This window comes from Excalfactoria chinensis, chromosome 2, assembly GCF_039878825.1.
Source record: "Excalfactoria chinensis isolate bCotChi1 chromosome 2, bCotChi1.hap2, whole genome shotgun sequence".
Taxonomy (NCBI): Eukaryota; Metazoa; Chordata; class Aves; order Galliformes; family Phasianidae; genus Excalfactoria; species Excalfactoria chinensis.
In genome coordinates this window covers 98,047,505-98,119,559 of record NC_092826.1, presented here as the reverse complement: position 1 = coordinate 98,119,559, position 72,055 = coordinate 98,047,505, and the positions used below count along the sequence as shown (strand labels likewise).

Sequence of the window (72,055 nt, the reverse complement as noted above, 5' to 3'; positions counted from 1 at the left end):
CACTCTGGTCTCCCAGGGTTTCACAGCCATAGGGACTATCAGGGAGTCTGATAAGCTCTTTGGTGATTCACTCACAGTTCCATCTTCCCCCAGCACACTGTCAGTCTTAATTTTTGGAAATTCTTAATGCCTTTGTTCACAAACTGAAGTTACAGGAGGCTAATGGCCCCATTCTCAGAAAGCTGTCAAATACATGTCTCTGTATGTTCCAGACCCAGGTAATACAGAGCGCCTATACATGGCTATGACTGACAGCACAAGATGTAGAATAGAATAAAATAAATAGGACATAACAGCAGAAAAATATGGTCAAGCTCTTTCTGTAAGAAAACCTGCTTTGTTTTGGCCTTGTCCCAAATTCAATGACTTCTTTCTGTCTTAGAAATCACCTGCTCTTTCCCTGTCCTCTTCCCGTCCCTTGAGACCCAGGCTGTTGCTGCCACCTGTTCTGTTTCAAGGGTTGGATTTAAATTAAAGGAGATTTGTAAAATATAAGGTCCTGCTGTTCCTGTGGAGGAATTACTCTCTCCAAATGTTCATGCTCTGGTATCGCATTTGCGTGTTCCTCATCATGGTCTTAGGAAAATTTAATTAAATTAAACCCACTTCTTTTTTTTTTCCTCTTAATGGATCTATGGAGTTGTACCCTAGATATGACAATTCTTTCTGGTGTCACAACATACTAATTTGAGAATGCTAATTCATCCCTACAAATATCAAGTCTGGAAAAAAATAGCAAGAGCTGAGGGAGAAATCAACTATGCTTATTTATTTGCCTCTGTTTTCTATGTAAATTAAAAGACAATTGCCATGGACAAAAAAAAAAGCACCATACATCCACACACAACAACTTTAAGCTTAATTTCTTCATTTTCAGTGTCTGATGAGAACTGTTTTCCTAATGTCCAGACATCTGATCCAGAATATTGAACACGTCAGCATAAAAGTAGCAGTTTCATCATACATTTTCAGTAATAAAAACGTTAGCTTGTCATTTCTGTGAGAAAGTCATTTGTACACAATGGCTTTCCAGCTTGCTAACAGTCCGTGATGAGGCAAATTATGCTTAACACCCTGAGACCCTGCGCTATAACATAAACTGCCCTTGGTCTATAAAGTAAAGTTTGTGTATCCTTTTCAGATGAATCTCAGCACCGTAGCACAGGGGTATTCTAAACACTCAAGAGCCAGTGGCTGCATTGGGCATTTTAAGCTTTGTCCCATCATGTGGCTCCAGCCAACACAGAACTTGAAATGCAAGCATCTGCAACAGGCATCCTGACACAGCTGCTATTGGCAGAACTACAGAGATGATTTCATATTTGCAAAATGTCTGTATTTTAAATAAGACAACAGTTAATATGTCTGTCTTTAAATAAAGAACCCAATGCATTTGATATAAAAATAAAGACAAAAAACTTGACCTTTGAAGAGGGCTAAAAATAAGACTCAAATATATCTTAACTGAGATCCCACTGAGCCGCGTGTTTCTATCTCCTGTTTTATGGCTCTAATACATGAAATACAAGGGGCAAAAGATGAAGGAATTAACATGGATAAAGGTGAGAGTGGCCAATGAAAGTCATGAAATGAAAGTCAGATGCTGTTAGAACTCTAGAGGCAAATTTTTGACATTCCTGAGAAGAAGTAATAAAACATCAGTAAAAAAGTGAAACTGGAAGGCATTATCTAAAGCGCTATAAACTCGTGCCTAACTGTATGGAACGAGATGGTTTTTACCCTCCATCCTCAAAAATTAGTTTAAAAAAATCAGAGTTTACATCCATGCTATGCCTTAGATGTGTGCCAAATGTTATGAAGGAAATAGCTCCCAACAGAAACCGATTCCTAATACCTGAATGGAATCAAGGAAATTTATTGTTTTGCTAAAACAGTGGCATTGCAGTCCTTTACACAGGAGCACTGAAAAGAAAATGGCAAAATCAAGAAATCCAAAACTTCTTGACCCACAGACAGTAGACCAGACTCAAAGCAAAACCCCACCTTTAGCAGCTTACTACTGTGTAACCAGGAATAACTACCAATTGCAGGCTACTAGAAGTTGCAGTGGAAGAAGTATTGATAATAGGTGCCATTTAGGCAACAGTTTCATGAGGTGGGATAATTCCCAATAGATTGATCACAAAAATTGTTAATATGTTTTTGGAAGGCAGACTCAGTGGTATCAAATCAGTAGAAGCTGTGACTGACTGATGTTCCCTGGCACTCTGAATTTGTGTAATTCCTGTGCTAAATGAAGAAATGCTGGATTATGGCTCTTGCCCTCTAGAAAGACTTGCAGGGTAGCATGATCCTCATTAAGGCACTTAGAGGAGACATTTTGTATACTAACAATGTCCTTCACTTAAAGATCTCAAAGCTTATCAACTTGGTCTGAAATCTCATACAATGATGTAATGCATATAAGGTCTTAATTAGCGGGTGAGCTGATCATAATTTGGAGCTAGAGAAAAACAGTTAAGATTCATGAACTTTATTTAGGTTAATCTTGAATGAATATTAAAAGAGAGGAGACTGAAGCATGGAGAGACCTGATGGGGGCCACATAGCAAGCCACAAGCAGACAGAGAACTCAGACTGCCTGACTGTTCGTGCCTCATTATTTATCACTATTGTTACAGATATTTGATACTGGATGCCTTTTTTGAAAGTACCCTGGATTCTCAAAGGTACTTAGACACCTACAAACACATGTATCTCTCCTTTGAATTCTTAAGAAGCCAAATTCCCTGGTTGACAACATAGCTTTAAAAATATTCTCCCTTCCTTCCTCAGAAGTTGTGAACATTCTTCCTGCTATGAATATCCCTACTTGCTACATATCTGTTTATCTCATGCCCTCGTGTTAATTGAGGAGGAACCTTAGCTTATAGGAGACATTGATTCTTGTTGCCACTAATGGTTCAGGCAACAGAGAATTTAGCTACAAACTGCATGAGATAATGTTTGCACCCATATATTTGTAAACGCCACAATTTATAGCATTTGGAAGCAGCTAGTATGTAGTTTTTAATCATGTCTATGTTCTTACTGTAGAAATTGGATACTGTGAAGAAAATAGGAGATGGGAAAAACAGATCAGTAAACTCTAAGCACTGGAATGACACAGTGTTTCACCTCAAGGTCGTTTAATCTAGCGTGGATCAGTACTGATGAAGACGTCTGACTTCTGAGCACTGCCAGAGCTAAACAGCTGCTACTTACAGAGCAAGAGAGTCATCGCTGATTTTCTGGGCACTTCTTCAGGATCCTTGATGGGCAGTATATTGTTTTTCTTGATGGGGAATTCAACTCCTCACTTCCTTATCATATGAAAAGGCTGAAATATAAAATATTTTTGTTTCCAGTAGCAGGTAGATTGGACTCAAACCACCTCATCTCTGTTGCATCAAGGGATGTACCTACATGCTACAGTTTGTCTTCTGTGTAACACAGCTGTAGGCTTTTCCTGAAGTAATTCTTGCTCAGGTCAACACTTCTCTTTTAAAACAAGGACTTGTCTTGACTCATGTTTGGTGGGAAAAGCACATCTTTGAAAAGTGGAGATTTGATTTGAATAATTTCCCAAATAATATGAAATAAGGGATGCATTATGAGCTTTTGCATCATCATAAGGAATATCTTATTTCCGGTGCCTTCGTAAAGAACATTTGAAAAGTATCTTTTGAGAAAGGTCCAGCCTAATTAAGGAATCTTAGGAAAGATGGGTGAGCAATCCGTATTTTCCTCCTCACTCTTGAATAAAGTCATGGCACTTAAAATTCAGGCAGCAAGCAAGGCACCATCACTACTGCTTTCTGCTTGTTTGCAACGTGCCTTTTGTATTTCTTCTCCAGGATAGAACTTGTTGCTTCCTTGTGTTTTTGAAGTGCTGACCATGGAGAAGTTCTTGGTGGCCTTCTCAGCCTCTCCAAAGGAAGCACAAGTGACACAGAGAGATCTTAGGCAAACAAACTGATTCAGCACTTTGCCTCTCCTTCCCAAGCAGAATTCATGGGGTAAGCCTATACAGGTGGTGCTCTCCCAGACACATACCTTAGGGAGATTCCTCAGCAAGCACTTCAGGCTTGGGTAGACCAGCCTGTCCTTACCATATACTCATGAGAGCTGAAAATGGTCATATGGAACTACAAAGAACCTGCAGCAAGTAGCAGTCTGTTCTTTGGTAACCAGAAGGGAGGAGAGTTCAGAGCATGAAACATCCCTTTACTTGTAGTATCCTAATGTCCCCAAAAGATTGCCGTGCAATCCTAATTATTCCATTCTTTATCATCACAGTGCAACCGAGAGGTGGTGATGTAAACTGGAGTATCTCTGTACATCAGATTATTATGAATGCATGGAGACCCACAGGTCTGAGCTGGGATCAAAATTAAACTTCAGTTAATTATAGTTTGTCAGTTTTGATAGGAAAGGAGTACAATGTTAAACTACATAGAGTAAGAATGTTTTTAATGGATCACAACCTACACAAGGAGAAGTTAAGATATTTGTTTTTATGACTCATAACCTCTTTCATATCCATAGGAACTTACATTTAGCTATTTAGTTCAGAAGAATAGAGAAATAAAGATCATTTGCAATCCAAATCAATAACAAAGAAAGAAAAGCTCTACAAGAAAGGAAAGCTTATTAAGAAAATAATGTGATGGGAAAGCAATTGTATCCCTTTGACAAGGCCAGGAGTCAAGACAAGCCTGTGCATGGTGAATGCGTGGAGTGTACATGCATTTATGCTAATGTATGAACTTAACAGGACTATTATTCTCAGGAGATGTCACAGCAGCATGACATGCTTGAAAAGCACGAGAGGTAGCTGAACCCTTCAAATTAACTTACATCTTTTTTCTTTGTCCTTTTTTTTCCCTCTTCCCTCAACAAAATCCTTAACAACACTGCACAAAAGGTGGTGAGTGCTGCAGAGCCATATTCTAAGCCGCAGTGTATTTCAACCATTTCACACAGCTTTCTACCTTTTAAGTATTTGCTTAGAAGTTTCCTAATCTTCTGAGTTTTGTAAAGCCATGTTCAAAATGCAATATTATCTGGGGTCCTTGAAGGGTGGCAGAGGACTCCACGGAAGAGGTTGTGATGGAGAGGCAGGAGACTGAGCTGTATTCTCAGCTCAGACACTGATTTGCTTTGGAGTCTGGCACAAGTCACTTTGCGGCGCCTGTCTTTCCTCATCCACTCTTTGCCTAATTAGCAATTATGATATTTCAGGGTAAAGGGACAGAGGGGAACTGGGAAAAGGATTATCTCTCCCTGCACATAGATAGAAAAAAAATAGTATCTTCAGGCTCCACTTTCAGCTAGGACTTCTTGGCATTACTCAATTATAGATCAAAATATTACATTACAAAGCACCCTTCAATATTTAGGGGAAGATGTCTAAAATCAGTCACCAGCTGCTGCTTTTCTACATGCTTGGGATGACTGGTGTATCCAGACACTCTGTATCTCTTGGAAGCTCTGGTTAGAAACAGCTATTTATTCTAGACTCTTAATGGAAAGACACCAATTCACCAAGAGTTTTTCAAATCAGGAGAACCTCTTCTAGCAGCACTTTAAAAAAAAAAACACCAAATCACAGAATACAGCAATGATTTTTTGAAGCCTCAGCTATGGTTATATGAATAAGAGTACCTTGAAAATAAGAACCCTAGAGATGGAAGAATGAGCAGACAAATACACAATACGGGCATTAACTGTCTCAAGCCTGACTTCCCAAGGAATTAAGACATCTCTGGCTGTCTTAGTCACCTGTCTTAGTCTGAATCTTCCTTCTTCTCACCCCAAACTAACAAGAGGGCAGACATTTAGAAAGTAATTGTCTTTTGTGTATTTTGTTGAAACATGAAGCTAGATAGAACACAATAAGCCAAATTACTTTCTCTCATGAGGGAAAAGTAGCCCAGGTGTAGCTTCTCCTCACTTATGGCTGCCAAATGATTGCTGGATGAGCACGTATAGTCACCCCTGGGTAGCTTTGCACAAGCACTGTCCATTTTTTTAGTGCTGGCACCAATGGCTGCTGCATTAACAGCCTACAGTAGCAACTCAAATTGAAGCAAAGCTTAACTGGAGGCAAAGGACGGTTCATAGGGAAACCATGACTGATCTCTGCTCAAAGAGAAACTTGCTCATTGGTTCTAATGTAGGGGCCACCCACAGCCCAGACTCTCTTCCAATGTTAGACCAAACACAGTATAATGCACATGGCATTGACTTTGACGCCACAAAGAAGCACTTTAAAAGCCATGCTACCTTTTTGGATAGCGCTTTCCTTTCCTTCCTGTATCAATATTCAGTGTTGCATTATTTACAAGTTTTTGAGCCCTTTATGAAGTCATTTCATTTTCCCTCATGACTTAGGCTTGGAAAACAAAAGTGCAAGAAATGCATATGGTTGAGGTGAAATATCATGAGAAAGTATGTGCTTTTCCACTGCCCTTACTGAACTTGGCTCAACCCCAGAGGACAGAGCTGAAGTACTGAAAGTGCTTCTCTACAGCTGACAAGTTATCCAGAGCCAAGCAAAGGGAAAAGACTTGAGAGGCCAGAGCAGGCTGTTAAATGCTTTACTGGAATCTTGATGGAGGTGGTGTTTCAGTGCACAGCCCCATGGCAGCATGCCATTTTGCCTGTTTTTTTGCCCTTCTCCTTGTAGTGCAGTGAAAGAAAGTGGGGAAAAAAGGTTGAGGGGTCTTCTAAACCAAGGCCATTCAGACAAGAAGATTGTGCATAGTACAGATTTTCCTGTGCTGTGCATCCTTCTGATACAGTAATAGACCCATGAGGGGAAAGGGAAATGATGTCCTTCCCCTGCTTCTACCCACGTATGTTTTACATGCACGATCCTCTGTTCCCTTTCCCAGCTTAGTTCAGACCAGAGATAACCCTATTTTACAGACGTTGCCTTATTCCAACTCAGAATAAGATACTACAGTTCAGAAGTTTCCTGTCACTCACTCCTGGGCAAAGATTTGTCCTCACAGCCTCTTTTTGAGTTTTCGATCCAATGCTAATTTTAAGGTCCTGCTTTCACCTGAGACTATAACTCAAACGGTTACCATAGGAGCATTATTGCATAGATGATCTGTTGTAGGGATAAATATGCATAAACTGCATTTCTAATCGCCTAGTAAAAGCTCTTACACTACTTTGAATGAAGAGATCTAAGATCAAACTAAGTTTACTCCTGCAGAAAGGGCTGAAATTTTTCTTTATATGCTGAATAATGAGGAACAGTGCACTGATGTGAATGCTTTTTCGGTCTCCTCAGACAGAAGACATGAAGGAAGTACTAAGTCTACAGACCACGCTATTTATTGTTACAGCTACAGATGGCTACAACCTTTTATTTATACTTTTCTCATTTGACAGCATTCCTCACAGTCTTCATCTATGCCACGGAAAACCTGACTTGACATTTCAATGGCGAAAAGGTGACAAAGGAAAAACAGGTGGCAATTTTCTTCCCTCTGAGAAAAACGTCTGTCTTCAAAGCCGGTGTAAATCCATTGCAAACCGCTTCAGAGACCACATACAGCACCTCATTTCACACACCACCACCACAAAGCAGTGGAGCCTGTCCCCCTTTATCTTGTCAAGTTGTAGTTCGCCTGGAAAACATACTAAATCGCTCAAAAACTTGAGTTCACTTCAAAATTTTCCCCTGCAACAAACAACATTTTTTCCTACCCTTAAACAACCAGCAAGTCTCACTCAAATAAGGAAGCAGAAGAGAAACAGATCAAAGTAAGCATCTGGTTTCTAATCCCTCTACACTTGTTAAGAACGGGCCCACAGTGGAGTATTTGCTCATACCCTGGGAGCCTGGGGACTGTATTCTGCTACCCAGGCAACTTATTCACATCATCAGTAAAGCCCAATGGACAGTATCTGCAAACTGATTTGAATGAAAAATCCTGCATCTCGCCAGCTGTCTGTCTTTTGTTTACTTAACAAAGTGTGAACGCAGTGACTGTTTGAAGGCTTCTATACAGAAAGTAGTGAAGTTTAGAATGAAAACGTGAGCAGAGTGGTTAGACATTGCTTTATCCTCGAGTGTCTGTGCTGAAGGTCACCATAAGACTATGAAAGGATGCAGTTCCCTTACCTGAAGCCTGTGTTGAAATGTGGCATAACTTACACCTTTGAGTGAAATGGAAGATTGAATTCAAAACACCATCTTTGTATAAGGGTGTAATTGTAATGATCTGTTTGAGTTCTACCATTAGAGACGAACAAAAGAGCAAGCAAAGATGTCCTAGTTTGACTGTTGAAACTGAATGAGGTGTCTTTGTAGACACCTTTGCTCTTTTTAGGGACAAACCTAAAGATGCTGCTCTCCAAAGAGAAAACCAGCGTTCTCTGTACATATTCTTCCCACTTCATGTACTTGATAAAGGCTACCTGGAGTTTCAGATACTGTCTGGATTAAGTGCATAGGCCATGCATGTGAGAACGCACACCTTGGCCATATGCCAATGCCATACAGTGTGTGACAAGTTCCCAAGTATCAGTGCTAAGGAAAGGAATGCAGTCTATGCAGAACTGCCTTCAACATTATGTTCTGAATACAGCCTAGGCAAGCTGTCCTTTTTGCCCTCTAATGGGAAGATTTAAGGAGGCTACAGCCATTAGTTCACCTTGCTTGGTGTTTCATGTACCATGATGAGTATGAACTGCACTTGAAAGTCAAGCCTTTGAGGCAAAGAACATCACCATGTGAACAAATCCTCGCTTTACATTTTCAGCGTTGTTTCAAAGGCAGGAATAGGTATTCATTTAGTTTAGATATTTAAAAAATAATCAATGTTTCATTGGAATTTCAACATTACACTATTAAATACACCTACATTATGAGACATAGGAGCATCTGGAGACAACATTACCGCCTAAGCAGTTTGGAATATACAGTGAGTGCTCCAATGGAGGTTCATTTAGAGAGAATCACACTGCAGTCAATGCTGAAGGTTTTCAGTCAGAATTCTGTCAGAATAAAGTCAGTCTGAGGCTGGGTTTTCCTGCAGCCATTTGATGGGATGAGAGTTTAAGGGAAAGCTGAACCTCTCCGTTATAAAATCAATGGGTGGGTGCTGTTAATAACTCCCGTAGGATAGGGATGTTTGCACATGACTTAACGCTGTGTTTATTTATTGAGTACTTTTTCAAATAACATGGCCTAACTCCGAAGGGAAACAATTAGTAGCCATCTCCTGAGAAACAAAGCTGTGCTGGTTCTTTTACCCCCAGGCTGTCAGAGGAGTGACCAAGAGGAAGCATATAAGCAGGAACTGAAAGGTGCAGAGGTAAGGTTTAAATTCACCAAACCTAAACTATGTTCTTGAGCGTCAACTCTTCCCGTTAGCCACCTCTAAATACTCTCAGCACCTGCATTCTGTCCAGTGGCCACTTAGCGTAAGATGCAGAGACATCAAGAAGTGTGTGCAGGCTTTGTCATGAAGTGACCTCAACAATGCAGCTATCAGCAAATCCACACAAAGCCTACAGGAGCTCAAATAGAAAGGTACCATATGGGTAAGACTGCAGAAGCTAATTTTAACATTATTTAGTTCAGCAAAGAACGCATCCTGATTCAAAACGCGGCTTTATTCTTAGCTTGTATTTGTTATGCTTACTTTTTTTCTGGAGATCGATTCTCACTTCTGGTAATTATTAAGACATGCTTTTTTGAAAGCAAGTGAGGTGTTTTTACTAAATCTGGTACTTTTTCTTTGATAACTAGAAAAAAGTATAATTAGGTATCTTGAGTTTTAGACCGCATTCTATTAGGAAAAAAAATGCTTCTCATTTCTAAGGGGATTGCTTTTTATCCATTATTTAAGGCAATTTGGGTGGAAATTCCAATTACATAAAAGGCAAAAGCTCAATATGCTTTAATCAGCTACAGATAACTACATGTAATATTACAAATACAACATATTTATCGAATGATATTTGGCAGTTAGAACCATTTGAATTAGGAATTCTTTCTGACCGCGTGCCCTTCAAGATGCCCAGAAGCAGAGGAGGTTAACTGCTTCTTTTCTAGGCTTTGTTATATGTCATAAACTGTGAACACATCCTAGTAGAAAATATTCACAGCACGTCTTTTTGGAGCCATCATGTTCTCTGTCTAACTTTTCTCACTGAGGCAGAAAAATAAACCATCGGGCTTCAATTTTAGTTCCTTTGTTACTCTGCTCCTATGTCAGTCTGGACATGAGTCAGTTCATGCTTTCCCATTTTGCTGAAGATTCTTCTTTTCTTTATAAATGAAGAAAAAAAATACATAAATCTATATTTGTTTGTAAAAGTGTTTTGGCTCAAGGCTCTGCATCTCTTCATATCAATCAGCCAACCCTAATATGCGTGACAGAAAGTAGGACAGAGATCCCCAAAGAGGGATGAAAAAATGAAATGACAAACAAGTTGGAAAAGATGCAGGGTCGTTTCCCTTTCAGCTTCACTGAAATACCTTGCTTTATGAGTCAGCACTTGAGACGCAAATAGTTTGCTGTTATAAAAATAGGAAGAGGATGAATGCCAGATATTTGCAGAATGCATTTTGGTAGCCCAGTTGAGCGAAGCTGGAACAAACAGGACTTGGAGATAAGCATTAGAAAGAACCAACCCAGGAGTAGCTTACACTTTGGATATCTGATCAAGCAATCAGAACACCAAGCCCTTGTGAGACAGAAGTAAACACCTCCCAGAGAAAAAACAGTCAAGTCTCCCATGTGGGGAACTCAGCTTAAGAAATCATTGTATATAGAGAGACCCATTCTCCTAAGCCACAGTGATCAATACCTTCTAGAAGCTCGCTGAGGAAGTCAGAGGGTCCTTGACCCCAAGGCTTTTAACAACAGTTCTGTACTATCAACGTCAGTCAAAATGCCAAGAGAACATCTCTATTTCATTCCTGACTGAATGCGTGGATCAGATCAGTTCAGAAAGCCCATCTCAGTTTGAACATGGAGACCTGAATGCCCTGCATTAACGTTTGGAGGATCTGACCAGATTTTTGCTTGTTTTCCTTTTGTCATGGTGAAATCCATCTGATTTCTACCAGATTTACTCCACTTTCCCACAAGCACAAATGAACAGCAGAACCTGCAGATCCTTCTGAGCCCATGTTTAAACATTTTACCCAAATATGTGTCCATAGAGTCATGGTATTGACCTTTCGTCCTTGCAACAGCAGCCCAAGTTGGCAGGGACCCACGAGGATCGCCAAGTCCAACTCCTGGCTCCACATGAGAGCATCCAAAATTCAAACCCTGTATCTGAGAGCACTGTCCAGATGCTTCTTGAACTCTGGCACTTGGGGCCATGATCACTGCCCTGGGCAGCCTGTTCCATGCCCACCACCCTTTGGTGAGGAGCCTTTTCCTAATGCTCTATCTGGGGAAAGCTAATGGATTTATATCATGACAAGTTATCAGAGATACTTCCTTCCTCCACCCTTTCCCCCATCCTCCTGTTTAAACTAATTCTGAGAAGGAAAGACGAGGTTTTGCATGGATACCCTCACAAAGTGATTTTTTCCTCCGCCATTCTCAAAGAAGAAACTCTTTTTCTAGGAAAGCTTTAAAGTCATCAGCTCTAATGAAAGTGACAGATAAATTAAGCTTGACTGGGGAAAATAAGTGATGGTGTATTCCATGGGAAGGCCGGGTCAGGCATATGTGGAATTGCTTGTGTTAATGGCAGGCAGTGCGCCTGAGTCTGAACAATGTGTATCAAGAGCGAGGTCCTGTACCAAGAGCAGAGAGCAGAAGGAGCCAATCAGATGAGCTCCAGCCCTACAATCAATATCCTTGTGCACCTAAGGCTCATCACATACTCACTGTTCCCAAATTTCTCCATTTCTACATAGGAATGATCGATACATGCCCACTGGGATACCATTAAGCTCAGCTGCCTAATGTTCGCAAAGCGTTTTGACAGCCCCAGGTGAAACCTGCCCCATAATTACAAGAGCTGCACACATCTCCTTGATGCCGTTGCACTTTTTAATCCACCCTTTTATCACCCAGTATTTCCTGCCCCCTCCCCTGCAGCCGAAGTGATGAGTGAACAGAAATGACAAAAGCGCGCTTCCAAACTTCCCTCCCACTCACCTCTCCTCCATCTGTCGGAGGGAGAGATTTTATTTGCTGCAGGAGTACCGTCTGGCTAAAAATGTGAGCGCTTTTTTACAGCATGATCTCACTCTCTCCTCCACGCACACCCACTGCTCAAGTGCTTCGTTTTGAAGTATGACATTGCTTCCTAGCTAACACCCAGTGGAAGAAGAGGCTTCTAGAGACGTTCTATTAGGTGCTGACTAAAAAGTCGCTTTAACATCCCACATGCTGCTCACCGCTGATCATCTCCACCCCGCCTCTTGGGAACAGGAAGTAGCAGAGGATATCCGACAATTAAGATTATTTTGCTTTCTCTTTTCCCTCTCACAAGCAGCCCGTTTCAGTCAGACACCTCGCTATTTCCAGATTTCGAGCTTTAACCCCCCAGCCTCATGACAAATTGGTACTCCTCTTTAATAACCGTCTCCTGAGGTTAAATGCTTCCTCTTTCTTGGAAGGAAAGCAGTGCTCAAGTACAGTTTGAGACTGTTTCGAGGGTGGTTGGCCAAATGAGTGATCCTTCTTAAGCATGTTTAATGGTCTGTTAATCTAGATAGATTTTATCCCATACTTTTCTTCCTTGTTTCATAGTAGCCTTAGCAGAGTACAAAACGGGGACTGCTGGAAGATAAATGTAGACAAGAAGTGACCTTTTTTTCCTTTATTTCACCCCAGTTTTGTTAGCTGAAATACGGACATAGAAGTCTATAGCTCTGATCAGAGAAAGACTGTGTCCTTTCCTTCCTAAGGACACAATTTCTTCAGATTGTTTAAGCAATCTCTATAAAAAGGATTCATCCAAGGAAGCAGATGTATTACTGATGCCAAGTTAAAGGCGCAGGCTGTACTACCAGATGATTACAGCTCTTAGTTAAAGCTTGTTACACCTGGGAGGAAATGGTTTCCAGTTGGGGAATGGTGGCTCGGCAACTGGTGACGCCAGCTTTGGACAAGCGCGAGTCAAATCTGACCTCTGTTCAAGTCACAGCTCCTCCAGGCCAAAGGGGTTCACCCAAAGCACTGCTTACTGAACTTTCAGCTTCACTGGCATCTTGGCAACTCAGAAGCCACAAAAGTTTCAAGAAGGTGCCCCAGCAAAAATGGGCAGAGAGAACAATTTATGAACTATCAAACACAAAATGGGCAAGGTGAAAGGGAGAGGAAGGACTTACAGCCTTAAAGCTGTAAGTGGAAAGAGGCAGTATTCTCCTTTCTCTTCACCCACATCCACAGCTCTGTGAAACAGACAAGTTTGAGTTGCCATCACAAAACTACTCCATACAATAAAGCCTTTTCCCCACTGCAACAAGACTGCTGCAGTGCTATGAATAATATACCCTGGCTCACAGGTACAACGCATCGTACTACAAGTTTATTCATTTGTTAAGCATCAGTGACTCCTCCAGCCAAAACAGAGCGGCGAGAAACCGTGAATGTTAACATATTGGGAAAGTCCTTCCTATTAGATGGTGTTTAATCTTGTTTTAACAGCATCAGACTGAATAGCAAACACATTCAAAGTGACAGGGTCAAAAAGCAGTGAGAGCTGCCCAGGCACTTTATTTACCATGACAAGCTGTGTAACTGGAAGCTTATAGCTTTTTCATTACTTCCTTATTCACTTCAGCTTGATTCCTCTGCTCTCTATGCAGGTCTCCAGCCAAGAGTTCCTTGTTAACTGCTCAAAATACGTCTTTAAGGAAACTTGTCCATGATTATCTCTATGAACTGTGGGAAACAGTTACACATAATTTGTTCAAAGATTTAAATGCTTTATCACAGAATCACAGAATCACAGAATCACAGAATTATAGGGGTTGGAAGGGACCTCTAGAGATCATCGAGTCCAACCCCCCTGCCAAAGCAGGCTCCCTACACCACGTCGCACAGGTAGGCGTCCAGGCGAGTCTTGAATATCTCCAGAGAAGGAGACTCCACCACCTCCCTGGGCAGCCTGTTCCAGTGCTCCGTCACCCTCACTGTAAAGAAGTTCTTGCGCACATTCGTGCGGAACTTCCTATGCTGGAGTTTCAGCCCATTGCCCCTAGTCCTGTCCCCACGCACTACTGAAAAGAGACCAGCCTCGCCACTATGGCTCCCACACTTCAGGTATTTATAAACCTGGATCAAGTCCCCTCTCAGCCTTCTTTTCTCAAGGCTAAACAGACCCAGTTCCCTAAGTCTCTCCTCGTAGGGGAGATGGTCCAGGCCCTTCACCATCTTTGTGGCCCTCCGCTGGACTCTTTCCAAGAGATCCCTGTCTTTTTTGTACTGGGGAGCCCAGAACTGGACACAGTATTCCAGATGAGGCCTCACCAGGGCAGAGTAGAGGGGGAGGATCACCTCCCTTGACCTGCTGGCTACGCTCTTTTTAATGCACCCCAGAATGCCATTGGCCTTTTTGGCTACAAGGGCACACTGCTGGCTCATGGCCAACCTGTCGTCCACCAGGACGCCCAGGTCCCTCTCAGCAGAGCTCCTCTCCAGCAGGTCTTCCCCCAACCTGTACTGGTGTATGCAATTATTTCTACCGAGATGCAAGACTCTACACTTGCTTATGTTAAACCTCATCCGGTTTCTTACTGCCCAGCTCTCCAGTCTGTCCAGGTCTCTCTGAATGGCTGCACAGCCTTCAGGCGTGTCAGCCAATCCTCCCAGCTTCGTGTCATCAGCAAACTTGCTGAGGGTGGCCACTATCCCCTCATCAAGGTCGTTGATGAAGATGTTGAACAAGACTGGACCCAGCACAGACCCCTGGGGGACACCACTAGTCACAGGCCTCCAGCCAGACACCGCACCGCCAACGACAACCCTCTGCACTCTGCCAGTCAGCCAATTCTCGATCCACTTCACCGTCCACTCATCTATCCCATACTTCCTCAGCTTTGTTATAAGGATGTCATGGGGGACCGTATCAAAAGCCTTACTGAAATCAAGGTAGACTACATCTACCGCTCTCCCCCCGTCCACCCAGCTAGTGACATCTTCATAAAAGGCCACCAGGTTGGTCGAGCACGACCTCCCCTTGGTGAACCCATGCTGAGTACTCCTGATAACCTCCTTTTCTCCCAGTTGTCTGGAGATGGCATCCAGCACAAGCTGTTCCATCACCTTCCCTGGGACAGAGGTGAGGCTGACTGGCCTATAATTACCCGGGTCATCCTTCTTGCCCTTTTTGAAGACTGGGGTGACATTGGCCATCCTCCAGTCTTCAGGCACCTCCCCAGTTCTCCAAGACCTTTGAAAAATTACAGAGAGCGGCTTAGCAATAACCTCCGCCAGCTCTCTCAGCACCCGCGGGTGCACCCCATCAGGTCCCATGGATTTATGGACATTAATGTTTCCTAAGCACTCACGGACCACCTCTTCCCTGACTAAAGGGAAATCTCCCATTCCCCAGATTCTCTCATCAACCACCGGGGACTGGGATTCCTGGGGGAGAGCCCTTTCACTAAAGACAGAGGCAAAGAAGGCGTTCAGTATTTCCGCCTTCTCAGCATCCCCCGTTACCAGAACACCCCCCTCACTTAGTATGGGGCCCACATTCTCCCTAGCCTTCCTTTTGCTGTTAATGTACTTAAAAAACCCTTTTTTATTATCCTTTATCTCCTTAGCAAGATTCAGCTCCAGGTGGGCTTTAGCCTTCCTGGTCGCATCTCGGCAGTCCCTGACTACATTCTTATATTGTTCCCAAGGAACAATATATATATATATGTATATATATATATATATATAATATATAATATTATATTATTATATTATTATTATATTATATATATTATTATATATAATATAATAATATAATGTATATATATATACCTGCCTGACAGTCACGGTTCAAATGAATGCAACAGCACTGATAAGGTACTGCATCACTTTTAAAGGAAAACAAAAAGGATTGCAAAGGATTAGTCGTCCCAAAACTTCATAGACCCAGGAACTGGTGGAGCTGTGTAAGCAACATTAATACCCACATCTCCTGGGCCCCAGGGCAGGAGTTCCTATGCTTGAATGTAATGTCGCTTCATACTTGGTCCTGTCAAGGAGCAGATTGACTGAGGGAGTGGAGAGAGCTTTTGAAGGAAATGGATCAGATCAGCCATTGTCCAACGCTAAAACCAAGATACTGGGCTGCATCAACGTTGGTATGACCCGGTTCTTCTCTTTCTAAACATGCAAAAGTGTCATATTATGACAAGGCTGAGCAGCTCAACACATTACCTACCTGTACGTCCAGCCAGATCCATAAGGCAGAAAACTCATTCTCAGCTTCCTCTTCTGTCCTGTGAAGATTTGTGCATGGCAGTTGAACCAGGGCCTCCCCACAAAGCATGGCAGGGGTCACTACTGAATAGCCCCTGAATCAGTGTTCTCTCAGGGAACAGGGGATCCATGCTTAGCAGAGGATGAGCCTGGCTTCCAGGCTGCTGGTATCTCCAGCTCTCTTGCTGAAGCTGCATCACTGCACAGCAAGAAGTTCTGCAGTCTCTTTACCAAAGAACAGGGGTTCAACTTTACCCTCGCAGACACGAGCCACTGACACAGGAGCTGCAGATCTCCTTTCAAGGTCCAATTTGCTGGTTTTAAATGCAGGACTACTGGTGTTAACACCCGCAACTAGAATGTACATCCTCCTCTCCTGAATGTGGCCCTCCTCACTCTCCCTTTGGCTCCAAACCTCCCTCATTAACTCACCTTCAGCAGTAGCTGCAGTGTGAGCTCCTGTAGCCACATCGTCACACAACTCAACATCCTCCTGGGAGAGGACAGTTTAAAACCCGACTTCTCAGAAAATGGAAGCACTCATCATCATTTCTTCCCCTAAGTCTCATTTGGCTGCCACCAAATGATAAGAAGTAACTGATCTGTCCTTTTGATGGAGAGACTAATGCAAGCCTCCAGGCTGCTCACTACAGACACCCCAACTCTCTGACTCCTCCATCCTAAGATCCAAAGACAGGGAGAGGGTCTAAAATTCACCTTTACTCAGTATCTTCCTTCCTACATGTCCTTTGCAGATACGCAACATTTCAGACAGACAGCAGCTCTCAGAGCCTTTTTGTTCTGTATCTTGTCCTGAGCTACTCAGCTTTCTCAAAGGGAAAAAGGGACCTCATCCAATTCTGCTTCAGTGTCATTTTAGGCAACTCCATGTTCAAGGGCTCCTCTCTTTTTAGGGACCCTGCCTAAGACTACTAGAAATGTAAACTTCCTGAGAAAACGGCTATATAGTGCATGCAAAGTGTCCCAAACCATATAGGTAGTGACTTTGACTGGGATATCATTCATTATATTGGAGTATCTCAGAGCTCAGCACTATTTAAAGTGACTATTTGGTAGCAGATCTCCTTAAAATGTTTTGCTCCAACCTATTTCTATGGAAACTGCCAACTTTTAAACTGCTCTATCACTCTACCCCAGTTTGAAGGCAGAATCAAAACAAAACCTTCATCCCAAAGTTTTTCAATGCATTTCTAGCACAGGACAAGCAAATGTTGCAATTAATAACCTGCAGAGAGATTGATCCCTACCTCACTGTAACTTCCTTTCAGGGAGCTGTAGAAGACAATAAGGCTTACCCTGAGTTTCCTCCGCTGCTCCTCATGTCTCGTGCTCCAGATCTCTCAACAGTTTCATCAATAAGGATATTATACAGGATGGACCCCAATACAGACTCCTTAATGGGAAGACACGCAGAACTGACCATATTAACTACACCAAGATAAAAAAGTGAAGAGAATGAGTGTTGCCTTCTGTTTTGCTAGCACATTTCTGCATTATGTGTTAAAGCCTGAGTGACAGGGTTGCCATAAATCTAATACACAGCAAGACCTGGAGACACTTTAGTAATTGCGGGTGTGAAGGTTTCCATGAAAACTGGGTGCTCCCTGGAGCAAGGCAGAAGCCCAGAAGCAATGTCTGTTGTCCCCATTCGTGTAAGGAAGGGGGATTCACAATCGGTTTGGAGCAAATAACTTCATAGGGTTTGCTGGCAGGGAAACCTTTTATTTTATTTACACACAGACGATTTCCTTCCTCCTCCATTTTCCGTGAGCATAAAGGCAATAGGTTTCCCTTTGAGAATGAAAGCAAATACTGAAAACACAGCAAGTGTTTAAATGCCTTGTTGAGTTGGAGTTTCTAACAGATGATTATTATGTGCACTGTTATACAACAGTGCTTTTAAGAGGTGTACAGGACAAAGGTGGAAAGTGCCCATCATTTGCAACACGTCCCCCAGCACTAATGAGGTTCAGGTAAATCAGAGATCTTCCTCTTCTTGAGGAATTTTAGACCCAAAGCTACCTTCCAAGTACTGTAAGTGGTCCTTCCTTCTTTTTCATTTAGATGTCATTTTTGTATCACCAGGGAGAGAGATTTTAAGCCATCATTTTCTCTACTTTTGAAGCCTTCTCTAAATTCTTTTCAGCTCAGTAAGGTTTAGACAGGCAGAAGTGGGTGGATCAGCTTCACAGCCTGCATCCACTACTCAACTCCAAGGGTTGCAGTGCAACATTCATCTTGCACGTACCAAGGCATCTGTCACATCTCTTAAGCCTCTCTGAGTCAAAGCTGTTAGCTGGTGGTAGAACACTGTGGCTTCCACTAGGGGCAAGAAGGATCTTTAAATAAGTGAAAAGCCAAGAGTGTATCCCTTTTTTACTAATTAAACACTCAAAATAGGATTAATGCGCACAGATAAATTATTATCTAAATAGACTGGCGTGGAAAAGAGAGGTTTGTGTTTATTCAAGCACAATGTCACTGGAGGAAAAAAGAACTGTAAGCACTGTCACTAGACTGGAAATCCAACCAGATTTCCCTTTTCAGCTTGAATATTGCTCAAATCTTGGTCTGATATGTCTCTAAATCTGAGAGTCTGAAGTTTAAATTGCCTGTGATTTTGGCTATCAGTGACCCAGTGACTGAGGATCATGGCTCCCTGCACTACAGAAATGCACTCCAAATGAAGTTACCTGCACAGTCTAATTTCTGCTCCTTCTTCTCTTTGTTTTCTTTTTGCTCGGTGTTTCACGGTGACACCTGTAAAGCTTTGCTCTTCCCATAAAGGGCAAGAAAAAATACGATCCCTGGATCACCCTGAAGAGTGAGGGGTTTTAAAGTGTAATTACCTTAGAAAGTTTAGGTAATGTTTACTGCCACAAACGAGTAAATACTGGAGTAAACACTCAAGTCAATAAACTAATCATCAAAATTTCTAAGAGTAATTTCAATTGCAAAATAGAAAATATAGAAAATATATAGAAATTAGTTATAGACTAGTTATAGAAAATAGAGCCGATGTTACATTAATGCTCTATCTTAATGCTCTAGCTTGCCCAATCCTTGATATCTTTAGTGCAGGTGGCTAGCACTACTTTTCATTCATGAGTATTTTTAAACTGCTTTCTAGACACTCAAGCAACCAGGCTTCTTTAATAAGCAGCACTTAGTAAAGAGTCTTCTGGCAGACAGCAGCAATCACAATGCAAAAGGAACTCACCACTGCTGCTCACGCTACTTCATTCTACAGCAGCACTTCATTTCTATCCATGGAAATCGTCCTGCTTTGAATACATTGGGCATAAGGGCAAGTTTCTCAGCTTTTGGCAAAAGGCAATTATTAAAACAATTTGCTATGTGTACAAGCAGCTCACTTTTCAATATAGATTCTAAAATGAGGAGATCAGAGCACATTGGAGATGCTGAAGTCTCAGAAGCCAAACAGTGTCATCATGAACTGATACTCCGGCCCAAGTTGTGCCCTGCTGATATAGTTGGTCAGTCGGCTGTGGCTTTCCCAAAGCATTCCAAAATAAGACAAAATCACACGTTTTTAACCATCTTACAAATTTTATAAAATGTCATTGAACAATACAAAAGGCTTCCTTTGACTGGAATGTATAAAACACCGCGTAATACTCTTTAAAGAGAGACGGCCTATATTTCAAAACGTACAGGTAACGGTTTATATCAAAACCTCATGAAAGAGAAGAAACTTCACGATTTTCTTACACATCCAATTGGAAGTATGCACGTTGTCACACAAAACATGAACAAGCTCAGGAATGATCGTTCTTGTCTATAAAAATATAAAGGAGGGGTACCCCAAGTACCTCACCCGACGACTTAAAAGATTTCCAAACGCAAGACTTGAGAGAGACGGTAAGTTTACAACGGTAATCTAAAAACAGAAATTAAAACCTCTTAAAATCAGAGAAGGTATCTTTTTTTTTTTTTCTGAGTACTCCAGCTCAGAAGAACGATTATGTCAGTTTACAGAGAAGAATAAAAAAAAATGAAGACTTGGAAGAAAAATACCCCTGAGATAAGGCCAAAACACAACTGCTTCTTCCTACTTGCTGGTTTCTTTGGCTTTTGGTTACTTTCAAGAAGCAATACAGGTCTGAAAGGAAATCTGTCCTGTCATAGGTTTTTATCAGTTACATCATCAGCGCAAAGCATTATTCAGACAGGAGTGTTAAAAACAGCGTCTCTTTTTCTTCACATTCTTCCAGTTTCTGACCCCAACACTCTATTCTTCCTTTGAACAAGCTCAATGTTTTATTCTAAAATCAGATTACCAGAGGACAGAATAGCAGCTGCATATTTTTTCCAATTACCATTTACCACATCTTCCTTTTTTTCTCGACGGTTTTTTATAGGCGAGTTCTTCAAAAGCCATGCTTTCATCTTCCACTTCATTTTCCAAGTCGTCATGCACAAAGTCTGCATTAAAAAGAAAACCCAAAGAAATGAGTGCAAAATGGAAAGACGCGACAACTTGTATCTCTTAATACCATGACAAGATCTACCACTAGGATTTTATACGTCAGCAAAATATCTCCATACGCACGCTGTCATGCTTAAGAGTACCGCGTTTTACATGACAAAGTGCCTTGCAGCACTAGTCATCATTTTCACACTCAACATCTGTTCTGACTGCTGCAGCTTATGGCTTTTTTAAGAAGAGAGTCTTTCCCCTCTCAAGGTTCAGTTTCAGCTGTCAATACATTCGCTTACTGAGTTCTAAAGAGGGAGTGACAGAGTATAATGTTGCTTGTAAGACCGTGAGAGCATCCTCATGCAGACTTACCATTCTGTCTTTATTGGAATTGAAAATTGTAACACAAAGCTTTAGCACTATAAAATTCTCTAAAATAGAGCCACTTTGGTACCCTACAGATAGTGCCATTTGTAAGCCTGATCACTGTATTTCCAGTATTTCCACCTTTTTTTTTTTTTTTTTACTGTTTTTGCAATTCTACCACTAGAATATGTGCTTATCCTTAAAAATATGGGTAGGTACAATGAAGTCTTAAACCACCCTACAAAGTCTCTGATGCAATTGACAGCATCCAAGTACATTAATTTTGATCTAATATAAAGTAAAATAACCGAAAACAAAATCAATCTGACTGCGTATATTTTCTTCTCACAGAAGTCTTAAAAACAAGTTGAAGATCAGTTTTGTTAGGACACGGGTCTTCAAGAACTCGGGGACCACTTCACTGCCAATAAACACAGTGCTGAAGCACAGTTAAAAAACAGCAGTAATGGGTGAAAATGAAGACAGCTGCTCTTCTGTTCCCTCACTCAAGTTTCTATCTCGAGGACTGCCCCTGAGCCATAGCTACATGTACAGCTGTGTGTGCTTATATGCACACACATGTGCTCCATGCAGGCCGGATCTCACTGAGTGCCAGGAGAGGGACCTTGATCCATCCGAGTCTCCCTGCTGTCAGACGTGAGGGAAGACCAAACACCTCACGCTCTCCCTAGCCCTCTATGGAGGTGCCTGTTTTTCGTTGCCTACAGTTCTGTGTTGCTGTGTGAATATCCACAGTATTGCTGACCTGGAGAGTGAAGCAACAACTAAGAGACCATTACCAAACAGTGACCACTAGAGGGCAGAGAAATCTGTGTAATTTCAAAACATACCTTCTTCCTTCATTCTCTGTAAATCCATTTTCTTCAGCCACTTACAAGCCTCATCGGTGACAGCAAACAATTTGTTGGCATGCTCAGTTATTATTTCTTCAGCTGAAATGAAGCACAATTAGCATTCTGTAAGAACACCGGCTGAGTGACAGTAGCTAAGAGCCAAGCATGGTGACACAGATACGTGTACGATAATGATGCAAAGCAACAGGTCTTTGTCTCCACTGATTTCATGTACAGACCACAGTCACTACTGGGGATGAAGAAGCTGCATGTATTACTCCCCAAGCCAGCCAACACCGCTAACACAGAGAGGAGAAGCTCACCTCTCCATCCTTGCGCAGCCCTATGAAGATGTACCTGAAACTCTGGGACATATTCTGGTTTATCTACTTTGGGCAATTAAAACTTCCAGCTTTCATTATCCCTGTGAAATTCTACATGCCAAACAACAGGGACAACTGTCCTGGTTCACTGAGGAGAAACCTAACTAACAAGCAAAACTTGCACGATTTATCCATAGCGAAAAGGTTTCAGTCAGGTGTGAAGATAAAAGCTTCCACAGTAAAGTGAAGACCACAACCTAGCGTTTAGTTAGAAATTAACGTATTGTATTGTTAAGAGCTGAAGAACACACAGAACACTACAGCTTCTCATTACTGTCAGCCATCACAGTGACAACTTGACAGGGTTGCTGGATTTCTACGCTAAAGCCAGAAACAATATTTTGATGTAAGATGTCACTTTCCCACAGCAAGCACCCCAAACAATTTTGCTTCTAGGCTACTCATTCAGTGACTCAGTTTTGCTTGTAAAACTCATCACAGAATAATGCTTTAAGCAATGAGAAAGAAATCCTATATCAAAATATGCATCTCCTAAGTACCATAACTTATTGTTCTTTGAAATACATACATTTTTTTATTTCTTTCGACCACATTAAGATTTTTGAATGGAGCTTTGTCATGTCTAGAAGGCTGGACACAAACAACATATTAATGTTGTTTGAAAGAAAAATGAAAAGTCTTACCTTCAGCCCAGGCTTTTCTCTCATAGATCTCCTCTACCGCATCTGAAATCTTCTTAATATTCTCTTTTATTTTCCTCTGGCGTAAGTTGGAATCTTCTTTATAGGCTAAATAGTCTTGAGTGTAAGTCTTTTCTGTAATGGCCTCCACTACGGCCAGTCCATCGCATATTTTTGGATCTATCTTTCTTCTGAAAAAGTCAGCGTAGTTTTTGTAGGCAGCAGTATTATTTCTGTGTTTATCTGTGTTTCTGTGCTCCATATAAGCCTCACTGGCTGCAATAATCGCATTTCCTTCCGCCTGCATCTTTTCTTCTGTTGGTGTCACGGCTTCGGAAGTGTCTGCCTCCATGCCTTCAGGTTGGCTGAAATAGTTCTCAGAGCTCTGGATAAATCTGACTCCACAGAGGTCACACTGGGTTTGGTCAATATCTGCTTTTTTGAAGATACCTGATAAAAATTCCTCTCCTTTCACTGCTACAGGCTCTGCTTTGCAGCAGGCCTTCCTTTTCCACCTCATGCACACAGAAACAAAATGGAAGACGCGATACAGCTGGCGTAGAGCCGATGCTTTCTGCTCTTGCTTCTGTTGCTTGTTGAGTGCAATCACTTCCAGGGGATCTTTCTGGTCCTCTAAGCACTGATCGCTTTCGAGTTCCTTCTCTATCTCATCAGCATATTCTGTCTTATCCAAAGAGGTTACAAACCTGTCAAAATTTACATTTTCATACAGGATACCCCGTATGGGTGCGTACCCCTGAGTATACACAGAGTCCCACCTCCACCGGCAGTCAAATAAGTACTCCTCATCTCGCGCTATCAGAAGCTCTTGCAGGCTTGCAGCGACTTCTCTTACACTTGAAGCATCAGCCACTTGTTCCACGACCTTTAGTAATCTCACAGGCACTTTTGAGGGAGAGTCTTTTCTCATTGCTTTCAGCATCGCCTTTATTTCAGGAAAGAGTTGGCTTAGGAGATATTTACACATCGAATTCTGCACCTGGTCAGCATTCAGTATCATCACTAAGCTCAGCACTACAGTTCGCTCAGCCTCTCCTGAAGTTACACAATCAGGATCCTCAAAAGCATCCAGAAGGACGCTGAAATTCTCATGAACTCCACACAAAATTTTTGCTAGGTAACAGAGATGAAATCTGAAATTCTGTTCAGCCACGTAAATGTCTTTTGGTCTATACTCCTGTATAACAGAAAACGTCTCTGTAAATTCTTTGCTACGGCCTTTGTTTCTGAACAAAAAATCCCAGTAATGAACAAGAGCAATGTAACTCTTCGGAAGGCACAGAGTCACATTCTTGTTGAGGCGCATCAGGACAGCACAACAGATGATATACTGGAATTCCAACAACATCACTGTATTTCCTATGCTTGGAATCAGGTACCTCGTGCACTTCTTGACCAGGACATTCATAAAACGGAAGAACAGCCTTTTACAGCTTTCGGGGTTCTTATAAACATAGAATTGCTCAAATGAACTTTGCAGGAGTCGAATGAAGCACAAGTGCGTTCTTCCTGCATTTCCAGTTTTCTTGTCAGGTTGCAACATGCCATGCCTGCCATCTATTCCTTTGATCTTTCCTCCTTGGGTTTTACTCTTTGGGGAGTTTTTTGCCTTTGACAAAGAAAGGTTTAGCTCTCTGTTATAATCGTCCTCTTCCTTAAAAAGAAGCTTCTCAAATTCTTCAGGATATCCGGAAGATAAAAGAAAAACTTTCATGGCGCTTAGCCACAAGTCACTTGATTCTCTTCTGGCTCTAGCATCTTCATTTTTAAACTTAAATGAGATGTACTCATTCAACACTGCTCGACAGGGTTTGGAAGTAATGTTACTAAATCCCAGTATTTCTTTGCATGCCTTTGGGTTCTCTGACAGTATTCTCAAATGGAAATGATTAGGAAAAAATGTTTCTAGAAGGGCTTTACATGACACATACTTGTCAGAAGTCAAAAGACCATCAAAGCTTTTGCAGTGACTCAGTAGCTCTTTAGGGAAAATGCGTGTAGCTTCCAAGAGCAGTCCATTTATTGCTGCTAGATTCATTTTACACTGAAATACCATCCTTGCTTCGTGGCGCATCAAGGGCCTATGGAAATCCTCACATGTTGTATCCTCACAGTTCAAGCCAACAATGAACTTCATACAAATATCGGGGTAATGCTTGTTCAGTAACTCATGGGTGATAGAGCACAACCTGCTCAGCAAGTGCTGCTTCAAAGCTGATTTTACTGCCTCTGTGCTCACCGAGAAACTAACTTTTGTTTTCCTCTCTTTTAGACTTGCCTTGTCTAACAAAAACCTGAGGATAGGTTCAGCTTCGTTCTGAAATACCTGGCAACAACTGTCACCTGTTGGGACGATACCAAAATAGGCAAAGCATGACTTTACCATATCTTTCTCTACATTGGTGGTTGCTTTCTTCAAACTTTTAACCAGATCCAGGAGAGCCATTAAGCCATGTGTTGCCTTACAGAGGATGTCCTGGCTTGGTGTGCTGCAGCGAGATAGCTCAAAGAGAACTTCAACTGCACCAGCAGAATGATTCACAGATAGAAACTGATAGAATGCATTGCTCAGCTTTGCAAAGTCTCCCTTCAGAGCTCCCTGCAAAAGCAAAGCCTCAGCAATGCCTGACTTCTGATTAGTTTGTTCACAAAGCTCAAGGGCTTCTCTTAGCATGTCCTCTCTGTCCACCAGGTTCGACCCCGAACAATGAGTTGTACCAGACCGAACTGCAGCAAGCAAACAAGATGCACGAAACTCCTTTACTGCTGTAAGGTTGGCTGCTTCAAGAGCAAACCCATGTTGTTTCATTAGTTTTGCAGCTTCTTCTTGTCGACCTTCTCTTTTCAGTAAGTCTGCAGTTTGGTGCAAGCATCCACGAGACTTCAGAAACTCAAGCTGATCCTCTATGTCAAGTTTTGAGAGGACCTGCATCATTTCCTCAATTCTGTTCACACTTAGGTACTTTGCAGCTGCTTCCAAGTACAGCTGGTTTGCTGTACATGAGAGTTTGGATACCATTTGCCCTCTTGCATTTAATATCTCTTCATATCTGAAATAATAAAACATATGTTGATTTGCTACTATGGATGATCATCCTAGACTCAAAATCACTGCACTTCTAAAAACTACCCCAACAAGAAACAAACAGCTACCCCAAAACGCTCTTCCATGAAAAAGAACAACCAGTTCAACTATGACCATTGTTTAACAAGCAAAAAATAATCATGTAATCCCAAAAGATTTAAAAAAGGAATTTAGTTAAAATAACAGAACATTGCCTGAAACAAAAACATTAAAGCTTCTGGTAAGAACAAGATTGCGAGGTTGACAACGTTAATTAATCTTTTTCCACCCTGACAAATTACTTCAGTCACATTTTACCAGTGATAATCTTGTTTGTTAAAGTAAGCCTCGATGTAGAGTGGTTATTTACATGAACAGGGACCAGAATGGAAATGGTCTTATGAGGAGCAGCTGACAGAATTGGGATTGTTTATTCTGGAGAAGAGGAGGCTCACAGGAGACCTTATTGCTCTCTACAACTACCCGAAGGGAGGTTGTGGTGAGGTGGAGGCTAGCCTCTTCTCTGAGGTGACTAGTAGGATGAGAGGGAATGGCCTTAAGTTGCCCTGGGGGAGGTTCAGGTTGAAAATTAGGAAAAGATTGTTCTCAGAGTGGTAAGACCCTGGCACAGGCTGCCCAGGATAGTGGCAGTCACTGTCCTGGGAAGTATTCAAGAAATGTGTACACACGGCACTGAGGGATATGGTTTAGTGGGCATGGCGGGGATGGGTTGACAGTTGGACTAGATGGTCTTAGAGGTCTTTTCCAACCTTAATGATTGTACAAAATTAGAAATTAAATCAGTTCTCTATGAGGCCAACATAGATAGCATTCTGCAAAATGAACACAAACTAGACAGTGTACAGAACTGTTTCAGTTCTGTCATACATAACCTTTGCTGCTTACTGAGCGCCTGAGCAAAGTACCTGGCTGCATCTTTCAAAACATATGCTTCAAAGCATTCAGTTATTAATTACTTGTGGCTAATATCAGTTTATTAAGATACTCAATAAGAAGTCAGTCTTGCAAAAGGATTCCCTCTCGCATGCTGAGAATAAGTAATGTGGTGAAGGGCGAATGTCTCGCTCCAGTTGCGCTGCCTGACTTCTTGTTGCACCATGTGGCAATCAAGTGCCTGCCACCCAGGAGGCTGTTGGGTATGCATACTGACTGCATGGTGGCTATCCACAATGACCCCTGTAAGCCAGCCTGACATGCCCTGAGAACTCAGCAGACAACAGCCAAAAACTGGTTCTTTCCAGTTGCTCAACTCTATGAGTTGAACACAAAGGCTTGCCAAGAAGGACACGTCTCAGATAGGTGACACTGAACAAACTTTGAGACAGGAATGTTCAATACAAATCTCTCACAGTGAGTAAATTGTCATTAGCTTTCCATTGCTATAATTTTTTGTGATAAATGTGGGAGGGCAGATTTTTGTACTTTTGCTGATGAATTTATAAAGGACTTGGGGAGGCTGGTTCAAAACAAATCATTAGTTGGTAAGGTGACTTTATTGCTTGAAGTTTTGGACCAAACTATCTCTACATATTGAACCGGCTTTAGTCCTTTTAAAAAACAGCCATCATGGCACAGGAATTATCAAAGGTGCATCAGAATTTCAGAGGTGGTGTGTATTGTAGGCCTTGCTGGAAATCAAACTGATGTGTATATTCTTAAAAAGTCACCAAGTTAGGTATAATGAATGGTGTGGTCAATAAACGAGCTCTTTTCACAAGAGTGATCTAAGGAAGTCACAAGGATGGTGTAAGATGCAAAGTTCTGTCAGAAAGATACTTATAAAATCAGTTTCTCAAGAACACTGCAAGATGGTTCTTAGTTGCCCTGAGACACCATGGAGGAGATGGTATGTTACAGCTCATCCCAGAGACTGGAGCCAAGACTCTCTCTGAGAGGCACTGCAAGTTGGTCATTTACTGTTCTCCACTCCAAGTTAAATGATTTTGAAAGAAAAATAGTTCAATTGCCACAATGACTTCCGTAGTATATACCATACATCTGATGGCTACTCTCCTACAGAAGTCAGTGTCAAAGTGGCTAAATGTATGACTGTTCATCTTTAAAAGGGAAGTACTTATCACTATTATTAGATGTTTTTGTTATATTTACCATAGAAACCTAGTTCAGAGGACTGGCCAAAGAAGAATTTACATGACTAGTAATACAAGACTGGAAAAGAATCCTAGGAAACTTAAACAAGTTTCTGGACAAACAGTGAATGCAGTACAATGCTTTGCATATGTTATCGAGACCCCAGTGAGAATTCTGAAGAAGTTAATGAATTTAACTTTATATAAAACAAAATCACCAGCCAAAATTCTCATTACAACTTCATGGAGAGCCAGCTGTATTACGCTGAGGTTGGAGATGGAAAGAAGAATTATTTTCCAACACAGTATTGAAAGATACCTTTCAACTGCCTTCGCTGCTTCTTCGTAGAGCTCCTCTTGACAATACATCTTAATTGCCAGATCAAACTCCTCAATTTGTTCATAACATTCAGACGCTTCTTTGTAGCACTGGTTTTTCTGATAGTACACTGCAGCATCTTTCATCTGCAATGCAGAAGTCAATAACGAAATCAAAGTGCTCTGAACAGCCAAAACTGCATGAATAGAATAAAATTAGTAGTTCTATCACGTAGGTGTCTCATACACAAGCACACTCTAATAAAATGTAATCAAAGCCTTTTAATGTAATCAAGTACTTACTAAGTAGCCATCAATAAAACTGAAGAGATTTTTTTTTTTTTTTTAAATTAATATTTTAAAAGGCTTCAAAATACTTGCATTGGAAGAAACAACTTAAAATTAAGGATTTACAAAGTATTTGCCATTCTCTGCCTGTTATTAAAAAATATCACACATGACTTTCACACTTCTCAAAATCAACAGGAGTAAATTAAATTAGAACAGTTGTAGCTGCGGAATGAGAACCTTAATCCTGCATCCTAAACTTGAAATATTTGGGAATGATCACTTTAAGATATTCTGGGGGAAACAGACTGCAGAGGAAAAAAAAATACCCTCACAAGCCTAGAAAATTGTCCTTGGTACATTTCTTAACCTATGCAAATTTCAGGGTTCCATTCAGATGTCTGTAATCAGTGAAGCTGCAATATCATCACAGGAACATATGAGAGAAATAACAGCTTATATTTCATGAGATCAGTCAATAATTAACTTCCAACTGCAAAGCAGAAATGACTGATGCTGACATTTGAGGAAAGCCAAAGAAATCAATCTAGGCTATATAACTGCTTTGTCCTCTTCATTTCTCTTAAAGCTATTCTGTGACAAATGCTTCCTTGAGAATGCCCTCATCTTGAATGGCTCAGCATATGGAGCTGTTTTAGTTCAGCAACTACCACGTCACAGAAAGATACTATCACCCTATGAGCTCTGAAAGAGATCACCTTTAAAAATTCTATAAAGATGTACAGGCACCAAATCAGAGGGGAAGAAAAGCTGTAGGAAGATGAAAGAGGTAAGGAGAGTACAGGGTAAGGATGTAATACCTTTCCTAACTTTTTACACAGTTCTGCACAAAGCTGGAACTCCTTTGACTGAAACAGACATTTTAGTGATAGTTTTGGTTCTCCGCATTCCAAGTAAGTTTTAGCCAATGTCATGTATTCCATCTGCTTTTCTCTGTAGAAAGCAAGTAAGAGAAAATCATTCAAATGAAATGAAGTTTAAGATCACAAGACCTGTAACTTGAACCAACCAACATTGATGTAATGCATTCCTCCTCATATTTAAACTGATGAGCCATTACTTTAGCTGGATTAACCAGATGAGCTGGATTTTGGACCAACACTGCTCTGACCAGGAGACGGTTCCAGAATTTCATAAGCAGTATTTAATTTCTCAAACCAAGTGTACTAAAGGCCAATATGGTTTTGATTTCTCATCTTGAGCTTAGCTTGCTCCTTCTTCCTTCCTGCTGTTTAGCCCCCACGTCATTAAAAAACAATAACCAAATTTGTTCTCGGTCTTTGTTTTATAGTTTTACATGACAGCCTTCTTTGTGTCCATGCAGCCTATCTATCTTCTTCCCAAAACTTGTTTGAATTCACCATTTTTGAGTCGAGAGAATCAGAACTGTACAGAGTATTTCATGCCATAGAGCACACAGGAATTTTATTTACGCTTTAATTTTAGAAAGCCACATTTACAGCTTCATTACTATGTTCTGTCAATGTATCTTGTTCTACATCAACTTTGTATCACTTTGTATGTCATCCTATCCTATGTCAATATGTCAATTTATTTTACAAATTATCTGAACAAACCTAACTTCTCAAATTCTACCCATACGACAAGCACTGCAGCTTACAGCCAACTAACAATTTCAGTCCCCTCAACAAATTTTGATCACAGAATTTTATGCCTATGCTTATACTTCCAGCCAGTGCTATTAATATAAAATGAGCCTTTTAAAGAAGGTAATCCTTAATAAATTCCAGTTGTAAGAGTTTTCAAGACATTTCTTCTTCTTCCCTCAATGCTGTCTTCCTCTGCTCCGGTCACATCCTGTATCACTGTAAGTTTTTTACCCCTGTCTTATACATGTCAAATCTTGAACAGTTTTTCAGCCTTTGACTTTAGAGAACTGCAGACTTTCTCCCCAGTCCAGCCCTGGAGCAATTTTGCACAGCTGTCAGAATAAATAAATGATTCATCTCAAAATCTGTCCCCTTTTGAAAACTGCCCTTTGGTTCAGATCTAGTTCAGGTTGTTTAATTTAGACTGACTCAAATGCCAATTTTACTTCAAAGCTCACTCTTCGTTACCAGCTTTACTTCCCAAATGTAAAACACCGTCCCTTCTTCTTGGTTAAGTAGTGGGATTAACTGAAATTGAGATGTGCTGATGGTGTGTGCTTTCATATCTTTCATATATTGTTTGGATGTGTTTAAGAGCCGTTTGGATGTGGTGCTCAGACATATGATTTAGCAGAGGGTTATTAGAGTTAGGACACTATGGTTAGCCTGTGGTTGGACTCAGTGATCTTTGAGGTCTTTCCCAACTTGGGTAATTCTACGATTCTATGATCTACATCTGAGAAAAAAAGCTTCTTCAAGTAATACAAATTCTGTTGCTTCTTCTCATGGAATGGTCACATTTGGTTTGGACAGCCTACAGCTAACAACTGCCTTCACTGCTTCCCAAAGGAGGCAGCAACTCAGATCCTGAGGCAGCTGTGCTGAACTTTCCAATTTCTTCAGTTTCCTTCACCCCCCGAAAAGCTGTAACAGACACGGTGGAAGAACTGCCGCTTGCAACACTGGAGGCCCGGCTTCGAATCCCCCCTGTGGCGCAAGTGGTAGAAGTGCTGCACTGCTACACAGAGGGCTCGAATCCCTGAGGTTGGACTCGATGATCTCTAAGGTCCCTTCCAACTCGCACAATACTATGATACTATGATAGCTACTCCAGGTCTCCAGTTTGGTCTCACAGTTGTGGTAGGCATCCTCCCCAGTACATGCCCACAAGGTCTGACACCCTAGAATGATGCCCACTTGTGTTATGCTTACCTGGGGCTGCTTTTCTTCGAGTGCACTTTGAGAACAGCATCGTGTGCCAGGGCCAGCTTTGACTTCTCAGCTGCTCCTCCCTTCTGGTAACATTTGGCTGCAACCTAGAGTGAGATCACACACAGAATTTACCCATGTGCATCCAAACTGAGGCTTATCTCAAAAACAAAACAATTTTACAGTCACTGTAATGGAAAACAGAAAGACCCCAGGGTGCACAAAAGAAGGGAAAGGTGAAAGACAGCAGTATATACACAGGACAAAAAGAACAGCTTTAAAGCTAGACCACACAAGACTGTATCGCAACCAGAACTTTAATTAAAGCATTTTACAAAAATTACATGTAAGTGATAAAAGCAAAATTCCTGAGAGGCTGATGGCACAAATAGCACACATGACTTTGAATGATGATCCAAACCATTAATTGGTAAGTCACCAGGCATCTGCCACATTCTATTAATAAATCTATTAATAAAAACAAGGAAAAGCAACTCGCACAAACTTAAATCAGAGAACGTGGAAAGTTTTTTCATGGTTTTACCATCCAAATGCCCTTGTGTGATAAATTAAAGGGAATCATTGAGAGTTAACTACGCACTTAACAAGGCTGGCTCATTTATCCCCTTCCTCATTTTCCCACATGGCATTTCTTTATTCAAACCATTAATTTTGTGTTTAATTCTGTTTGGAAATTCCAAATTGCGAGCCACTCTTACAGACACTGTATTTTCCAGATATCTTCCTTTTGCGTAGCAGAGATAGTCAAAAGGATGGGTTATGATAAAAAGAGAACAGCAGGTAATATGAGAATTCCATTTCAGATTTCAAAATCAATTTTTTTTTCAACATTTTTTTTTTTTTTTATAATTTCTTTTTTAATTGAACAATTTAAAGCCCATTTAGAAAACTGCCTTTTTTTCCTCTCAGGGGAAAGAAATACCGTCTGTACAGAGGCAGTTTATTATTTTAATTTTTGCCTTCTTACAAGTATCTATTTTCTACTGAAGAAAACTAGACTGCTATGATCAAAAAGTGGAAGCTTTCCTTCAGCTGTCACCAAAATAAGTATTCAAAACTGCATTTGCTTCCACTCTGTTAGCTGTCACACTAAACCTGAATTGCATAAACTAACAATTTAGCAAAGAAAAAGTGTAAAATCTCTGATAATTTTGCTGCACTTTTTCCGGATTTCTTGGTGTAGCAAATTCCCTTAGTTCTTACATGCTGTTCCTTAATATGCATTTTGTATCCATCCCTGATTACTACTAAAACAAACCATACAAGAGCACTGAGATCATTCCCAAATCAATGTACTTACAGCCTTATTACTTATATACTTATTTGATATAATATATATTGATATAATATATATAATATATATATAATATATATATAATATATATAATATATATATTATATATATATTATTATATATTATTATATTATATTATTATTATATTATATTATATATATAGAGAGAGATATATAGATATAGATATATTGATATATTATATTGATATATCAAATAAATGCCTACAGGAATTAATGTGTAACGACAGTGCCATGCATGTGATTTAGATTCACAAGTTCCAGTACTTTGTATTATTGCTAACAACTGCTGTTTCCAATCATTGTCAATTTGTGCATATTAGAAAGCTTCCCCCTCCATGACCTGCACATTTCTGTCTGTAATTTACAGACAGAATAGGCTGCTCTCTCCTTATTTCTTGCCAGTTGTTTATAGGTTGTCCGTAGACATCTACAGAATTATAAACCAACAGATAAGAAGAACACTGCTATTGAGCCACTAAAGGTTAACAGCTAATTTTATAGATGTAAAGAAAATAAGATTTCAGAATAGGGAAGAATCCTTATTTCAGCACATGCCACCACATGCTCCTACCTCCCAGAACTGATGTTTAGCATAGTAGTCTCCCTGTGCAATCCATTCTTCTGGAGATGAAGTTTTAGCAAACATGCTATCATCCAAGTCTAGAACATTATGGGGAAAAAATGTGATGTTAGAAGAGATAAATAGCAGAAATGGCTTGTTATATACAGAAGCTAAGCATGAACACCTCATAATGATCCAAATTCCGTGTTTTGTGCTCTCATCAGTGATGGTAATTGTGAGTTAAATAAATTTTACCTCCTCCAGTCAGTCATGGACATAAACAAGCAGTTCTGAAAAGCCTACAAAAAACCCTGCTTTTTATGGATAAAACTAAGTAAATCCACTGTCTTTATAGAAACCCAAATTCTCTGATTCCGTGAATCTCTTTCAGCCAGCATGGTAATCCACGAACCACCTTTACTACTGTGCAGGAAAAAATTACACCTACAAATTAGCAGCTGTATTATTAATTAACACATACAAATGATCTTTAGAGCCCAAACAATTAAGATGTACTGAAATCAGTGAACATTCACAAGGGCAATATCAGTGCAGACTCTTAAAGGGACCAAAAAATAACATTCTTCATTGAGCAGCTTGAAAGCAAGAAAGTATTCAGTAGGTTGTCTTGCCTCAGACTCCTTTATGGAAGCTTTAATTTAACTTTACCTTTATTTTCATCTGTTTTGACAACTTTAACAAATCCTCTTTTGATGAAATACTTAAAAGCTGGTGCTCGTTTATCACTGTTTTCATCAAAGATCCAAAGGTTGACCCTGGCTCTCGTAATGGCAGTATACAACTGCTTCAGCTCTCCATTCAGCATCTGAAGCAGAACAACAACACACACGCAATAAAATCAAATATATAAAATCAGTACAATTCTGAAAATATCTGACTGAGCCTAAGTAAAACGTTCTTAATTTTGAAGTAATGACAATGATCTGGAACCAGATTACAATAATAACAGACACTGACAGGATGTTTTGCTATTGTTTTAACCACTGTATATATACCTAAAGTCTACTTCTTGTTTCTTGCTACACTGCATTCACACACACAAAAAAATCTTTCAAAATCAAGTTTAGGTTATACAAGTAGGAACTACCAAAAAGATAAAACAACCTCAATAAACATGCAACTAAAATTAATGTAATTCTTGAAGAAATCTCCCTACTTTGAGGATTTAAGAGTTTAGTGTAACCTTTCTATTCCCAATGTTATAAAAAAACTCACCTTGTACATTTCTACATTAAAAGAAGTAGGTCTCTTTTGCATAGCGGTAGCATCCTCTAAAGGCATTTCAATTAGCAATTTGCTTCCTACTTGCACATCCGAATCAGGAGTGTAAGAAGAAATGATTTTCCATTCTTTGCTAGCCTAAAATGTCAAAAAAAAATGAGGTTCAGTGTAAACAGCAATTACTACTGCCTGACAATGCAAAGGATAAGGTCATATTCTGTGATTAATCAGCACACCCCCACAGCTGAAAATGACTTAAGGAACATTAGACCAAAAATCTCAAGGAAGAACCTAAAGACAGTCAAGAAAGTGGAACTTCAACTCAGCACATGGGAGGTGTCTGTATCAGGTCATCATCAGGTTGAACATACAGCTCTTCCTGAAATAGCTATTATAAAGTGATGTCTCCCTCAGCTTGTCATCCCAACATAGGGGAGGTAAGAGACTCAGCTGAACACAGAATAAAGAAACAGAGCAACAAATAAAGCAAACCTGGAAGAGAGTAATTGGCTTGAGTTGGCTTCAAGGTACATTCTCCTTTCTAGCAACTGAGGATGTCCAAAGCTGTTTGGGAACACACAGAAGTCATGCATGTATTGTGACTCCTCTGTGTATTGCCACTATTGTATTATGCTTCTCCTGTGATTACAGCAAACTGCTGAATTAGTCTTCTAAATCCAAATCACATATAGCACCACATACATCAGTCATCATCTGATATGAAGTCCTCCTTGGACAGGTTATAAATTTGCAGCTAAAAGCAAACCCTACAATGGATGATGGCTCATTAAGGAGTATATAGCTTACCCTCGCCATGGACAATGCTCAAGCTGTGGTCCTATGGACAAAGATTCTTCTACAAACCCCAACACTGCAGTGGGCAGACTGTGGTGCCTGCTCCCTGCTGGCCTGGGATAAGGTTCAAAGACAGTAGAAGAATGCTGATGAGTTGCAAACTGCTGTGCTAAAATGTGCCATGTAAGAAATGTTGAATGAATCCAAACCTGAAGATTAGGATGAGCAGCTGCCAAGTTTCCATAGTACTACAGGGCAGACAAGCTCAGTGAGTTGCAGGCCTACAACTCACTGACCTCATCCCAGAAGCACCAAGGAGACCTGCATCAAGCAGTATCAAGGCGAGCAAAGGCAAGCAGCTTCTGTCTTTTGGATGGTGCACTTAAGAGGCATTTCACTGAACCACCGATTGGGTGGGAAAAGTCTGTGGATTACAAAAAGGGACAACTGGGACATTACCTTTCAGAAACAAATCCTCACTGGTAATGTAAATCGTGACGAGCTGGAGCCCATGGACAAAACAAGGGGGCTGAAGCCATGAAGGCAGATCCACCAGTAACCTGTATAGGTTTATGTTCTCACCATCACTGAGAACATTCATGAAATCTGGTCAGTCTTGCAGTGAATTTATTTAGGCTCAGTGTGCAGCACCAGCGATTGCTAGTGCTGGTCCGAGCCACAGGGTAGACCCTAAGTCACCAACATCCCCCTCCTTGGAAGAAGGGTTAAAGATATTCATGTGAAATATCTAAAAGAGCCTGGTTGGATTGGACTGAATACAGGTACATGTGAGTAAATATGAGCCTGTAAATATGCACAAACTTGCTTAAATGTACATTCAGCATGGCAGCAGATTTCTGTTGTGCCCTCTCATGCCACGCAACAAATGCCAGATCCCAATAACACCTCTTTGTAGGTTCCTGATCCCCCCAAAAAACTAGTAAAATAAAAAAACATATTCTAAAACATTGTGTTAATTTTATTCCCTTTTTAGTGTTTAAAGAAAAACTGACTACAAAGTGCTGTTTGTACCACAAACTTAGAAATACTCTTATATGGCTAAAACAGCTTTGTTTTCAGCAGCCTGGAGCCCTAAGCAACCTAGCAAAAATGCAGGACATTTGCAAAACCCATTCTGAAATTCTGGTCACAATAAATCATCAGTCAAACCATTCCTAAGCCTGTTACAGATTATAAAATGCCAGCCAGATAATGGTATAAGTTTGGGTTTTAGAGGTTTGGTAATTTTTTACTTTTAATTTCTTCATTTAAATTTGCATGTCGAAATAGGACTCATTCCAAATCTCATTTTCAAGCCCCACAAAAACAAATAAAGCAAATGATAAACAGCACACAGCAACATTTGCTGTCTTCACAGCACTTCAGATTCACCTTTTCAAATCAGAAAACCTCAGTGTGAACTTTTCTTCCCTGCTTATTTAACTACTCAGATCAACTCAAATTCTCATGACTTGCCGGAAAACTGAATATTTATATGAAAGCAGTTCTCCTGGTCTGACATAGATCAGTCTAAGTAAATTAAAATGCCCAACACATTAAACTCTGGATTCTATTAGTTCCTGTTTTTCTAAGCTCAGCTCACATCATTCAAAACATATCAACTTTGAGAAATCTGTCATGACAGCTAGTATTGCAATGTCCCTGAATCTCAGTAAGCCACATTCAAGTCATTTACCTCAAGCTCCCTCTTTTCACCCTCACCACATAGTGCTTACTTGATGAAAAACCACCAGCAAGCTGCCCTCAGTTTTATTTTATGTATCTGTGGTTTTCAGTTGCTGCAAGACATGTCTGAAACACTATTTTGAGGGCTGTAGCCCAGACGGCATCTGCAAGAGAGATTTGCACACAGAACATTTAATTGCATGGTAACTCAGTCATGGGTGTTTATAAGTCTGCAGGCACCTTCAGTAAGGATATTGGCTACTGCCTCGCCATGGAGGATCAGTGATCTTCAGTAACAACTGAGACTGCCATGGTCAATAGCTCTTTGTGGGGAACCCTGAAATTGTGTCCCTCTGAATGACAACTCTCTCAGACATATGGATTGATTTTTTGTAGCCCTGTGTGAAACCAGGAGCTGGACTTGATGATCCTTGTGGGTCTGTTCCAAAATAGGATATTCTATGATTTTATGACCTCCACTAGGCTCGGCGCTACTGGAAAACCTGGGCAAGGTTTGAGCTTGCTGGAGAACCACAAAGGGGTTAAAAGAGAGTAGACAAAAACCTCAGCACCTCCAGGAAGGAAAGCCTTCTTCATCCAAGGCCATCCTAGGGAAGATGGTCTTTGCTATAGACTGCTAAACCTTCCAAAGTTTTCAGAGTTAAGCCACAGACTGCTATAGAGCATGCTTCCCTGATAACACACACCCTACTCGCTTCTGAACATAGCTGTTTTACTAAACTTTCAATTAAAACAAAACAAAACTGCAGTCAATTTATTTCAATTTGTCTCCAGCTGACAAACGATTTCAAGCCTGTAAGCTATCACACCAAAAAAAAAATCACTCTTTGAAAACAGTAGTGATGCAAAGCAGGGGATCTAATGTGCTTTTTCAGGACCAAGCAGCCTGTAAGGTAAAAGGTACACAAGGATAGTAGGATGTCATTCCAACTGCTCTGACCTGAACAGGTCACAGGCAAGGAGGAACATGCAGTAAGCTAACAGTACTTGGTGCGTGGCAGAAGTTTGATCCCTAAGGCTCTCCCTGGAATTGCAACAGCCAGTCCAAAGAAAAACACAGAACTAAGGGAAGTCAGGCTCACTTCCTAAAACTCTGAGTCTGTTTTCTACTGTGATGAAACCACCTGTCTCCAGAGGAAACTGTGAATCCTTGCCCAGCTGGAAAGCCAAGTAGATCACACATAAAATCAATACATTAAGAATCAAGGCAGAAAAGGGATAAGAATTAAGTACCTCAGAGTCTGTGAAGAAGTTGTAAAGGAGTACATCATCAAATTCCAAGCCCTTTGCTTCATAAACTGTCAGTACAAGTGCCAAACTGAGTTCCTCGGGTATCTTCTCCTTTGCTGTTTCATTTGCAACTAATACTACCTATAGGAAAATATTTTAATAACAGTAAGTTGTTAGAAAGCCACAGGCAGAAGGCATACAAACATGTCAAGATAATGCAAGACACTTCCCCAAACCAGGCAGAGTTTAACAGAGTCATTCCAGCACGCTACACAAAGCTGCCCCTAGAGGACTATCAGATGTGTGGTATGAGGGGACAGTTGCAGATCTGGTGTCAGATAATTTGGAGTTAGAAAAAAATGGGACAAGAATCACCTGATGCAATGAATAGAGCCAGAAATGCATTAAGAAGAAAGAAAGAGAACGCAATACAACTGTCTCAGAGTCTTAAAGGCATAATTTATCAGGAAAACAGAAGGGATTAAAAAAAGCAGTGGGCAGCCCGTATAAAGCGGTTATCTATTTAGCAGCACAGCTGGAACAATCTGCAAAAAGCTGTATACCTAAGAAAAGCAAACCTGATGTGCTCCAAATTCAATAGGCTGTGTTTTCCTTTTGTTGCCCCTCAGCAGAATTGCCAGGTCACTGAAACTGCAGGACTCCAAGACTGTAGGCTTCGGTCCATCAAAGAGACCACAGTCCTTCGGGAGCCGATCAAAGGATTCTGGGAAATAGTACTGAAGCAAATCAACCACTCCAGACGCAAGGCTGAGAATACCTACGATAAGCAGAATTTGGACTTTCAAGTTCAATCAGACCGTCTCATACTCTCTCGCAAAGACACCTTTAAAAGATTTTGTTAAAATTTTGACCTTAAGAAGTATAATTACAGAAACAAACATGAGTGAGAGAAGAAAGAAGCTGCAAGGCCCACTTCATGGTTCTAATATTTTAAGTAGACCTCATTCTTGGGCCTGTAAAGATCAGAAAGTGTGCTACAAAGACTTAGCAGTGTCCTCCTCACAAAATGAAAGTCAAACACAAAACTAATAGGAAAAGTAGAAGTAGCTTATCAATTATGCAAAATCTAGCAATTTCAGGAAGGAAAGGAAGTGCATACAAGTGCATACGATTATTTTTTGAGAAATTACCTTTAAGTCAAACAGACAAAGCATGCATTTAGCATGACTGTTCAAAAAATTACAATTTTAATAACATTTCTTCACGTTTTTCCAGTTGTCATATAAAAAAAAAAAAAAAAAAAAAAAAAGCCGATCATCTGATCTCTTAATAAAAAAATGAAAAATAAAAAAAAAAAAAAAAAACACAAAAAAAAGCCCAGCTGATTGAAGATGCCTTGAAATGGCCAATAGCAAACCTCAAACGTTAGTGACATCTGGAAAGCAGAAACTCAGATAAGTTTCATACTCTACCTGAATGAGACCTGTAGTTTTGGTACAATTGATATATCCTTTTCGGTTTTCTAACACGCTGCTTCTTGTCCACGGTGTTTTTGCTTGCATAATGAAACAGCGACCTCAGATCACTAAACCGGAAAGCAACTCCTTTCATTATGCTCTGGGCAGTGTCACCAGTTAGAAACATGGAATTAGGGTCATTGATGCATTTCATTAACAGTGCCAGCTCAGCCTGTGTGAAATCCTGAATCTCGTCACCATAAAACTCATGGATGGACCATGGCAGCTCCCCGAGTTTTGAGAGCCTTTGAGATAAGTTATACAGCAAGTCTTCTTCATCAAAGTATCCTCTCTGAGACCTTATCTGTTGATAAAGACAAAAGAGGTGATAGATTTCACTTCTGTCTTCTGTGAAGTTTGGTGATCTCTTCCGGCCTAGTTTTTTGTACTGCTCCTCAGTAAGTTTACCCCCAAAGCAACTCAGTGCCTCAAAAGAGCCCTTCAGAAAGGACTTTATTTCTTTCCAAACAAGCGCAGGATTGTACAAGCTTTTGCCTTTTATCATTTTTGGCCAAATTTCATTTGCAAATAAATCGTAAGTCACAAAAGTCCGAGGGTCACTCTCCCTGGAGTATCCATCAGCAGTTCTTTCCTCATGACCATCTTCGGCTTCAGCATTACCCTCTTCATCTTCATCTTGCCAATTTGGTATCACCAACTCTTCCTGGGGACTCCAACCAACAATGGTTCTCTTAAGGCTCCCATCTTCATTCCTCGGAAAAAAAGGGTCAGGCATAGATGCATCCAGTAACAGCAACAACTGCTTGGAGGTGATGAACAGTGGGAAATTTTCATCTTTAATGTCTTGTAGCCTGTGAATATTTGGCTCCAGAGGCTTGAAATGACTGGTTACCTTAGAAGACTTGCTAAGTTCAATGAAATTCTTCTGAACTTCTTGGCACAAGACGGGATTTTTTGTTACAAAGATCTGATGCAGATGCTCCAGTCTGTTTGGTTCTTCTGAATTACACATTTGGTCTTCTTCAAGGTCATCACATGGATTTGTTTCTGTATCAGTTGTGCCCGTAGCAACTTCTTCATCCTCACTGTCCTGGTCTTGCTCCTCACTCACCTGCTCCTCACTTGAATCATCACTGTCCTGTTTTTCTTCACACTCTTCGTTTTCTAACCTAGCTTTTTCAACCTCATTACACTGCCTCTGTCGCCAAGTCTGCCTCTCCAGCAGAGGACTATTTGCCATGGTGGATTTTTCCCAGTATGAATAAAATTTCTTCCAAAGCCTATACAAGCAGCAAGTTGTCTTCCCTGTCCCACTTCGCCCAATTAAAATGATTGGTTCCATGGGCTTTGGATTGAGGTCAATTACCGCGTACTCTAATTCTCCAACTCGGAAAGGGTACTCAACAGCAGAATGTACATCATTTATAATGTTAAGTGCCATGTTAGTACTGAAGCTGTGAAATTTCATTATATTGTATTCCATTTCTGCTGCACTGGCTGGAGGGAAATACTCAGGGATAGTATGTTCTTTTGATTTTTCCTTCTCCAAGTCTTCAACATAACAACGTGGAACACGCTTATGTGTTGTCACGCTGTAGTTCTGGTGTCCTTCATTTATGCCTTTGAGCTTTTTCCTTAAGATGCAAGATAAGCCACGATTGTAGGACAAGCATATATTGTCTAAAACACGGTTCAGCTTGCAGTGATCAAGAACAATGGCCCAAATTCTGATAATTTCTGTGTAAACTCTTCCCGACTTTTCTGGAAGACTTTTTGTCTGTTCTGTCTCCATAATCTTTTCTGCACTCTCACTGCAACGAGGAGAAAAGTCAATCGCAAGTTCCCATAGCATTCTTGCACCTTTGCCCAGTTTGGCTTCATAAAGCTGGATATCGGCTTTTAAATGTTTCAGTGGCTTCTGAAGACCCCTAGTCCATTCCCCGTTGCCAAGTCTCTTAATTGTCATTATAGTTTTAGTTTTCAGATAATGAGGTACATCTTTGCTGCCCAAGGTCTTCAGTGCTTCCGGAGTACACTCTATTTCCCAAGTCATGTTATCAAACTCCTGCACATATGCCTCAACATCCAGAATCTTCTCTTCCTCTGGTTCTTCCTTCTCTCCGTTAGACAAGCCCACACTAAATTCCTGCACTCCCTTCTTTTTCTCCCTGCCATCTTCTCTACCTTCAGAATAAACTATACTTCCACAAAGCTGTAAAGATGCACTTTTTCCCTCTTCCAAATTGGTCTGGCCTGAAGACTGTTTTTGTACCACAGAATTATCCTTCCTTGGGGCATCACCCCATTTCAATTGCTGAATTAGAGTTGCAATTTCCCGCACCAGACTTTCCTGCATAGTTAAGGGGTTGTTTATCTTTTCCATTTCCTGCTTTGATAACTGATCATTTTTTGTCTTTACAGAAGACAGAGTTTTTACATCATTATGTGCTGTGTTGCCAGGTGGTACTTTTAATAAGGACCCAGAAGATGAACGCCCTGCATTCTTTGGCTGTGACACATCAGAAGCTGGAGTAGGCTTAGGTGTTTTAACCAGCTGCCCTGCCATATCCTGCCGGTACTTCTTCTTCTCTGATACAGCAGTATTCCAGGCAAGTAGCAGTGGGTCATTTTTCTTAATTCTGTGCCTCACGTCTCTTCCTAATTTGTTCTTTATATTAAAGTTAACATCAAATTTTGCCAATGAATCCATTATTCTCTTTGCCTGCTTTGAAAATCCTCTCTGAAAAATAACATGCATCACTGTATTTCCGTTATCATCTTGTGTGTTTGGATTAAGATACGGAAAGTCAGAAGGTCTTGAAGCAAAGAGATCAAGCAGATAGTTCAGGATGTTTATGCCAGTGACATCTGAAAGCAAGAAAAAAAAATAAAAATCAGCTCCTTACAACGATGCATCGTAGGCCAAAAAATGTTAATGCTTTTTTTTCTGCTAAATCAATTTGCTTTCAAAAGACAAATTTTCCATCTCATGTTTTTAAAACAAGCTTGTTTGAAATAGCTCAAAACAGCTTTTCTAATACTCAGAAGAAATCATACAGTGGCAGCAAAGCTTTAAAATTCTCTAGTTTTGCAGCTGCTTATGGAGCATCGGTCAATTTCATTCCTTTTTTAACCTCCAAGTCATCTTTGAACATCAGCCCTGACAGCTACCTGGTCATCCAGAAAACAAACAGCTCTGATACTACCCTAGAGTCATTCGGTTCATTTTATTACACCACCCAGAAGGAATGTACAGTAGATAGTTTTAAGACATGTAACAAACCTGTGGCAAATCCCAACTACTTCCTGATACCTGAGGTTCCTAGTGCAATTTCTTATTGAATAAGATTAGCTTGATACTTCTTTAGGAAAATAAGAGAGAGAGAAAAAGAGAGAGAGAAGGAGAGAACAAGAGAGTGCTAATGCTACAGTGTTCCCAAGTTTTAATCCAAGTAAAGTATATGACTTAAACCAGATAGTATACGTGAAACATTTGCTTCCTAATGAAAATAGTGATTCTTTAAAATCATTATAGAGGAATTTCACCTCCAAAAATCTGCACAGTGAGAGATACTTAGAGAAGATATCAAGTTTAGGCTGCTTATAAATAAAGTCTACAACTGGCCTATGTTTTTAATCTCTCTAAGGCTATTAATGAAATGTGTGTTATAAATGAATAAATACAGTGCTTTACATTATTTTAACCCTTCAAGTCAGCAATGCATTTTTTTTACTAATTTAAAATTTAACCTAAATTTGGGGCTTAATTTGACAGACTTTCTTACATGTTTATGTAAGCCCTACAGTCCTTTCACTCACTCCTCTGAACAAAACTCTGCTTGAATTACAACTGAACAAAAACAGTCAAATGGATTTCAGATGTCACTGTCAGATTTCTTTCAAAGTCTGTTGCTATCACCCTGCCTTTTTCTTTGTTTCTTCCTAGACACTTCATATTTAAACCATTCCCATCCAGTACCAATTTTATAGGTTTTCAGAGAGGAGCTTTGCTCTCTATATCAGCTTAATAAATAATAATAGTCAGAAAAAAAAACAAAACAAAACAAAAAAAAAAAAAAAACAGAAAGTGATGGAAATGTTACAGCTGCCTCAATCCCATCAATCAATTGACCAGCCATTAACTCTCCTCACAGCTCCAGGCACTGCAAATTAAAAGCAGAACATATTAGCTTAATAAAGGTTTGTCCATATCCTTTGGCCTACAAACTCTAGGGACTGAGATACAGCCAAACATCCTGGTCTGCTGCCTCTGCTATCACATGAAAAAAAAACAGCAGAGAAAGTGGTAGTGAGCAGGACAGGTAAGAAATGAGATAATGAATCATCGTATCACACAATATCTCAAGTTTGAAGGGACCCATAAGGATTATTGAGTCCAACTCTAGGGTCCACACAGGACCCTAAAATCAAACTGCATGTCTGAGAGTGCTGTCCGGACACTTGAACTCTGGCAAGCTCGGTGTCATGACCACTGTTTTGGGAAGCCTGTTCCAGGGCCTGTCCACCTTCTGGAGAAGAACCTTTTCCAATACTTTCCCTGATGCAGCTTCATATCATTCCCTTGAGTCCTGTCACAGACACTTGCCCCTCCACTCCCAACTGTGAGGAAGTTGTAGGCCACCACGAGGCCTCCACTCAGTCTCTTCTTCTCTGGGCTGAAGAAACCAAGAGACTCCAGACACTACTCATGCATCTTCCCCTCTAGATCCTTCACCATCTTTGTAGTCCTTCTTTGGACACTTTCAAGGAGTTTTATGTTCTTTAGGTATTTTCAACATTTGCTGAGTTCCTGCTAGAGATGTTTGTGTCCCCTAGACTTCAGCACACAAAAAACTTTACCTCTTTTATCTAAACAGATGTGGACTGCAGCATGCAAAGGAGTATCTCCTTTTGCAAAGGAGATATTTCGGGGATCTGCACCCTTGGTCAGCAGCAAATACACCAGTTCAAAGTAGTTCTTTTTCAGGCAGATCTGCAGCGGTATTTCAGATTTGGCTCCAGTCCCACCTGGCAGAGCTAGTGTGAAGGACATGAAAATAACAGGGGTTAAATACAACAAACCAGATCTGCAAACTACAGAAAGTGCTTGTCAGAGAAACGTACAAATTGATTGCTGAGCAGGCAGAAAGAGTGAGAATGAAAATCTTCAGAATCTCCTCTGATCTCCCAGTAATCTAAGCAGCCAGCCTTCCTGTCTAGCAGGAAGACGTACAGGCCAGAACATATCTTCTTCAAGTACGTCAGTTACTGAATGAAACAAGAAATCTCCTTGCATCCCCAGACAGTCACAAAGTCTGCATCAGGACCACATGCCCCTAATTTATGGCTAGTATCAAATTATAACATTAAGTGGAAAATGGCAGAGTAATTCTAGGAATAAACATTATGGAAAACAAGAAAAATGATCATGTTCACAACGACTGAAAAAGAAGATACTTGGTCATGCCCTTGAATTCACTGAAGTAGCCAACTACTTGTGACATGACAACAGACTTAACCCCAAGACTGTGAATCACATTTTCTGTCAGGCTCAGGACAGGGGAATTAAAGCACAAGAAAACTATAAGCAAAAGAATGACAATAAGTTTTGGCCTTTTACCTCCTAATCTAACTCTGACAGCCAAAGTTCATTTGAAAAACATCTTCCATCCTACACAGCCCTACTAGATTTTCAGTGTAGCAGGTGCAGAAAATGTACTGCACCTCAACAAGCTTTAGCACTTATACAGAGCCACTAAGACTATGCTTTTACATTTTTGAAACCATGCTGCTCCAAACATGCAAAAGAAGACATCCTATCTTTAAAAAAAAAAAAGTAATATTGTTTTTTCACCTCCTCTTTCTACCAAACATCTTATGAGGTGGACTCGCTCATCCAGTCTGTCACACTGCTGGATAATGCTGCCAATGTCAACATCTGAAAGACTGCAGGTTTTTAGGAGTCCTCTATCTGATGTGTTTTCCCCATTGGCTTTCCCTGTTAGCAACAGCAAAACTTCATGCCACATTTGCTTCTTCAACAACAGTTTTACGATGCTGTTAGCACAGGCTTGGGAGACGTTGCAAACCACCCCTTCAGGAATTTCTGCAAGACAAGCAGTACAGAATAACTCACTCAAAAACAAACAATAAAATCCATCACAATGTAAACAAATTTCAGAATAACGAGCTCATTAAATTCAAAGCACAGAACAGCAAAATTCTACATTTGCATCCTTTTGTCTTTACGCTGACAGACAAATCAGTTTGAACACTTTTATTCATCATACTGAATTTCTGTGCGTATAATGATGGGTTTTCACTGCAAAATACAGCAGTAAAAAAAAGTAAAAGTACTCTATTCCAATCATTTCTATTGAAGAAACACGGACATGAAGGAAGGCTAAGAGAGCAGAAAATGTATACTAGCATCAAGACATTTAAGAAGAGAAATGGGAACTCACTGTACCTTTCACAGAAGAAAGCAGCTTCAGAAATCTCTGAAACACATCTTCTTTCAATACATTTTTATGCTGTAACCCATTCTCAAAACTGCAGAACTTGACCAACTGTTTGAGAGCATCCAGGAAAGAATCAACTACAGCTCTTCTATCTTCTTCTGCAAAACATTACACAAATTGAAAATCAAGTTCTTCATCGTCATGTTTTCAGGGCAGGGCTGTAATACGCTGTATTCTTATATTTTGTATCCCAAAACACATTTGATACACCCATTAAATACTCTTTAATACATCAGGCTGAAAATTGCAATAGTAGACAAGCTGCAGTACATGCAGGCAGGACACTGCTGCCTTGCACTGACAAGAATTTTCAGAGTAAATGACTAAGAACAGTAACACATTTTTAATCAGATTCCCCGAGCTTGTCTGAATCTTCAGTGGCATTTAACAAATACAGCCAAAGAGTAATAGGCCCTTTTAAAACTAAACAAACAGAACAACAAACAAACCCATTACAGCAAAATGACACCTACAGGTTTAAGATACTTGGCTAATGGACAATTGCTGATTTTAAATCACGTCTTAATAACAGTTTTTAAATGAAAACTGAAAGACTTGTCGTGAATTTCCTGTGATTTTCAGAGAATTTAAGTACATCAGAGATCAGACAAAACAGCAGCTTTCCCCCCTAGGACAAAGCAACTGATAAATCACCTTTTTAGCAACCAGGATTAACCCCAGGGGTAAAGCAGTGTCTTGCCCTCCAGCCTCTTGCTTTACATTAAGCCTAGGAAACTCCTGGGGGCTGCACATTGTAGGAAATAAACTAACCCCCCAAAACATGCTGAGATACATGGAATATCAACCAAAACAGTTACCTCTATAAGGGCAGTGCTGTAAATCTGAGAACCACTGAGCTAAGACCTTCTCCAGGAGAAGGGCAAAAGATCTCTACAGTAAAGAGAGAAGAACTATGGGAATCTGCTTGCCAGGAGCCAGAAAATGCAACTGCAATGAAATACAAAGACTTCCAGTAAACTTATATGTAATATACACATGAAACCAGAGATATAGACTATAAGCTTCACTTCTTTCTGAGTTTCATCTGCCTGTCTACATCTTTTCCTCCATGTATGTCCTAAGCATAACATATATAAGCACTGGTGTGAAAAGGGTATGCTTTGAGCTAATATGGTAATACCACTAATACCTACTAACACCACTAATACCTACTACCTACTAATACTAATACATGTTACCTTGGCTAGTTAGTGCCAAGGAAAACATGAATAGGCACCAAACCATCTCAGAAAGGTTGTACTGAAGAAATGACTTTAAAGAAGAGCATAATCCATATTTGGGGCTTAATAACCTTCTTTTAAACCTTTCAATCACTTGGAAAGGTAAGCTGCAGAACTTGCAGCTTTCTGAACCTCTAAGTCCTGCAGGAATATCGCACCTAGCCAGCAAGTCAGCTCTCATGTGGATGTACATGAAAGCTTCTCCAAACAGCCTCCTACAACTGGATCCTCTGCTGGAAGTTTCTGTGTCCCTTCCCCCCGATCTCCTTCAGAGCTGGAATGTAAGTAGCAACCAAGCTGCCATGTTGCTAAGACAGTACTTTCTGCAATGACCCTTCAGTCCTGTGGGGAGACAGTTCCCGGTTTCCTGCATCTAACCAGCATCTCTCTGACTACACTGCAGTACAGGCAGCTCAGGCTTATTCCATTTGTTAAGGAAGACAGGAAATTATCTAAGGGTTAGTCAGTATTGATAGTTTGACACAGGGGTCTTATTGTACAAATTCTATGCTTTCTCATTCTGATTTATTGATGTCAAAGTAGAATTCCCTGTTATTTGAGCAATTATGCTTCACACATCAGTTTCCAGCACAGAAAGTTACAAAGAACAGAGTACTCAAGAGTCCTTTTCAGAATCGGTGGGCATTTGTAAGAGTAAACTGAAAACCAGCTTAGTGTGTCAACTTGTGAAATGCCATGTTAGCACTGGGAAAATTAAGATCAGCACCTTTCCATAAGATAATCGGTCTTCCACAAACTGCCCAGAAATAACAGTAATAATTTTTAAGATAATTTGCAGTTTGCCCTTACTTCAAGAGTGTAACTAAATTTCATGTCCTCTGCCATGGTGATGAGAGGCCTTCCAGTAGCCTGCTCTGCTGCTCTTGTCCTTTATCATGTGAAGAGATTTTAAGTTCCCATGTAACACGGGAGGCTCAGCTGCATATCACCCATGTATATCAATGATGACTAAAACTTTCTGAAGAAGGAGGATCTCTCACTGAAACATTGTTTTGTTTTCAAAATAGGTCACTGTCTTTTCACATGTATGTTCATCACTTCAGGGCTTCACTTTTTGGTCAACATTAAATATGTCATGGATGTTTTTATCAAATATTTCATTTGCCAAACACTAAGGTGAAGGCAAATGGTCAAGACTGACAAAAGCATCAAAAAGATGCGGTTTCTATGGCAGGAGAGGAGCCTTCTGCTAAGGAAAAAAAAATATACAGCAGTGGCTTATAGTAACTTCCAGCAATCTGTAATTATTTATTGCGTGATACATTAAGGCTGTTAGCTGGACAGCAGACACCTTCAGGCAAGGACAAAATGTTCAACGTTGACTCACCGGGGTGATAACACATACAGAAAGTTACATAAATTCCACCTATTATTGCCAATTACAAACAAAGCAATTTTGCATCCAAAGGATACGATTTTAAAACAGAAAAAGCACAGAATCTGTACAGTACCTTCCAGCTTCACAGAGGAGGAAGCGTGTTTCTCAATGTGACTGCTGACTGCTTTGACAGCATCAAAGTTTTTATTCTTTTTCAAAATATCTATGACGTTTCTTGACCGTGCATCTGGAATGGTGGGATCAGCCCCCAAATTCAGAAGCATGAGCACATCTTCTGTTTGACCTAAAGTATTACAAGAAGAAGCGTTAGAGGGGGAATAATTCTTATTCTTCAGGGGTTGTTCTGTTCTGTTTTCTTGTTTTCAAATGTGGCACAATTTCTAGCACAATTTTAGTTTACAGGCATATATATATATTCATATATACACTCTATATATTCATATATAAACTCTATCTTTGTTATTGCAAGTTGGGAAACGGGAGCACTGAAACACAAAGTGGCGGGGCGCCTCAAGAGCATCCTATTGGTCAGAGACAGTATACCAAAAGCCCCTCCTTCATTATGCCCCAATCCTGTCATCCAGTTCTTAGGCAAACTGCTCTGTACATCAAGAGAAAGCGAAACAGGAGACTTTTCTATTGTTTATAAGGTAACTTAACAGAATGGTCTATTTAACATATTCAAGCGTGAATACGTACAGCTGTCAATGGATTTTCTTTCCTGTGCAACAGAAAACACATTACTTTTGTGGTAATAAGCCCTGTAGCAAAGATTTCTAGTTTAACTAATGGTAACTGTCAGTGCTTTCAACAGAAGTCACTTTGTTTTGAACTGCTATACAGAATTACAGAACAAAGACAATAAATATAACAATGACTTAGAGCTTTGACACAGTGTTTAGTAAGATGAGAAGCTCTCTTCTTGCATTGTCCCACTGCACTCCCAGGAAGCACTTTACAGCCCTGCAAGCAGCAGTAATGATCTGTTCTGTTGAACAGCTGGAACAGCACAGGAACACCAAATCATGTAATGCAAGGGATGACAAAGAAACACTAAGCAAAGAGTTGTTAGATCATTACACTTCCCAAGGCACAGCTGCACAGAACACACTTTAATTGCATGTGGTGAAGGAAAAATCTGGATGAGAAAAGAGTGATACAGACTAACACAGCTGTCGTGCTTTGTCTGTACAAGTCTTACCATTCAAGATACCTTAGGAATTATTTCTTGTTAATGGACAGATGAAAGGGTTTTAATATATTTATAAACATATCTATAAATACATATATGACCTCTCCTGGAAACATCAGAGTCTTATAGTAAAAGATATTGCAAAAGAAGTATAATTTCTTTCCGGGAAATCAAATTTGCTAGATAGAGTCTGCCTGCATTTCATTCATACAATTAAAGAGAGCCATCAGAACATCATTGTGCTCAACGACCTGGAGGAGTGGAGTTATCTTGGCGTTGATGCTTGTTTCCTGAGGCCACCCAGTGGGCAGCATAAGAAATACAAGGAAGAAAGCCAGGCTAAGTTAACGTAAAGGAAACCTCACAGAAAACTTGAAGGAAAGCATTTCACTTCTCATCTCTGACAAGGTACACTGCAACTTAGATTTTAAAGCCTCACCTAGTCAAAACAAACAAGCAAACAAAAGAACAGAAAAACAGGATAGGTCTCTAGGAGGTCGAGGCACTTGTAGATTTAAAAGGTAATTAAAACTGCAGGGTACTTAATGCAAAGTTATAACCAATCCAATCAAGAAGCAAAAAAAAAAAAAAAGGTCACCAAATCAAGTACACAGATTGATAAGGGAATTACTGAAATGCTTAAATACAAGTTATCATGTTCAGATAACAGGGCTTCCTCATTTTCTTCCTTGTATGTAGTAGTAAACACTGGGGTCTGAAACTTTCTTCCATTCTTCATTTTTTCACACGAAAACAAAACACCACACAAGTAGGAGTAAAGAAGAAAGAACGGCATTTACTGCGTTTCCGGGAATAGTCACTGGAAGATGCCACAATGTGCAGGAGAGTGCATCCATCTCTGTCTTGCTGGTTGATTCTATCCTTTAAGTCCGGCCTCTGAGAAAGTAACCATCTGAAAATATGGCTCTTTTCTGAAATGATCAAAGAAAACGTTTGTTATAAATAGTAAACAGATGCAGTAGGAATAGATAATGTTTTCCCCCCTATGGAATGTAAAGATGCATCTGTATGAAAACTTTTCTCATGCGTGAGGAGTAAGGGAGGTAAAAAAAATAAGCAAGAGAAATGATGGCATGAGCCAGCTGCATTGTGGGAGACTTGACACTAAATTCTCACTGACTTTCAGCATGCATCACTTAGTTGACTCATGAATCTTTAGCACGTTCAAAAAATGTAGTTCCACGCTGAGGTGGCAGGAAGAAATACTTTACTTTTGTCAAAATTGGGATATTTAGGATCTGAAAGAAGCTCAACCACACAATAGCTCCAAAACACAGAAGAGAACATCCATATTAGTTTTTCATCACTAACAGGCACAGACAACAAGCGAGAATGTTCACAAAATTCTTACAACCACAGAATCATTAAATGGCTTGGGTTGGAAAGGACCTCAAGGATCATCAAGATCCAACCCATCTACCACATGCAGGGTTGCCAACCACTAGATCAAGTACAAGATTGGATTGCCCAGGGCCCCATGCAGCCCAGTCTCAAACACCTCCAGGGATGGAGCAATCACAGCCTCTCCGGGCAACCTGTTCCAGCACTCTCTCAGTAAAACCTTGCCCCTGACATCTAATCTAAATTGCCTCTCCTTTAATGTAAAGCCATGCCTGTTTGTACTATCACTATCTACCCTTGTAAGAAGTTGATTTCCCTCATGTTTATAAACTCCCTTTAAATACCGGAAGGCCACAATGAGACCTCCCCACACTCTCTTCTTTCCTAGGCTGAACAATCCCAGATATTTCAGCCTGTGTTCATAGGAGAGATGCTCCAGCCCTTGGATCATCTTTGTGGCCCTCTCCAGATCCTCTCCAAAAGTTTCACATCTATCCTGCCTTTTATTGATACATGTAAAGTCATGCCCACATGATCTGATATAATTATATTTGCTTTTTCTCTGAAGTAGACAACAACTGGTTTATTTTAGCAGTGGATGTCACTTACTTGCTCTGATACACAGTCTGATAACAGCATGAAGGGGATAAACTCCAATGGATTCAACTTTTGCCCCAATGGAAATTAGCCATTTGACTAATTCTGCTACATTCTGCATCGTCTCATCACATCCATACAACTCAAAAGTCTGATAACAAAGAAAAGAATTACAACATGTTATTTTACAATCACAAAATACATTATTTTTAAAATCACATTTCTATGGGTTTTTTTTATGACAGGAATCGGTGGAACAGTAACAACCAAGTCATATTCATTGTAAAATGAAACATTTACTATAAACGTAACAGATTCAGTAGAAGTTCAAAGCAAATACATTTCTCCAATGAGATGTTCATGAATTTTGAAAGACTCTTCTCCTGCTCTGAAAAGCACTGAATTTGCAATCTATTTTGTAACACATATTTCTTACTTCTTCCCTGTGATTGATGGCAACTTTCTGCCATACAAGTCTATTCAATGTCACTACATTCCAGTGCACAGGTTGCTGTAACTAGGTGGTGTACATTTTAAGCTCAGACGAGGCAGCATCTGCAAGCAGTTATCCTAAAGCAAGAAAAGACTAAAGAAATGTGTAAAATTGGGAAACAGAAGTAACTGACTGAGGGAAGGAGCTATAGACAACCCAGGCAACATCTCCTCATACAGCTCAGGAATTCCATCAATAGAAAGCAGGAGAACATCTCATTCTCCTATCCAGCCCAGGAAGCATCTATTATTATTAAGACAGCAATGATAATAAAACTGTTCACACACAGAAAAGCTGTTAAGTACAGATTTTACATGAAAATCTATACATCAAGACTGAGAGCACACAGGCTGAGAAGAAAAAGTTTGAACCAAAAAAGGGTGTTTTATCAGGGAGTTAATGAGCATCAAACACAGCCTACAAGCAACAGCGACATTGACACAGGAGCTCTGAAGGTGAGCAGAACAAGCTCAGAGGGAAATTGAGACAACGTGCCAGGATCTGGTCACAAGGCAGTGCTCAAAAACTGTATTTAGACATAATTTCTTCATTTGTGCCAGTCATTTTTTTAAACAGCAGGCTCTGTACAGCCTTGCAACATCCACAAATAAACCTTCCTTTCTAACGCCTCATGCCAAATTTTGACTGGCAAGTATTACTGTTTGTGCACAGTTACAAAAATAAAATACAACCAACTATAGCGTGGCAGCAGGGGAAGTTCCAGCTGTCAGAAAGCCACGTTTTCCTCTAATTTTTGCAAAAGAGAAGCAGTGCTCATTGATCTTTTAGGCCCTGGACTCTATGCATGAGGTATGACAGAGGGTAACATGAAGTCCCATTTAAGCTCCTCAAGTGGCATTACCACAGCACACTTGTCCAATGCTAGCTAACCATGGCATGCTTGTGCAAACACACCTGCTTTGTAATGGTCCACAAGGAATGCTTTACCTCAACTGCTATTGAAACAGGATGGGCAACCATTGTATAATAAATAACAGATGCACTGTGTACTGCCTTCAGAAACTCAGCATGATACTAATACAGACACCAACTGCTCCTTCACATGCACAAGCTGGGCACAGATTGACTTCTGCTGCTGGCAGTTGCCACTGTCTCAGTGAAAGGCATGAGAATCGTGGCTACTTGGTCAATATATTTCCAACCTGCCAAAACCCCCTACATTATCTGGAAGGTAAGCCTTCAAGAAGCCAGTTTTGTGGCCTGAGTCTAAAGCAACGTACCAAAAATTTGGGGCACTGAGTAAAGACAAATTCCAACACAGCAATGAACTCAATTTCTCATAATCAGATGCAGTATCATGAAGCAGTCCAGAAGCGAGCCAGTAAAACATAATAGCACCCTATCCCGGGAATACTGAAAGTTATCCTGGCTGGAAAACACATTCAACTTACCAGATGTCAAACATTCTAACATTAAGTCTAGTGTCAGGTTCCTGGTCTGACATGAATAGCTTCAGAGGAAGATGTCTTTTTGTGACCAATTAAAGGAAATACTAAAATGCATACAAAAACTATACAAACTAAGGATTCTTTTAATGATCAGATGAAAAGAGATGAAACAGATAATTTAATATAATCATATATTATTTAACACAACCATGTTTTGTTTTGATTTTTCATTTTATTTTTCCTTTTATTTTTCTCTCATCTGCTTTAACCTTGCCCACAAGGTGGAAAATCTCCCACTGAAGAGAACAGAAAGAAAAGAAATAGACACGAAACTTAAAAAGCCTGTCACTTTACCTCAAAGAGATTTTTCAGTGGTAACTGGTTGACTCTGAGGTTGGCGGGCAATTCTTTCTTCTTGGACAACAACAACAGAAACGACTGGGGAAGAAAAAACAATGGTGATAAGTGCACTTAGAAACTTTATTTTTCACTGCATCATTAGACTTAGTAGCAGAGTGAAACATGGGCTAACAACATTTCAGATCTTCTTTTTAAGATTGTAACACTCCACTGAATTTCCCTTTTCATTTATCAATGGAGTTAATGTATTTAATGTCTGTGGGAACCTATGACCAACTAAAATGTCATAGAAATAGAAACAACATAGAAAGGGTTGTGTTCCAAAAGTATCTCCAGTACACCTTTGGTAGTGATCCTTTTTCAAGGATAAGAAAGAAGATCCATGTAATTACAGGCCTGTCAGTTCTACTCCAGGGCCTGATAAAATTACAGAGTAGATAATTCTGGGAGTTACTGAAAAACACATGAAAGACAATGCACTCACTGGTTACAGCCAGCACAGGTTCATGAGGGGAAAGTCCTTTTTAATGAATAATTCTCCTTTCACAGTAGGATTACACACCTAGCTGAACAAGGGAGGCCAGTAGATGTGATGGTTTTGGATTTCAGTGAATCTTTCAGTACTGTTATTCATTATGTAATGGGTAAACTCAGGCTGGGCTCAGAGGGTTACACTAAACAGGGTTACATCAGGCTGGCAGCAAATAGACAAGTGGGATCTTAAGTTGCATCCCTTTGAGAAATGAAATTATTTTGAACTGGAATATTTTTTAAGTCTAAAAATCAAGACAATCGAACCAAGGAACACTGAAATTAATTGGTTTTTATCTCAGAGATAACACATGCTTACAGGTTGTGGAACAGGTACCAATGACTGCTCTGTTGTGCAGCAGTACTACACTACACTACACTTGATCTTAGCCAAAAGATCATGAAGGAAGTATATAACATATGCTTTCTCTTTACAGGGACAGACTTACCTGCCACTTCCCTTTCTGAGCCAACTTTTCCATCACGGATTGCCAAATCAGTGCATCAAACCTTGCACTGAAAATATAATCATATGCAGGGTAGAAAGTTGGTGGCAAGACTCGTTCATCTACAGGAGGAAACAGTTATGAAAAGTATGTAGCATATGTAGCACTTCTAAAGTTGTGGTCTCCAACCAAATTACTTCACTGCAGAGCAACAGCTTTAGTATTAATACTCAGGAGAATGCTAATAGGAAGCAAACATCTGACTTACGTAGCATGACAACCCTTGGCCACCAAACAGTACCTTTTCATCATCAACCAGTCTCCTTTAAACATGGAAAAAATGAGTTCATCACCATTGAAGGGTTCTTAAAATAATTAAGGTTTTTGATTTAGCTTACCATTGACACTAGTGAAGATTCCTGCTATAAAGTCAGCAACTTGAGTTTGATCTACAGAAGCATTTAGAAGAGACAGACCTTTATGAAACATACAAATCGCGTTACAAGCGTTTGATAACATGATCAGCGAGTGGCCAGCTCTGTAATAAGCCTATGAAAAATAAAGAAAAAAATAGACCACAGTTGGGAAAATATTCAGAGACCTTGATAACAAAACCACACAATCACAGAAATCTTGGGGGCCTTAAATGATCTCTAGAGATCATCCAACCTTCTGCTAAAGCAGGTTCCCTACGGCAGGCTGCATAGGTAGGCATCCATACAGGTTCTGAATAACCCCAGAGAAGGAGACTTCACAACCCCCTGGGCAGCCTGTTCCAGAAAAGTTAAGAAAAAGTTACCATTTTCTCCTAAATTCACTAAGTATGGTATAAAATGGCATGTAGGGCTATTTTCACAGCTTCTCACACACGTACACCCCCCCCAAAAAATGCAATCAAAATCCCTTGTAATTCACACTGTGCTACTGATGTATGCTATGAAAGAGCAATAAATAGATACAGATACACACAGAAAAGACAGATTAAGCAGTAGAAAATATCCTGGAAAATAACTAAAGGATGAGAAGACATACTGTTAGCAACTATCCTGGACAGAAATGTTTCTTGTCACATGGTCCAGAATATACATTTATGTCATTATGTCACTGTTCAGTAGCATTCTGCAGTATTTAAACCAATGCACGTGTTCTTTAGCCAATGGCACCTGAACACATTTATGTTTACCACCGAAGTAGGTTTCACTGTCTTAGACTCATAGTGGAGTCAACTTGTTCAAAACATACGCTGGTCAATCCTGCCTCACCCAGGGTCCCCAGCATCAGAAGAGCACATAAGATTTTATTACTTGCTATCACCTTGTCTGTGACACTAAAAACAGTTATCTTCTTGAAAGCATTAGTACATTTCCTGATGGGATGAGAAACAGCAAGCAAGCAAAAGAGAGCTGCTTAATCTTATTAGAAGTAACAATACAATAATATTAGAAGTAATTTTTACGTTCATCTGCACAGCCAGATGCTGATTCTGTAATTTTTATGCTATAGTACGTCTTGAAAACAAAACACAACAAAAAGCAGATATTGACACTTGGTTTAAGAAATAACACGGGCAAAAAATTGCCAGCCTAAACATGTGAATACCTTAACATACTCTGGATCCCAGCGTAAGCTCTCGACAGCTGAAAGCATTGCTTCTCTCCATTTACCAAGATTGTACAAGCAAGTTGATTTGTTGCAGTATAATACAGCTATGTCCCCAGAACACCTGAAAAAAAGGTACCAGCATTACTACTTATTCAATTAAAAAAAAAAAGGATGCAAGGTACTTTATAGTGAGCAACAAGAGAAAGGAAAAAACACACACATCACCCATCAAAGAAACTCAAGAGTGTAAAACAGAGCTGTAGGAAGTGAATATAATTTGAACATCAGCTAGAAAATCTCTTACTAACACCCTAATGGTATATTAGTGATATTCCAGGCCCCTTATGAAGAAGGTCAACCCAATGGAGTACTGAAGTAAGCGCTGAACTCCACACTACTTGTAGGTCCCTTCCAATGCAGTATGTTCTATGATGCTGTAAGAGTTCAGGGACAGTTCAGAAAATGCAGAGACATCCAGATATTCAGTGAATGGCAGAAGCCAGGAATGGGAAGGAATGGACACAGGAAAGGTAAAACAAATGCTAGACAGACTTTAGTCATCAAAATATAACCAAAAAGTGTTTTACTGTATCATCAGTTGATAATGTCATCAGAATTATATATATTTATGTCAGCTGAAGAAATAAACTCATTTCAGAATAAAAAATATGCTGAAATATGTGTACCTGGATGTAAGAGTTTCTGGAAAAAGCTTCCCAAAACTTAGAGTACTGCACAGGGTAGTGGGGAACCAGAACAGTCTGTCTTGTCTGTGCTCAAACAAATATCTTGTGTCTTGGTGCTGCATCCTCCACTTTATTCCTACCTAGTAATTTACACTCAAGAAAGTTGTTTCAACTATACTGAGCATGTTCAGAGCACACTCTTGCATGCAAGCAAATCCTGCCAAGGGGAAAGGGAATGCTCAGGAGCAGACCCCAGAGGGAAGAGGAAGCCCCACTCCCTGCAACGGGCAGAATTAGGGCTTGGTGGAGATGGCCTCCTTGGCTCTGTCCTCTCTTGGTCTCACTCCCAGCACAGCTCCAAACTGCGTTTTACCATCCTTTGTCTAACGGCAAACATCAAACTGAATTAATGACTAGTGTTACATCAGGCTCATAGTGTTGCTAGTACATGGTAATAATGAATATTTAGAAGTTAACATAATGCCCAACTACTTAACCATTAACCATCATGTTAGCAACCAGTGTTAACTGAAGACAAAAAGCATTTGGCATTTGGAAAGAAATATCCTTGGCTGAAGTTAGTTTTGAACAGATTTCAGGACTCCAGGAAAGCTCAGATACCAAGAACAAAGTAACTTGCATGAATTGTTTTCAAAATAATCAATGATCCATTTAACAACAGACACCCACGTTCTCCCAGTACCTGGCAGAACAACAGTAACATCAATCCACAACATCTCAGCTGCAAAGCAGAAGTAATTTAACACAAACCAACATAATTTATGGAAAAATCATTTGGACCTTAATTGTAGTTATTATTAATGCTTATATATCAACCTTTAGATTAAAGTTGGCAACTTATCTCCCACATGATTCATCAAGAAGAGCAATTTCCTTCTTAATTATAAAACTGATATAACAAAGAGCGTGACAAAAGACATAAGAAAATCACGTGTCAGGGTAAGAAATACAGTTCTGAGTTAAGCACAGAATTGCACACATTTCTGTCTTATGGTTCACAGCTTGTAATTAAAGAATACTTACAGGACCCACTGCCTTAATTGAACGAGCATATACAGAGCTTGATCGTACTTCCTGATGGCCAAGGCATAATTTCCATTTTTAAAATCCTGATTCCCATCCTGTTTCATAAACTGTGCATACTCCATGGCATCCATGCTAAAACTGTGAGGGATAAAAAGCAAAAATCAATAAACAACGGTGATTGATGAGACACATCATTCCCCATAATCCACTTCAACTTTCATCTTAGGTTTTGCATCTTTGAAAAGTAGGACGAAAGAGTACATGCTTTTGCTATGCTGCAGATGGGATAGTAAAATGTAACTCAGGTACCAACCTCATCTTTGCTTTTGATAGCACAACTTTCCAGCTACTTTTTAATCATGTTTTTTCTCGTTGTTTCCTTTGGGTCTTAAATGGATTGTGAATTATTTTAATGCATTCACACTCTTTAAAAGCAGAAGGATATGAGTCTGAGACAACTGAGTTCATAGTGTTAAGAAATACATGAAGCTGTACATTTCCATTAGTTAAGGACAAAACTAATTTACTTGTTTTTCATTTACCTTTATGACTTTTCCCTTGTCCAGCCTTTCCAGCTAGATATTTAATAATTCAATGTACACAAAACTGCTCTGAAACTTGATTACTGCATGAAACTGCTGTGGTATAAGTCTATTAATAGAGCATGAAGACCTTCAAATAAATTTAAAATCACTGCTAAAAAAAGTATATCCAGCACTTGGAGAAATCAAAGGCTGAAACAGGCATCAACTGCAAGTGATAGAAAAAGCATTTCATAATTAAAACTGTAAAACCAAGCTCCTTATGTAAAAGTAATCACCATTTCAACAAGCAGGTAAACAGACACAAGGGGAAAAACAGCCACATGTCCGCTGAGAGCATGTCAAGATCACAGGTGAAACAATCAAAAAGCCTTGAGCAGAATCATTCTTCACAACTGGATTATACTATCAAAAGCCATTTCCATCACCGGTGAAAGCCTCTATTAGTCTCACAAATCTTAGTATCAGCAAATAGGATTAATAACCCCAGAAGGAAAGCACAGGTTCACTTATTATCCTGGTGTTAACCAGCATGGAACAGAAGCAGTGAGAACCTGTAACATCACAGTCTTCTAATACAACCTGTAAAAGCTCTTCACAGCAGACCAAATGAGGTATTTCTAAATATACGAGCCCACAGACAACGCACAAAGTAATACTGACATTTTCTCCATAGGTTCTCAAGGCGAACCCAAAATGCCGAAAATCACAGAATCAATCACAGAATCATAGGGGTTGGAAGGGATTTCCAGAGGTCATCAAGCCCAACCCCCCTGCCAAAGCAGGCTCCTTACACCTGGTAGGCGTCCAGGCGGGTCTTGAATACCTCTAGAGAAGGAGACTCCACAACTCCCCTGGGCAGCCTGTTTCAGTGCTCCGTCACCCTCACTGTAAAGACATTCTTGCACAGATAACTGCTGTATTGTTAACACATAGGATTAAGATGCATGCTATGGGTGGCACTGTGCCTTGTCTGCATGGAGATGCTCCACTGAGTGAAATGCAGTGAGCCTACAGGAGAAGCAGTGCACGCCTCTGCAAAGGCAACAACCCCAGGCTGCTTCAGGCTGGCTGCAGAAAGGCCACTCAGAAATTAGGTCTTATTTATTTAAGTAAATAATGCACTGTGATGATGTATGCAACGCAGACATTGCAGGAAGAACTAATTAAGTTCCTGCATATAGACTAAACCAACTATAGACTGACTAATAAAAGGTTCTACCTATGCAAGGTCAGGGGAGGTACAATGACAAGGCAGTACTGGAGGAGTAATTCTGACAATTACGCTATGCAAATTAAATCATCACTTCACTGAACCATGTGCATACAATATAGAGCTTCAAAACATTCCTTATGAGACTGCAAGTCAAGTGTTCCCATAGCTTATGTGGGTCTTTTGGATGCTGCATGGTATGAGCATTACTTAAGGGGGAGAAACAAAAAGAGGGAGAATAAAAAGCAAACGCTAAACTATTGTTCCATCTTGTATTTTTCTATTCATGTTTTTGTTTTGTACCATCAGAAGGTTAAATAAATGATTTTCAACAAGAATAACACCAAAACAGTTCAACTACAAAGGCTCCCTGTTTCAGACCAGGAGGTGACAGCCCGCCCCGGCCCTTCCCCACTCAGAGTAGATTCCCAGCAGAACAAATTGCCATGCTTTTACAGCACTGCCAAGCCAAGACCCCAAACCATAAGTCATTTAAATCACTGGGAGAAACAGAAGACTGACACCTATTGTACAGTGTTGGAGAGTGGCTGGCACTGAACAAAAATATCACCTGCAGTCAACAGTTTACAGGCTGGCTCAGCTTGGTTCCGTGACTAGTGAGATGGGGGGATCCACTGACCCACACCCCAGGAAAGGGTAAGTGAAAAATCTTTTCTCAAACCTCAAATTTTAGTCATTTTCAGAGGTCGAGAAGTAATGGTGACAATGTCTTCCTTACCTCCTTCTTCTCTTTTAGCCCTCCTTGGTGTTGAGGGTTCCTCCCCTGGAAACAGGATGGCTACTCCCCTGCATCTTTTTCTTCTATTTTCTCTTCTCTTATAGTATTTTTTTCCTCTTTCTTCCATTCTAAATGAGGCAACGTTCATTTCAATTTCCATCCTCTTACATGGGCAACTGACACCGATTCTGGTGTTTTGTGTGATTGATCAGACTGGTCGTTTTCCATGCTCTTTCTCTACAGCTTGGATCAGTGTCTGTCTTTATAGGTTATGAGGCTGTCTCGTTCGGTTTGGGGGATGTCTCGTTGAGATTGGAATTTGTCCCATTCAATTTGAAGACTGTCTAGCTTAGATTGGAAGGCATCTTGCTCATTTTGAAGGGTGTCTTGCTCAGATTCCCTCTCTCAGATTGGAGACTTTCATTCTCAGCTCAGAGACTCTCGCACTCATAGAATCATAGAATGACCCAGGTTGGAAGGGACCTCAAGGATCATGTAGTTCCAACCCCCCTGCCTAGCAGGGCCACTAAAAATACGCCTTTACTAGATCAGGTTGCCCAGGGCCCTGTCCAACCTGGCCTTGAACACCTCCAAGGACGGGGTATCCACAACCTCCCTGGGCAGCCTGTTCCAGGGCCCAACCACTCAACCTGGAGATCCTATTTCTCAGCTAAAAAGACTTTTTCTGGATCTGCAGATTCTCCCTCTCAGCTCTGACTCTCTCCCAGAGACTCTCCCTTTTGGTTTGGAGACCCTCTCGCTCAATTTCAGAGACTCTCTCCTTAACCGAGATAGCAATCTCAGATCTGCCTGAGCCACAACATCCCTGTCTCAAATACCTGCCTAGGCTTTCAGGATCTTGCAGGTATTCAGGAGCAAAGTTCCATCACACCAGCAATGCCCATTTCTCTAAAGTCTCTCCCAGGTCTCTCCACACTCCCTGACATTCAGTATTCTCTGGTTTGGGGAAGGCTACCTCAAAATATTATAAATACAGATACTTATTGAAATGATGAGGAGTACATTCAGGGAGACTAACAAGATGAGCATTCAAAACACGCATAAAGAATTCAAGGATGAGACTGGGAGACTGTTTAAAAATCACAAGTTCTATAATATTAGTAACTCCCTCTAGAGTTGCATGCCACATTGTATGCAGCTCTCAGGTAGGTATTTCTATGAGTGCTTTTAATTCATTGTATATACATATAGCTCCACAGAGCAGAGAGGCAAACTTAATTCAGGCCCAGTACGTTCTGAGCATTAAAAGAGAAAGAAAAAATTACGGAATGCAATTCCTTGAAGAGCAGTTTTAGAAGCGAATGCACTTTTTTTCTCTTCAGAGAAGCAAGCTAGCAGCACCCAAAAGGTTCACAAATATCCCAGAACACTGGCAGTCTGCCTGGACTATCAAGGCCATGTTTTCAGTACAGCACCTACAGTACTGATAAGTTCTAACAAAGCTCTCCAAGTGTAGAGAGAGATCTTTTCCCAGCCAAGGTGGGCTACGACTGCATTCTCCACTAAAAACATCAATGGTTTACAGGCTGTTTCAGCCTGGTTCTGTGACTAGTGGGGCACACCCATGGACCCACAGACACATGGACCCACAGATCCATGTCCCAGGAAAGGGGAAGGGGGAGGAGGGGAAAGAGCAGGGAGACAGGCCTAAAAACAGTGGCAACAACCTGAGGAGAAACAAACCAATTAACTAAATGTGATATCAGAATGCAAGATAACACAATATAATACAATATAATTAAATTGAAGCTAATAAATCAAATGAGAGAGCATCCCAAAACTGCAGGCCTTACTCTAATGCTGAAGGTGAGATGGCAAGGGAGCACACATGCTGCTGAGATGATCAGGAAGAGAAAAGGAGTGTCTCATGATTTACATACATTTTTATCTCTCCCTCTGAATGAACAGTCCTCTGGGAGATGCAGTTCTTCTCTTCTGAGACAGGTATACCCAGAACTATCATAGACCCCACAGAACTGGAGTATTAATGCTTTAACTCCTAGTGCACTACGCAATGTTATGATACGGAATACCAGTAACAAGTCATAAAACCATGACACCTTTTAACTTTTTTGTTTGGCTCCTGAGACCACCACAATGGCTGTGGCAGCAAAATGAAGTGCATCCGCTTACACCTGAAGAACTACAACACAAGAATACAAAGTTAAACCAGGAACAATCAGCTCCAGCTTCTACTGTTGTGTCTTGCTTTTTGCTGGGATAGGGTTAATTTTCTTCGTAGTGTTTGGTATGACACTGTGATTTGGATTTAAGAGAAAAACGATGTAGATAACAAAGCCATGTTTCAGCTGTTGCTGAGCAGCAGTGCACAAGGCCAAGGGCATTCCAGCTCTTTGTATTGTCCTGACAGAGAGGGGCTGGGGGACAAGGAGATGGGAGGGGACAGGACTGAGACAAATAACTGGCCAAAAGGCATACTCTGTGCCATATGTTCTTGTGCTAAGCAATAAAATGGGGAGCTGGCCATGGGGCTGCTGGCTGGGTACTGATCAGTGCATGGTGAGCAACTGCATTGCACATCACTTCCTTTGTGAGCTTCCCATTGTTATTAGCATTTTAGTTTGCATGGTTGTTGTTTTTCCCTCCCTTTCTTTTTTCAGTTTATTAACTGCCCTCATCTCCAAGCACAAGTTCTTGCACTTCTCAGTTCTCTCCTCTATCCCTCTGAGGGAGGAGTGAGGCACTTCCTGTCAGATTAATCCCAGCATACTGCCCATTTACCCCATGCACTGCCAGTTCTTGAGTTACCACAGCAGTCTATATCCTACTGAACTGCTTCAATCAGAGTGTCCTCACTGTCTGGGAGTTTACATGATTCCTCTTGCTTCAGCAGATAAGCTTGAAAACCTTACACCAGCCATTGCTCCCAACAGGCCTCCTTGTGCTTTCTAAAAACTTCATAAATCTGGAAGTGTACCTGAGCAGCTCACTTGGTCCATCCAGTTTGCGTTTTAAGAGACAACATCTCCTTAATCCCTCCTCCTGCGTTTTATCATTGAGCTTGACATGGTACAGCACAGAGTATCCCCTTGGAGTTATCTGCCTGTTTGTGTCCCCACCCAAACTCTTGTGCACCCCCAAATCTATTCACTGGAGGACCAAGTGAAGAACAGAGAAAGCCCTGAGGCTGTGCAAACAGTGCTCAGCAACAGCTAAAACAGTGGTGTGCTATCAGCATTGTTTTGGTCACAGACCTAAAACACAGCACCCCGCCAGCTGCTGCCAAGAATATTAACTCCATCCCAGCCAGACCCAGGGCGGCATTGCCACAAGAGCATGATGCCACCAAGAACAGACTGCTGTGTCACCACAACCTGCTTGACATTGTCTGTCCAGGTGGTCTCACTGCTATACAGATGAAGGACAATGCATATGCGTCTTGTGAATGACAGGGCAGACCCAAGAAAAGAGAATAAAAATACAGGACGAGCAGGCTATAGCTTGAAGAGCCTGTGCTTTGCCTAGTAGGCAGTTTAGAGAAGTCTACCTTGAATTCATGCACTGCCACTCTCATAGTGAAAAGCAGAAAAGCACTTCATATGGAGGCTCTGTTTTTCCATCTCAGCCTGGTCTGGTGGGTGACAGCCCTGCCTATGGAAAGGGGTTGAATCTGGGTGTGTTTTAAGGTTCTTTCCAAACCAAGCCATTCTATGATTCTACAAACCCCCCGAACCCATGGGCTATTGCCACCTTTAGCACCGTGTCTCACATACAAGTGCTACACCTGTGTCTGGAAAGTCAGCTGTGAGTCTTTTCACCTCCATAGTTTTGCTTCTGAAATATTAAGCAGCTGCTAGTGCCTGAGCTAGATGAAACATCCCCCATCACCCTTCAGCTTGCACTGAGCTTACTCCAGGTTCTGGAGCAAACTGCTGACTGTAGTGCACAGTCAGTCCTATTGACCTGTGGCACACACACGCCACATACTGGGATACAATTAGCACAGACGTCTCGATGTTCTGTTACTATCTCGAATGCTGTGTACAAAGCAGATAAGCAGAAGATGTGTGCAAGGCCTGGATGAAATGAGGGAAGCTGAAGACAAACATGGGCAGACTCACGCACTGCTCCAGGGCCCCGCTCTAGGCAGGGCTAGCCACAAAAACCTCCTGAGGTCCTCCTCCTCCAGATAATGCTGAGCACCGGTTTCTATTTACGCACACTGTTATAAAGCAATTATTACTTATAACTAAGCCCAGCTGACTGATAACTCCAGCTCCTCACACACCAAGTGCACGTAGCCAACCCTGCTTGCAGTTTGGCTCTCTTCAGAAGTACAACCAGCCACCGGGACACAAAAATAAAAGGACCAAACCCAGCCCAAGTACAGAGTCAGCATGCTGCCTTGCAGCAACCCAAGCAAAATCTAAACATTAGGTTGCTACTAAAGTGTTATCAGTGAATCCTCAAGAGGCTAGATTTGTGGCTGACTCACATGCAGGAAAGGCACTAGGCCACGAAGCAGTATTCAAGCTCAAAGTGGGTAGATTTGGGTTAGATATAGGGAAAAAAATCTTATACAATGAGAGTGGCAAGGAACTAGTACAGGTTGCCCAGTGATGTTGATGCCCCATCCCTGGGACTTTCAAGGCAAGGATGGATAAGGCAACCTGATCTAGCTGTGATGTCCCTTTTCATTGCAGGCGAACTGAAATACATGGCCTTCAGAGAACCCTTTCAACTCTAAGGATTCTATGATTCTATGATTTAAATATGGTAAGGCAATGGGAATCAAAAGCATGCTACCAGAACAAGACAACATTTTCCAGTTCCCATCCCAGGATACAAGACAGGCACCCACACACCAGGACAGAAGCTCTGCACCTGCTCCCTGTGGAATCAGAGCCTTACATCCATTAGCTGTACTATATAGTCCTGCCAGACTGGCTCTCTATAGTCCCAAACTTCCTGGGTCCATCCTTAATCCCATATGGTATCTTCACATCATTGAGACCGCATCTCATTTTGGGAAGGCCACCAGAAAAAAAACAAGGAGAACTACCACACTAACACCACTGACAGAAGAACTGCATCTCTCAGCTTGCAAGCAAGACCTTGACGTGTTGCTGACCAATCTGGCAACAAAGGTCTTCACACACAGCCATGCCCCACTACCCTTGATTTAGGGTGTTCTTAGCACTTTTCCTCCTCCCTCTGGAGCCTGAACTCATGCCTCGCACATGGGGACTGCCCTTCTTTGAAGGCTGCGTTGCAGTTGGCAGCGGTGACAGGCTTGGCTTTGCTCCCCGGCAAACCTTGTTTTGCTAAGTGAAACGAAACAGATTTCTTCTTTCAGTTTCAAATGATCCTCCTCTGTTTGTAACCTATCAGTAACAAACTACACATCAGAGAAAAGGCAATAAATAGGGCAAGAGCAGAGTTGTGTTTTCTGGAAAAACATGTTGAACTCATACATATATTTACAAAGAAACACTACTTTAACAAACCAAGAAAGGACTTGCAGCTCCCATTTTATAAACTCACACTGAAAACATTCAGAATTCTATCTAGAAGGTGGCATTGCTGTTTTACAAGCAATGAGAACAAAAACTCACAGAACAGTGGAAACAGTTAATCCCACTTCCTAAGGCCTGAAACAACCAACCCCAAATCCGCCATCCAGCTCAGCCACACCAGCCCCAACCCGTCCAAGAGGGAGGTATTTACACTGCTGCTCCTGTTTACTCAGCCTGACGATGTTCCTGTCATCAAACAGCGATGACCCAGTAAGAAAGCAACAGTAACAAATGGGCTCTAGATTAGCTCAGTATGGTAAAACGCCTGGAAAGCAGAATAAAAACTGGAAACAAACAAAGAAACCCAGCGAGATTCCCCTAACAGCAAAGCCTTCAAGCCTGTGCAGTTTGCAGCCCATACCTGGCAAGTTTAATTGCACACAGGTAAAAGCTCCGCTAAGAAACTCCCCTCTTTGCACATGTTCCTGAGGAAGCAAATCCCGTTCCCACTTGCACTAAACCCATGTTATCAACCTGAAGTTGATCAGGCAATAAATACGAAGGTAACAGTTCTTTTGGGGTTTTGTTCTTCTGAAGCGCACACGGTGCCTCAGCTCCCTTTCAAACGAACAAGTCTGCTTTGAAGCGGCCACTCGGCGACCTTACACACAGCTCTGCTTTCCGGGGAAAGGATCCAAAATCACTGAAGACAATGCTCAGCCGGGGAGCTATGCCGAAGCGTTTCTCTTTCAGCAGCACACATCTCCCTTCTCCCCCCCCGCTCCTCTCTCCAGTAGAGCTGCAGGAAGGCCGGAGGCACATCTAGCTGCAGGGCAGGAGGAGCAGGAACGCACCCTGCCTCCCCTCCGGCCGTCCCACGCACCGCCTGGCAGGCTTCCACCCCGCACGGCCACCCCTCATCCGGGAACTACGGCCCCGCTCCTGCTGCGGCAGCCCCCCAGCGGGTTCAAGCCGAGTTCAGGCGGCCCCGGCACGGCGGGATGCGGCTCCTGGAGCGCCTCTCCCCATGAGACGCGAGCAGAGCCGTGCCGAGCCGCACAAGGCACGCAAAGCCACGCAGGGCCGAGCAACGCACGAAGCGGTGCAGGGCCGTACAATGCACGCAGAGCCGCGCAGCGCCCGCTCCGACCACCGCTGGAGCTCCAGCCCCGCACGGACCGGGCGCGGGGCAGGTGATGCCCCACCGCTGCGGACACGGAACGCGAGCACTTACCCACCCGCCGCCGAGCGACGAAGCCCTCGGGCTGCAAGCCCGCTGCCGCCCCAAAACACAGAGATGTCGCGGTCCCGCCCCACGCCCCTCCCCTCGCCTCGCGTCACCCGGGGCCGCCCGCGGGAATCGAAACCGGGAGACACCGGGCCCAGCCCTGTGAGCCGCGCGGACGTCGGCAGTGTGCCGAGGGGCGGCCTTGAGGCGGGAGGGAGCGCAGCGCGGCACGCGTCGTCTGCGCTAAGGCCGCGGTTCCTGCATCGAGGTTCTCGTGGGGCTCCTCACGCAGGCAAAGAAATGGATCAACAAATGATTAATGCTTCATAGAAGAATTCATGTGAATAAATGATTCCCAGTATCCAATCCAAGCATCCCCTGGCATGACTTGAGGCCGGTCCCTCACATCCTTATCACCTGACAAAAGTGACCGGTACCCACCTTGCTGCAGCCTCGTGTCAGCTAAAGCACAGTGAGCCCCATCTGATCCTCCTCCAGACTGAACAGCCCCACTTCTCTCAACTGCCCCTCACAGGTCTTGTTTTCCACTTCGTCAGATTCAGTGCTCTGAACACATTCCAAGAACTCAACCCCCTTCTCACAGCGAGGGGCCCAAAACTGGACACGGTTCTTAAGGGGTGGCCTCACAAAAGTTCATACAATAACTCGCTCTCCTTGAAGAACACTTACACAGGTCTATGTCACCAAGGGCCACAATCTGCACACACCTTTCTGACCAAGCATCTGTTAGCTGACCACGTACTGGCTGGTTCTGCTGCCTTTTGGTTCAGAGGGGACTCTGACCTGAACACTCATAGAACAGAACAACCTCTGCTACACCTATCTGCTAGACACTGATTTGTTTGTCAGTCTCGTCACCAAACAGAAAACGAAACTTGGATTTCTCCAAATAAAACTTGGCAAGTCTTCCTCCTGGGGCGTTTTCCTCCTCTGCATGTGAAGTGACTTCCCCAGGCTGTGTCCCTGCCACGTACACATTGCCAATGAGTGCTGAGTCTGCAAATTATGGCATTTCCTGATTATGAGCAGCTATGTAAGGAATAGAAACTGGAGAGTGTGGAGCTGTTTTGGGAGGCAGCTTTGCATATTTGCATGCCCAGAGGGCAGGGCAGTCATGATGCATGTGGGGTGATATGGGTGCTTCAGCACAGGAGTATTGGGTGGAGGTGCTCATAACACCCAGCAAGGCAGCATATAATGACGCATAAAGCCTTTCTACCCAGCTCCTAGACCCCTTACACCACTGCATCACTACGTAAATGATGCCTCCAGTTATTGCAGCTATGAGGAAAAACGTTTTCATCATGAGTGTGGTTCCATAGAGGCATCCACTGCAGCAGTGAGACTTTCTTTTACTTTAACGGGGTACCTCCAGACTGATGTAGCAATGCTCCTGACGAACCCGTGTGCACCCTAGTTTGTTTCTGAGGCCAAAAACTTGTCCCAGGGAAACGAGTATTACTTCAGAGTGATAGCTTTAAAAGAATTTGCAATGGAATTTCAAGCACATAATCAGTAGAGGATATTGCAGTACAACCAATGGCAAGCACCTGCCTATGTAATCATTTTGCTTCTACTTGGCCTACTGCTGAAAAATCCCTTCACATCTCTGCAGTTTAATCCTTCTTGCCTATTATCCCTTCCTGCTGCTACTCCATTTCCTAAAGGCCCGGTTGCTTAATTCTACCTGCATCAGCACCACGGGGACTGGTCCTTTTGCAAACCATCTGAAAGCCTGTTAGTGCACCAGGGCCTCCTGGCCTGTGTTACTGTACAAGCGGTTGTCTGTGATGCACACAAAATCCTTGGTGCTCTTTGCAAGACCAAGTTTTTTTCGTTCCCTCTTGTGTTTGCCACCTCCACAGCCCGCTGCCATTTTCTGGCGTTATGCTTTATACATGTAAAACATCTGTGGCACAATACATCCTAAGCTGGGACTGGAGCCCTGTGACAGCCAGCACTGTGTATCCAGCAAGGAAAGCAATATAATCTCTAACACCCATGCCTGCTGTGCATGGAAAGACTGGTCTGAGGATGTGTCTCAGCTGGACTTTAGCCTGGCTGTTGATGCCAGCATGAAAATTATAGCAGAAGGAAATGAAACTCATTTAGTATCACAACTAGTTGTCTCCCTTCTCTGGTACGAGACTTACGAGAAACTGACAGAATCAAGTGATAAGACGGCAGGAGGAGCAATAGATGCAACCAGGATAAAGAAGTGCAATCCTTCTGTACCTGCCCTCTCCATTCATTTGTTGAGGGGGCAAAGTAGCTGAGCAAGGAGGAAATGGAGCAAAGAATGAAAGATAGAAAAGTAGAGAACTGAGATCGATGTGGAAAGGCAGTCCCTGAGCTCGCTGGCACAGACACACTGGTGAGCTGCCCAGCAGCAGCAGCTGAAGGAATGTGGAGAAAGGGCAGTCACCTGCCAGAGGCAACAGAGCAAACAAAACCATGGAGCTTGTCCTCACAGATGATTCATACTGTGAGAAATAAAACCAACTTTTATTCTGAGTTCTTTTGTTTTGAAGTAAATCCATAAATTTGCCCCAGTTCTGGTAGTTTTGAGCCAGTGATTTTATATTTATGGCCCTGTGTTTCCATACCACTATGTTACAACGAGGTGCGGCCCTACAGACGGTGTGATGCAGGAATGCAAAAAGATCTTTCTTTGCAGCCAAGATACCTAAGATTGCATTAAGATTATCATGAAACAGCAAAGGACCACCAGCTGCTTTGGAACATGAAGGTGAAGCATCAACCAGTAAAGCACATATCTAGCTTAACATGTCCCTATTCAGGTTGGCTATTAAGAAAGGTTCTTCAGCAGAGGATGGTCAAGAGCTGGAACAGTCTCCCCAGAGCGGTGGTCACAGCCCCAAGCTGCCAGAGTTCCAGAAGCATTTGGACAATGCTTTCATACACAGTCTGAATTTTGGGCAGTCCTGTGTGGAACCTTGTGAGTCCCTTCCAACCTGGCATGTTTTGCAATTCCACACTCTAGGACAAGAATGTACAGGGAATGAGGTCTTATCAAGAGAGAAAAGCAAATAGCCTTACCCCATGGAAAACAGAGGGATTGAGCCTGGGTGACAGAGATGGAGAGGAAGCTCCCAAAAGAGATGCCCAAATACGAAGAGATGTTATACATCGGGAAACTGGTCAGGAAACTGCACAGGCTGACCAGGACAGCTACCTCAACTCTGTTCTAAGAACAAACATTCTTCTCCTGGCTGCAATCCAGACAAGATTGGCAGGAATTTCTTTCTTTGTTTTTGCAAGGAGAGCATGCCAAGTTATAAGCAGCAAGTGTTTGTTTTTACTGCCAACAGCAGGCACTGTCATGGGCGCAGAGAAGCAAACAAGCTTTCCCAAATTTCTCCTTTTCGCTTAAGCAATTCAACCTCCCAAAAGTAGCTTGTGACACTGGTTACCACCTATGGTTGGAGAAGGACACCTTCTGCCACCTGCCCTCCAGGGCTATCCCACAGAGCCAGCATGAGCCCTCCACCCCAGGGCCACAGTGCAGCTGGCATGGCTGCACTGCTACTTACTGTCATATTAATAGAAGAAATGAGATACACTGATTACCTTTAAAAGTGAAAGGGATCGCTTTAATTTAATGCCTGAGTACTACGTACTCAAACGTCTCACCGAGTTTTCCAAGTACTTTTAATTCCCCCATGCTCATAAACCTGTTTAACCATAGCACAGGTGGGCAACAAGTTCAGAATTACATGCTGAGGGTGTTATAATCTAAAAGGCCCGTAAGTCTCTGCAAAATGTGATGCAATTTTTCCGCAACTCCGCTCATGCCCCGGTCACCGTGCTCTTCTGATAACATGAATCCTCTAAAAAATAGCCACGTCTGCAGCACGTGGGCACCCT

At 41.4% G+C, this 72,055-nt stretch overlaps 1 protein-coding gene across 1 annotated transcript; it reads right to left on the bottom strand.

Annotated features, from left to right (window-relative positions):
• Positions 1 to 19,997: 19,997 nt before the first annotated feature.
• On the bottom strand, positions 19,998 to 68,234 carry TRANK1 (tetratricopeptide repeat and ankyrin repeat containing 1). The gene is made up of 24 exons (XM_072329782.1): positions 68,153 to 68,234; positions 58,924 to 59,064; positions 57,191 to 57,314; positions 55,990 to 56,140; positions 55,595 to 55,713; positions 54,609 to 54,692; positions 52,365 to 52,503; positions 51,194 to 51,325; positions 49,314 to 49,484; positions 46,549 to 46,698; positions 45,934 to 46,185; positions 44,940 to 45,116; positions 40,074 to 42,947; positions 39,219 to 39,418; positions 38,644 to 38,781; positions 34,903 to 35,046; positions 34,336 to 34,492; positions 33,676 to 33,764; positions 31,773 to 31,876; positions 29,751 to 29,883; positions 28,643 to 28,788; positions 23,131 to 26,198; positions 22,101 to 22,202; positions 19,998 to 20,888 (listed from the first exon to the last, which is right to left on the bottom strand). Exons 2-24 carry the CDS (start codon positions 59,055 to 59,057, stop codon positions 20,779 to 20,781), a joined length of 8,898 nt encoding a protein of 2,965 aa, XP_072185883.1. The 5' UTR covers positions 59,058 to 59,064; positions 68,153 to 68,234; the 3' UTR covers positions 19,998 to 20,778.
• Between the last annotated feature and the right edge of the window lie 3,821 nt (positions 68,235 to 72,055).

What these genes read in the sequence shown, in the direction of transcription:
- TRANK1 (XM_072329782.1), bottom strand. Translation starts at nt 59,057, where the DNA reads ATGGATGCCATGGAGTATGCACAGTTTATGAAACAGGATGGGAATCAG. An exon ending in AATCTTCACTAGTGTCAATG is followed by an intron (nt 55,714 to 55,989) that starts GTAAGCTAAATC and finishes TTCCTCCTGTAG; the next exon opens with ATGAACGAGTCTTGCCACCA. An exon ending in CTCCTCTGTGAAGCTGGAAG is followed by an intron (nt 46,699 to 49,313) that starts GTACTGTACAGA and finishes AATGTTTTGCAG; the next exon opens with AAGAAGATAGAAGAGCTGTA.